Source organism: Oncorhynchus masou, chromosome 18, assembly GCF_036934945.1.
Source record: "Oncorhynchus masou masou isolate Uvic2021 chromosome 18, UVic_Omas_1.1, whole genome shotgun sequence".
In the NCBI taxonomy this organism is placed as follows: Eukaryota; Metazoa; Chordata; class Actinopteri; order Salmoniformes; family Salmonidae; genus Oncorhynchus; species Oncorhynchus masou.
Window position 1 is genome coordinate 78,941,691 of NC_088229.1, and position 72,089 is coordinate 79,013,779.

At 41.9% G+C, this 72,089-nt stretch overlaps 1 protein-coding gene across 2 annotated transcripts; it reads right to left on the reverse strand.

The window, feature by feature from the left end:
• Positions 1 to 8,062: 8,062 nt before the first annotated feature.
• egln1a (egl-9 family hypoxia-inducible factor 1a) lies at positions 8,063 to 38,905 on the reverse strand. 2 transcript variants are annotated; one of them, XM_064924536.1, is made up of 5 exons: positions 37,777 to 38,898; positions 20,992 to 21,111; positions 11,998 to 12,134; positions 10,401 to 10,468; positions 8,063 to 9,241 (listed from the first exon to the last, which is right to left on the reverse strand). In XM_064924536.1, the coding sequence occupies exons 1-5, from the start codon at positions 38,527 to 38,529 to the stop codon at positions 9,186 to 9,188; spliced, it is 1,134 nt and encodes a 377-aa protein (XP_064780608.1). In that variant the 5' UTR covers positions 38,530 to 38,898; the 3' UTR covers positions 8,063 to 9,185. The 2 variants fall into 2 exon arrangements, with proteins under 2 accessions (XP_064780608.1, XP_064780609.1); XM_064924537.1 differs by lacking the exon at positions 20,992 to 21,111 and having other exon boundaries at positions 37,777 to 38,905.
• Positions 38,906 to 72,089: the final 33,184 nt, after the last annotated feature.

Genomic DNA, 72,089 nt, shown 5'->3' on the forward strand with positions numbered 1-72,089 from the left:
TTGCGAAAGTATTCGGCCCCTTTGAACTTTGCGACCTTTTGCCACATTTCAGGCTTCAAACATAAAGATATAAAACTGTATTTTTTTGTGAAGAATCAAGAACAAGTGGGACACAATCATGAAGTAGAACGACATTTATTGGATATTTCAAACTTATTTAACAAATCAAAAATTGAAAAATTGGGCGTGCAAAAGTATTCAGCCCCCTTAAGTTAATACTTTGTAGCGCCACCTTTTGCTGCGATTACAGCTGTAAGTCGCTTGGGGTATGTCTCTATCAGTTTTGCACATCGAGAGACTGACATTTTTTCCCATTCCTCCTTGCAAAACAGCTCGAGCTCAGTGAGGTTGGATGGAGAGCATTTGTGAACAACAGTTTTCAGTTCTTTCCACAGATTCTCGATTGGATTCAGGTCTGGGCTTTGACTTGGCCATTCTAACACCTGGATATGTTTATTTTTGAACCATTCCATTGTAGATTTTGCTTTATGTTTTGGATCATTGTCTTGTTGGAAGACAAATCTCCGTCCCAGTCTCAGGTCTTTTGCAGACTCCATCAGGTTTTCTTCCAGAATGGTCCTGTATTTGGTTCCATCCATCTTCTCATCAATTTTAACCATCTTCCCTGTCCCTGCTGAAGAAAAGCAGGCCCAAACCATGATGCTGCCACCACCATGTTTGACAGTGGGGATGGTGTGTTCACGGTGATGAGCTTTGTTGCTTTTACGCCAAACGTTTTGCATTGTTGCCAAAAAGTTCAATTTTGGTTTCATCTGACCAGAGCACCTTCTTCCACATGTTTGGTGTGTCTCCCAGGTGGCTTGTGGCAAACTTTAAACGACACTTTTTATGGATATCTTTAAGAAACGGCTTTCTTCTTGCCACTCTTCCATAAAGGCCAGATTTGTGCAATATACGACTGATTGTTGTCCTATGGACAGAGTCTCCCACCTCAGCTGTAGATCTCTGCAGTTCATCCAGAGTGATCATGGGCCTCTTGGCTGCATCTCTGATCAGTATTCTCCTTGTATGAGCGGAAAGTTTAGAGGGACGGCCAGGTCTTGGTAGATTTGCAGTGGTCTGATACTCCTTCCATTTCAATATTATCGCTTGCACAGTGCTCCTTGGGATGTTTAAAGCTTGGGAAATCTTTTTGTATCCAAATCCGGCTTTAAACTTCTTCACAACAGTATCTCGGACCTGCCTGGTGTGTTCCTTGTTCTTCATGATGCTCTCTGCGCTTTTAACGGACCTCTGAGACTATCACAGTGCAGGTGCATTTATACGGAGACTTGATTACACACAGGTGGATTGTATTTATCATCATTAGTCATTTAGGTCAACATTGGATCATTCAGAGATCCTCACTGAACTTCTGGAGAGAGTTTGCTGCACTGAAAGTAAAGGGGCTGAATAATTTTGCACGCCCAATTTTTCAGTTTTTGATTTGTTAAAAAAGTTTGAAATATCCAATAAATGTCGTTCCACGTCATGATTGTGTCCCACTTGTTGTTGATTCTTCACAAAAAAATACAGTTTTGTATCTTTATGTTTGAAGCCTGAAATGTGGCAAAAGGTCGCAAAGTTCAAGGGGGCCGAATACTTTCGCAAGGCACTGTAGTTGTAATTGGCATTAACAATATAGTTGTAATTAACAATATAGATATAATTGGCATTAACAATACAGATGTAATTGGCATTAACAATACAGATGTAATTTGCATTAGCAATACAGATGTAATTGGCCTTAACAATATAATTGTAATTGGCATTAACAATACAGATGTAATTGGCCTTAACAATACAGATGTATTTGGCCTTAACAATACAGATGTAATTGGCATTAACAATACAGATGTATTTGGCCTTAACAATACAGATGTAATTGGCATTAACAATACAGATGTATTTGGCCTTAACAATACAGATGTAATTGGCCTTAACAATACAGATGTAATTGGCATTAACAATATAGTTGTAATTGGCCTTAACAATACAGATGTAATTGGCCTTAACAATACAGATGTAATTGGCCTTAACAATACAGATGTAATTGCCCTTAACAATACAGATGTAATTGGCCTTAACAATACATGAAAAGGTCAGATTGAGAAGGCTTTGAATGGTTGTAGTAAATAGTGCTTGCAGTAATGACATTGACCGTAATGTGTGAGATGGTTAACTGTTCAGTCTGGTGGATAAATAGAGTATTATTGTTATTGAAACAACCCTGAGCCTGATGTGGAATATGACAGCACATGTCTTCACTGTGAAGAGCCTGCAGTTAGATGACAGACCTACACAGAGGACTGGCTGCACACAGATGACAACAGTAACAGTATACAACAGCTCCCTGTTGACTAAGTTAGCCCAGAGCAGTGCTGCCATCTGCAGACTGGAGTCCATCAGTCAGTTAAAGATGACTATGTCAGCCCAGTGTCCATCAGTCAGTTAAAGATGACTGTCAGCCCAGAGTCCATCAGTCAGTTAAAGATGACTGTCAGCCCAGAGTCCATCAGTCAGTTAAAGATGACTGTCAGCCCAGAGTCTATCAGTCAGTTAAAGATGACTGTCAGCCCAGTGTCCATCAGTCAGTTAAAGATGACTGTCAGCCCAGAGTCCATCAGTCAGTTAAAGATGACTGTCAGCCCAGAGTCTATCAGTCAGTTAAAGATGACTGTCAGCCCAGAGTCCATCAGTCAGTTAAAGATGACTATGTCAGCCCAGAGTCTATCAGTCAGTTAAAGATGACTATGTCAGCCCAGAGCAGTGCTGCCATCTGCAGGCTGGAGTCCATCAGTCAGTTAAAGATGACTATGTCAGCCCAGAGTCCTTCAGTCAGTTAAAGATGACTGTCAGCCCAGAGTCTATCAGTCAGTTAAAGATGACTGTCAGCCCAGAGTCTATCAGTCAGTTAAAGATGACTGTCAGCCCAGAGTCTATCAGTCAGTTAAAGATGACTATGTCAGCCCAGAGCAGTGCTGCCATCTGCAGTCTTGAGTCTATCAGTCAGTTTAAGATGACTATGTCAGCCCAGAGCAGTGCTGCCATCTGCAGGCTGGAGTCCATCAGTCAGTTAAAGATGACTATGTCAGCCCAGAGCAGTGCTGCCATCTGCAGTCTTGAGTCTATCAGTCAGTTAAAGATGACTATGTCAGCCCAGAGCAGTGCTGCCATCTGCAGTCTTGAGTCTATCAGTCAGTTTAAGATGACTATGTCAGCCCAGAGCAGTGCTGCCATCTGCAGGCTGGAGTCCATCAGTCAGTTAAAGATGACTATGTCAGCCCAGAGTCCTTCAGTCAGTTAAAGATGACTATGTCAAAATCCAAAAATCTAATTTTACATTGGCGTGTTATGTTCAGTTGTTCTAAAACATGCAGTGATTTTGCAGAGAGCCACATCAATTCACAGAAAAACTCAAAATAAACATGAAAAAAAGATACAACTATTATACATGGAACTTTAGATAAACTTCTCCTTAATGCAACCACTGTGTTAGATTTTAAAAAACTTTACGGAAAAAGCAAACCTTGCAATAATCTGAGTACGGTGCTCAGAGCCCAAACCAGCCAAAGAAATATCCGCCATGTTGTGTAGTCAACATTAGTCAGAAATAGCATTTTACATTTACATTTAAGTCATTTAGCAGACGCTCTTATCCAATAGCATTTTAAATATTCACTTACCTTTGATGATCTTCATCAGAATGCACTCCCAGGAACCCCAGTTCCACAATAACTGACTCAAAGAGCCCTTATGAGCCCCTCCTTTACAGTAGAAGCCTCAAACAAGTTTCTAAAGACTGTTGACATCTAGTGGAAGCCTTGGGAAGTGCAACATGACCAATATCCCACTGTATCTTCAATAGGTAATGAGTTGAAAAACGACCAGCCTCAGATTTTCCTTATCCTGGTTGGATTTTTTTTCAGGTTTTCACCTGCCATATGAGATCTGTTATACTCACAGACATCATTCAAATAGGTTTAGATGCATATTCCAGCTTTAATGGCTGAGTAGCAGGCAGTTTACTCTGGGCACCTTATTCATCCAAGCTACTCAATTCAGCCCCCCAGTCACCAAGAAGGTAAGAGGTCCATGGGCACAGGTGATCATTAACAATACAGCCCCCCAGTCACCAAGAAGGTAAGAGGTCCATGGGCACAGGTGATCATTAACAATACAGGGGCAGCCAAAGACCCCAAAGAGGTGGAATAACGGACGATGCAGTAAGACATGTCGATAGACAAATACATTTACATTCTGGTCATTTGGCAGACGCTCTTATCTAGAGCGTATCACAGTCATTATATTCAACTAAGGGAGGATAGACAACCACATATCAGTCATTACATTATAACTAAGGGAGGACAGACAACCACATATCAGTCATTACATTATAACTAAGGGAGGACAGACAACCACATATCAGTCATTACATTATAACTAAGGGAGGACAGACAACCACATATCAGTCATTACATTATAACTAAGGGAGGACAGACAACCACATATCAGTCATTACATTCAACTAAGGGAGGACAGACAACCACATATCAGTCATTACATTATAACTAAGGGAGGACAGACAACCACATATCAGTCATTACCTTATCACTAAGGGAGGACAGACAACCACATATCAGTCATTACATTATAACTAAGGGAGGACAGATAACCACATATCAGTCATTACATTATAACTAAGGGAGGACAGACAACCACATATCAGTCATTACATTATAACTAAGGGAGGACAGACAACCACATATCAGTCATTACATTATAACTAAGGGAGGACAGACAACCACATAGTCATTACATTATAACTAAGGGAGGACAGACAACCACATATCAGTCATTACATTATAACTAAGGGAGGACAGACAACCACATATCAGTCATTACATTATAACTAAGGGAGGACAGACAACCACATATCAGTCATTACATTATAACTAAGGGAGGACAGACAACCACATACCAGTCATTACATTATAACTAAGGGAGGACAGACAACCACATATCAGTCATTACATTATAACTAAGGGAGGACAGACAACCACATATCAGTCGTTACATTATAACTAAGGGAGGACAGACAACCACATATCAGTCATTACATTATAACTAAGGGAGGACAGACAACCACATATCAGTCATTACATTATAACTAAGGGAGGACAGACAACCACATACCAGTCATTACATTATAACTAAGGGAGGACAGACAACCACATATCAGTCGTTACATTATAACTAAGGGAGGACAGACAACCACATATCAGTTGTTACATTATAACTAAGGGAGGACAGACAACCACATATCAGTCATTACATTATAACTAAGGGAGGACAGACAACCACATATCAGTCATTATATTCAACTAAGGGAGGACAGACAACCACATATCAGTCATTACATTATAACTAAGGGAGGACAGACAACCACATATCAGTCATTACATTATAACTAAGGGAGGACAGACAACCACATATCAGTTGTTACATTATAACTAAGGTGACTTACATTACATCTAAAGTAATTACATCGGACTCCTCTTCACAACGAGATCCTCTTCAACATGACTCTGTGTCTCCGGTTCTTCTCTGACCTCAGTAAGACCCAGCCCCTCTTCTTTATGGCTACCAGAGCCCACAGTGATGACTCATCCACTATAAGCCCAGAGTGGGAGACTAACAGGTAATATAATTATAATAATCTATCATTATAATAAATAGATGATAATAGTAATAATATATAATATAAATAATATATAATATAAATAATAGTCATAATAATAATATTAACATTTTGCACGCCCAATTTTTCAGTTTTTGATTTGTTAAAAAAGTTTGAAATATCCAATAAATGTCGTTCCACGTCATGATTGTGTCCCACTTGTTGTTGATTCTTCACAAAAAAATACAGTTTTATATCTTTATGTTTGAAGCCTGAAATGTGGCAAAAGGTCGCAAAGTTCAAGGGGGCCGAATACTTTCGCAAGGCACTGTATATATATATTTAAATATATTTTCCTTCTTTAATATTTTCCCCTATCCTACCACCCCTATCCTAATTGGAGTAAACTAATTAAATATATTTATCTTATTTATTATTTTCCCCTATCCTACCACCCCTAAAATACCACCCATATCCTACCACCCCTATCTCTACCACCCCTAAAATACCACCCATATCCTACCACCCCTATCTCTACCACCCCTAACCCTACCACCCCTATCCTACCACCCCTAAAATACCACCCATATCCTACCACCCCTATCTCTACCACCCCTAACCCTATCACCCCTATCTCTACCACCCCTATCCTACCACCCATCCCTTAATTGGGTTAAACTAATGGACAACAATACTTAGGTTTCTACTTCCAGTTTATACATACTATATATATTTTACAGATAGATAACTAATGTAAAACTGTTGTTTGTCATCATTTCAGATAGTTATCTGTTGTTTGTTTTTAGTCAGCTACCCTCAACCATTGTTCTCTCAAATTGTTTTCCGTCACTGAGCAAATTTCAGGTCTGCGGAGCACAAACTTGAACGTTGTTTCCAGCATTTACTGTGAACGCTGAGGCTGTACCCACTTTAAATTACAGTTTTAACTGTGGCCAAGTAGGCTACTGTGACTATTTGATTATAATGCCTTCCATCAAAAACAATGGAGAAAATGCATTACATAACATGGTAATTTTAACATGGTAATAGCTGTTCTATCATTCAGCCTACAACAGCAGCCAATGTGTGGTGTTCAATGTAGGCCAACATTCCATGAGACCTTTGGAAAAAACATGGCTTGACATTAACCTGTTTATCCACTTGTCAAGGAGGTGACTTAAAATGTGTTTGATGCAAGAAACCAAATTATGCTACACTCTGCCTATTGGCTACTTATCTTACTCAAGCCTGTCTCAAAATACAACACTGCCCCTTTAAGAGAAAAAAAGCTTCTGTCGGAAAGATCTCAGTTTGTCTCCGTGAATGGTTTGTCCTCTGACAAATCAACTGTAAATGTAGGTGTTCCTCAAGGTTCCGTTTTAGGACCACTATTGTTACATTCAGTAATCAGGGGGTTCTGCCAGCCTGTCCTTAATCGAACGGCCAGACGGAGCGAGCCAATCTAGATATGGAGACGGCACTCCGGTGTCTGGTTTCCAGTAACTTCACCACCTGGAGTCAGCAACTGGTCTGGTTGGAATATGCCAGGAACACTCTCCCCTGCTCAGCTACTGGACATCCCCCTTCGTATGCTCCATGGGCTATTAGCCTCTGCTCTTCCCAAAGCAAGAAGTTGAGGTCAACATACCTTCAGCCCAGATGTTCGTCCGCCGCTGTCGGCGTACCTGGAAAAGAGCTCGGTTGGCTCTTCGACAAGCAGATCACCACCGGACTTCGGCTCCCTGCTATCGTATCGGGCAGAGGGTATGCTTGTCCACTCGGGACCTTCCCCATTTCTAAAGTCCTTAGTCCCACTGCTGTCCACCTGCTGTTATCCCGTACCCTCCTTGTTCACCCTACTTTTCACATGTCCAGGATTAAGCCCTTGTCTCACATTCATGTGTCTTCTGTTTCTATGCCCATCCCTCCCCCCGTGTCATCGATGGCCAGCCAGCGTACACGGTGAGACGCCTCCTGAGGGTTCAACCACAGGGCAGTGGTTTCCAGTACCTGGTTGACTGAGAGGGTTATGGCCCGGAGGAGAGGTGCTGGGTTCCCGCTAAAGACATCCTGGACCCGACCCTCATTGCTGATTTTCACCGCCGACACCCCAGTCAGATAGGTATGTTTCACCTGACTTTGTGATTGTCTCCACCCACCTCCAGGTGTCACCTGTTTCCTCATTAGTCCCTGAGTATTTATTCCTGTGTTCCCTGTTTGTCTGTCTAGTCTTGTCAAGTCAACCCGCGTGTTTTTCTGTGCTCTTGCTTTTTCTTATCTCTCTTTTGCTAGAGAGCGAGAGAGGAGGTAGAGAGCGAGAGAGGAGGGAGAGAGGCACATCACTGTGCAGTGACTGAAGATACATAAAACATGAGACAAAAATACTGTCCAATTTTTTTTTTATTGAGATCTCTCCTCATGTTATCAAAAACCTTTAAAAATGAGATTTCTTCTCATGTTATCAAAAACATTTTTAATTGAAATCTGTCCTCATGTTATCAAAAAGATTTTTAATTGAGATCTCTCCTCACGTTATCAAAAACTAGTTTAATTGAGATCTCTCCTCATGTTATCAAAAACGTTTTTAATTGAGATCTCTCCTCATTTAATTAAAAAACCTCCACAAGCTCATTGAACAAAAAGCTTAAAAACATCTTATTCCTTGTAAACAGCATCAACACAACAAGCAAAACACCGTGGGTCCATACTTACGAACTCTGAATGAACCCTTAAACCTTTTAAAACTAAGTTAGCTGTCCCAATTAGAAGCCTTGCTTCCGAGACGCACTCGAAATACGGTTAACTCAGAGTTCGTCAGTATGGACTCTGTACCTTTAAGGAATCAACCACAACACCAGAACATAAAAAATACAACAGAATGACAGTCTCTCAGGGGTCGGTTGGTCCCTGAAGCTCAACACCAGAACATGGTAAAATACAACAGAATGACAGTCTCTCAGGGGTCGGTTGGTCCCTGAAGCTCAAAGCGTTCTCTAAATGTCAGCTTCTTTTTTTCTCAGCATTGTCTTCACCAAAAAGCCACAGACTCTGTCCCAAATGGAACCGTGTTCCCTACAGAGTGCACTACATTTGACCAGGGCCCATAGCTTAGTCCTGGAATAAAAAGCTAGTTCAATGGATGTTCTCCATTGAGCATCTATTTGTTGGTCACTAGTGCACTATGTAGGAAAAAGGGTCCCTTTTGGGCCACAAGCAGAGAAGGGACAGTCTCTCCTTGCAGTACTGTGACGTCATGACATTCAAGGTCAGTTGCGGAATCAGCCCACCCGTAGAGCTCCAGAAAACAAAGAAATCCTCACTCTCTCTCTTACACCCGCTCTCTTGGTTTAGGCCTCTCCCTTTCTCAGGGCATAGCACTTCATGGCTGGAGGGGGGGTTGGCTGGTAGATGGGGTGTCTCCTCTCCCCTCTCCTCCCCGCTCCTGTCTCCTCCTCTCTCCTCTGGTCTCCTCCCCTCCTCTCTTCTCTCTTTTTCTCCGCTCTCACTAGCTGGGGTCTGATGGTTTGTTCAGTTCCACCTTCACTCCTTTCTCTCCAGCTCCTGGAAACACACAGATACAGACAGACACACACACACACACAGAGACAGACACAGACAGACAGACACACACAGAGACAGACAGACAGACAGAGTCAGACAGAGTAGAGGCTGACAGTGAAATGATTCTCTTAGGTTTGTGGAAAGGTGTTTAACATAAAACTTGAATTAAACGCAGAGTCTCAAACAGCCGCCTGTCCCTTTTAAAAGCTGGACATCGGCACACATTTCAGCAATAAACGGCTGTTTCAAATAAACACCGGGGCGAAATAAAGTGTTTACCAGGTTACCATGGACACAACTATTATATTTCCACAGGCATGTGCATTAAAAACATTTATAAAAAAATTCTGTCATCGTTGCTAGCCATGGCGCCACCAAACATCAAATTCATGGGTGTATGATAGGCAGCCTAGTCTTTGTAAGTCTGATCAGCGATAGATGTGTTATTATAATGTTTATACTGGTAACAATAAACAGTGGGTTGGTCTTTTCAACATTTTATTGAGAAAAAGTTGTGTGCATTAAGGAAATAGAAGCCAGTCTCTAAATAGAAGCCTGTCTCAAATAGAAGCCTGTCTCAAATAGAAGCCTGTCTCAAATAGAAGCCTGTCTCAAATAGAAGCCTGTCTCAAATAGAAGCCTGTCTCAAATAGAATCCTGTCTCAAATAGAAGCCTGTCTCAAATAGAAGCCTGTCTCAAATAGAAGCCTGTCTCTAATAGAAGCCTGTCTCAAATAGAAGCCTGTCTCAAATAGAAGCCTGTCTCAAATAGAAGCCTGTCTCAAATAGAAGCCTGTCTCAAATAGAATCCTGTCTCAAATAGAAGCCTGTCTCAAATAGAAGCCTGTCTCAAATAGAAGCCTGTCTCTAATAGAAGCCTGTCTCAAATAGAAGCCTGTCTCAAATAGAAGCCTGTCTCAAATAGAAGCCTGTCTCTAATAGAAGCCTGTCTCAAATAGAAGCCTGTCTCAAATAGAAGCCTGTCTCAAATAGAAGCCTGTCTCAAATAGAAGCCTGTCTCTAATAAGCGGCAGTCTCAAATAGAAGCCTGTCTCTAATAAGCGCCTGTTGTGTTCAGTCATTGAGTTAAATAAATGCCTGGGCAATTAATGAAAGTTTTACGGTACATACAGTGATATCCTCATAATAAGAGGTTTACCTGTTAGGTATTTCTCTTTAGCCCTGGCTCGCTCATCAGCATCAAAATACCACACTGTGATGGCATACCTGGAGAGAGAAGAAGAGGTCAGAATTGGCATCTCTGGGAGGGAGATAATAGACCAAGTTCTGGACAGGGGATACAGGTGATATAGGTTATACAGGTGAGGGTGTGTTATAAGCTGTTTGCGAGTTGAGGGTTGAGCGGGTGTTATAAGATGAGTTATAAAGGTGTGTTATAAAGGTGAGTTATACAGGTGTGTTATAAGATGAGTTATACAGGTGTGTTATACAGGTGTGTTATAAAGGTGTGTTATAAGGTGAGTTATACAGGTGTGTTATAAGATGAGTTATAAAGGTGTGTTATAAAGGTGAGTTATACAGGTGTGTTATAAAGGTGAGTTATACAGGTGTGTTATAAAGGTGTGTTATAAGGTGAGTTATACAGGTGTGTTATAAAGGTGAGTTATACAGGTGTGTTATAAAGGTGAGTTATACAGGTGTGTTATAAAGGTGAGTTATAAAGGTTTTATAAGATGAGTAATAAGGTGTGTTATAAGAAAAGATAAAGGTGTGTTATACAGGTGAGTTATACAGGTGTGTTATAAGATGGTTATAAGATGAGTTATACAGGTGTGTTATAAGAAAAGTTAAAGGTGTGTTAACAGGTGAGTTATAAAGGTGTGTTATACAGGTGTGTTATAAAGGTGTGTTATACAGGTGAGTTATAAAGGTGTGTTATACAGGTGAGTTATAAAGGTGTGTTATACAGGTGAGTTATAAAGGTGTGTTATAAGAAAAGTTAAAGGTGTGTTATACAGGTGAGTTATAAAGGTGTGTTATAAGAAAAGTTAAAGGTGTGTTATACAGGTGAGTTATAAAGGTGTGTTATACAGGTGAGTTATAAAGGTGTGTTATAAGAAAAGTTAAAGGTGTGTTATACAGGTGAGTTATAAAGGTGTGTTATAAGAAAAGTTAAAGGTGTGTTAACAGGTGAGTTATACAGGTGTGATATACAGGTGTGTTATACAGGTGTGTTATACAGGTGAGTTATAAGAAAAGTTAAAGGTGTGTTATACAGGTGAGTTATAAAGGTGTGTTATAAGAAAAGTTAAAGGTGTGTTAACAGGTGAGTTATACAGGTGTGTTATACAGGTGTGTTATACAGGTGTGTTATAAAGGTGTGTTATAAGAAAAGTTATAAAGGTGTGTTACAAGAAAAGTGAAAGGTGTGTTATAAGGTGTGTTATACAGGTGTGTTATACAGGTGAGTTATAAAGGTGTGTTATACAGGTGTGTTATAAGATGAGTTATAAGGTGTGTTATAAAGGTGTGTTATAAGAAAAGGACTAGTAACCGGAAGGCTGCAAGTTCAAACCCCCGAGCTGACAAGGTACAAATCTGTCGTTCTGCCCCTGAACAGGCAGTTAACCCACTGTTCCTAGGCCGTCATTGAAAATAAGAATTTGTTCTTAACTGACTTGCCTGGTTAAATAAAGGTAAAATAAAAAAATAAAAAATATATATATATTTTAGTTAGTTTAACTTGACCAGGTTGCCATTTTAGTTAGTTTAACTTGACCAGGTAAGGAACTAACCTGATAGCGTGGGCGGGCTGGACCTCGTGTGGGTTCCGTCTGTCTGACCAGAAAAACAACAACCGGTCAAACTTAGGCTCGATGTCGGCGAACTGAGCTTTACCCTCTGGGAAGATACGCAGAACACCCCCATGTTCCTGGAACAGACCACAACAATAGAATGACAGATGACACATGTATTTAGTACTCTGCTATAGAAAGAAATGGGTTTGACTACAAGGTCAACAGACAGATCATAGCAGCACTAAGAGCAACAAACTGTTTGAAAGGATGAGAAGGCCATTGAAAGGACCTACGGCTGAATAAGTTACAAACATGGAACTAGAAAAGAGACGAAGAAGACCGTTCCACCTTCTGGGTCTGTGTTCCAAATGGCTCCCTAGTCCCTTAAGAATGAACTACTGTTGACCAAGAAGTGAGAGTCTAGGGAATAGGGTGCCATTTGGGATACTCAAAGTGGAGGAGGAGAGCTGTGGATAGGAAGCGGCGTGGGAACGGTCTTTCCTGCTGAGCAATCAGAAGAATAATCTAACAGGAAAAGAGTTAGTTTGGATAAAAGAACCCGGAGACTCGCAGTCAACCTTTCACATCTACGATATGATAGGCTGTTCTCTACACACATGTTAATACTATGATATGATAGGCTGTTCTCTACACACATGTTAATACTACGATATGATAGGCTGTTCTCTTCACACATCTAGAGATCAATAATCACCAGACACCTGACCACAAACTAGAGATCAATAAACACCAGACACCTGACCACAAACTAGAGATCCAGAAACACCCTGACCACAAACTACAGATCAATATACACCAGACACCTGACCACAAACTAGAGATCAATAAACACCAGACACCTGACCACAAACTAGAGATCAATAGACACCAGACACCTGACCACAAACTAGAGATCAATAGACACCAGACACCTGACAACAAACTAGAGATCAATAAACACCAGACACCTGACAACAAACTAGAGATCAATAAACACCAGACACCTGACTACAAACTAGAGATCAATAAACACCAGACACCTGACAACAAACTAGAGATCAATATACACCAGACACCTGACCACAAACTAGAGATCCAGAAACACCCTGACCACAAACTAGAGATCAATAAACACCAGACACCTGACCACAAACTACAGATCAAGACACCAGACACCTGACCACAAACTACAGATCAATAGACACCAGACACCTGACCACAAACTACAGATCAATAAACACCAGACACCTGACCACAAACTACAGATCAATAAACACCAGACACCTGACCACAAACTACAGAGCAATAGACACCAGACACCTGACCACAAACTAGAGATCAATAAACACCAGACACCTGACCACAAACTAGAGATCAAGACACCAGACACCTGACCACAAACTACAGATCAATAAACACCAGACACCTGACCACAAACTAGAGATCACTAAACACCAGACACCTGACCACAAACTACAGATCACTAAACACCTGACACATCTAGAGATCAATAATCACCAGACACCTGACCACAAACTAGAGATCACTAAACACCAGACACCTGACCACAAACTAGAGATCACTAAACACCTGACCACAAACTACAGATCAATAAACACCAGACACCTGACCACAAACTAGAGATCACTAAACACCTGACCACAAACTACAGATCAATAAACACCAGACACCTGACCACAAACTACAGATCAATAAACACCTGACCACAAACTACAGATCAATAAACACCAGACACCTGGCCACAAACTACAGATCAATAGACACCAGACACCTGACCACAAACTACAGATCAATAGACACCAGACACCTGACCACAAACTACAGATCAATAAAACACCAGACACCTGACCACAAACTACAGATCAATAAACACCAGACACCTGACCACAAACTAGAGATCAATAAACACCAGACACCTGACCACAAACTACAGATCAATAAACACCAGACACCTTGACCACAAACTACAGATCAATAAACACCAGACACCTGACCACAAACTACAGATCAATAAACACCTGACCACAAACTAGAGATCAATAAACACCTGACCACAAACTAGAGATCAATAAACACCTGACCACAAACTAGAGATCAATAAACACCTGACCACAAACTACAGATCAAAAAACACCAGACAGTCCCATTCAGGATGCCGGGATTGTGTCCTAACTGACCCTATTCTCTACTTGGCTCTGGTCAAACCCAAAGGATCTTGTTTACCCTCTGTGCTAGAGGGTTCATTTCAGTATAACTGTCGACAGTAATATTTAATACCTTGGTATCTCAGTCTGTGCTAGAGGGTTCATTTCAGTATAACTGTAGACAGTAATATTTAATACCTTGGTATCTCAGTCTCTGTGCTAGAGGGTTCATTTCAGTATAACTGTCGACAGTAATATTGAATACCTTGGTATCTCAGTCTCTGTGCTGGAGGGTTCATTTCAGTATAACTGTAGACAGTAATATTTAATACCTTGGTATCTCAGTGCTAGAGGGTTCATTTCAGTATAACTGTAGACAGTAATATTTAATACCTTGGTATCTCAGTGCTAGAGGGTTCATTTCAGTATAACTGTAGACAGTAATATTTAATACCTTGGTATCTCAGTCTCTGTGCTAGAGGGTTCATTTCAGTATAACTGTCGACAGTAATATTTAATACCTTGGTATCTCAGTGCTAGAGGGTTCATTTCAGTATAACTGTAGACAGTAATATTTAATACCTTGGTATCTCAGTCTCTGTGCTGGAGGGTTCATTTCAGTATAACTGTAGACAGTAATATTTAATACCTTGGTATCTCAGTCTCTGTGCTAGAGGGTTCATTTCAGTATAACTGTAGACATTAATATTTAATACCTTGGTATCTCAGTCTCTGTGCTAGCGGGTTCATTTCAGTATAACTGTAGACAGTAATATTGAATACCTTGGTATCTCAGTCTCTGTGCTGGAGGGTTCATTTCAGTATAACTGTAGACAGTAATATTTAATACCTTGGTATCTCAGTCTCTGTGCTGGAGGGTTCATTTCAGTATAACTGTAGACAGTAATATTTAATACCTTGGTATCTCTGTGCTGGAGGGTTCATTTCAGTATAACTGTAGACAGTAATATTTAATACCTTGGTATCTCTGTGCTGGAGGGTTCATTTCAGTATAACTGTAGACAGTAATATTTAATACCTTGGTATCTCAGTCTCTGTGCTGGAGGGTTCATTTCAGTATAACTGTAGACAGTAATATTTAATACCTTGGTATCTCAGTCTCTGTGCTAGAGGGTTCATTTCAGTATAACTGTAGACAGTAATATTTAATACCTTGGTATCTCAGTGCTAGAGGGTTCATTTCAGTATAACTGTAGACAGTAATATTTAATACCTTGGTATCTCAGTCTCTGTGCTAGAGGGTTCATTTCAGTATAACTGTCGACAGTAATATTGAATACCTTGGTATCTCAGTCTCTGTGCTGGAGGGTTCATTTCAGTATAACTGTAGACAGTAATATTTAATACCTTGGTATCTCAGTGCTAGAGGGTTCATTTCAGTATAACTGTAGACAGTAATATTTAATACCTTGGTATCTCAGTGCTAGAGGGTTCATTTCAGTATAACTGTAGACAGTAATATTTAATACCTTGGTATCTCAGTCTCTGTGCTAGAGGGTTCATTTCAGTATAACTGTCGACAGTAATATTTAATACCTTGGTATCTCAGTGCTAGAGGGTTCATTTCAGTATAACTGTAGACAGTAATATTTAATACCTTGGTATCTCAGTCTCTGTGCTGGAGGGTTCATTTCAGTATAACTGTAGACAGTAATATTTAATACCTTGGTATCTCAGTCTCTGTGCTAGAGGGTTCATTTCAGTATAACTGTAGACATTAATATTTAATACCTTGGTATCTCAGTCTCTGTGCTAGCGGGTTCATTTCAGTATAACTGTAGACAGTAATATTGAATACCTTGGTATCTCAGTCTCTGTGCTGGAGGGTTCATTTCAGTATAACTGTAGACAGTAATATTTAATACCTTGGTATCTCAGTCTCTGTGCTGGAGGGTTCATTTCAGTATAACTGTAGACAGTAATATTTAATACCTTGGTATCTCTGTGCTGGAGGGTTCATTTCAGTATAACTGTAGACAGTAATATTTAATACCTTGGTATCTCTGTGCTGGAGGGTTCATTTCAGTATAACTGTAGACAGTAATATTTAATACCTTGGTATCTCAGTCTCTGTGCTGGAGGGTTCATTTCAGTATAACTGTAGACAGTAATATTTAATACCTTGGTATCTCAGTCTCTGTGCTAGAGGGTTCATTTCAGTATAACTGTAGACAGTAATATTTAATACCTTGGTATCTCAGTGCTAGAGGGTTCATTTCAGTATAACTGTAGACAGTAATATTTAATACCTTGGTATCTCAGTCTCTGTGCTAGAGGGTTCATTTTTTCTATAACTGTCGACAGTAATATTTAATACCTTGGTATCTCAGTGCTAGAGGGTTCATTTCAGTATAACTGTAGACAGTAATATTTAATACCTTGGTATCTCAGTCTCTGTGCTGGAGGGTTCATTTCAGTATAACTGTAGACAGTAATATTTAATACCTTGGAATCTCAGTCTCTGTGCTAGAGGGTTCATTTCAGTATAACTGTAGACATTAATATTTAATACCTTGGTATCTCAGTCTCTGTGCTAGCGGGTTCATTTCAGTATAACTGTAGACATTAATATTTAATACCTTGGTATCTCAGTCTCTGTGCTAGCGGGTTCATTTCAGTATAACTGTAGACAGTAATATTGAATACCTTGGTATCTCAGTCTCTGTGCTAGAGGGTTCATTTCAGTATAACTGTAGACAGTAATATTTAATACCTTGGTATCTCAGTCTCTGTGCTGGAGGGTTCATTTCAGTATAACTGTAGACAGTAATATTTAATACCTTGGTATCTCAGTGCTAGAGGGTTCATTTCAGTATAACTGGAGACAGTAATATTTAATACCTTGGTATCTCAGTGCTAGAGGGTTCATTTCAGTATAACTGTAGACAGTAATATTTAATACCTTGGTATCTCTGTGCTAGAGGGTTCATTTCAGTATAACTGTAGACAGTAATATTTAATACCTTGGTATCTCTGTGCTAGAGGGTTCATTTCAGTATAACTGTAGACAGTAATATTTAATACCTTGGTATCTCTGTGCTAGAGGGTTCATTTCAGTATAACTGTAGACAGTAATATTTAATACCTTGGTATCTCTGTGCTAGAGGGTTCATTTCAGTATAACTGTAGACAGTAATATTTAATACCTTGGTATCTCTGTGCTAGAGGGTTCATTTCAGTATAACTGTAGACAGTAATATTTAATACCTTGGTATCTCTGTGCTAGAGGGTTACATTACATTACATTTAAGTCATTTAGCAGACGCTCTTATCCAGAGCGACTTACAAATTGGATTCATTTCAGTATAACTGTAGACAGTAATATTTAATACCTTGGTATCTCAGTCTCTGTGCTAGAGGGCTCATTTCAGTATAACTGTAGACAGTAATATTTAATACCTTGGTATCTCTGTGCTAGAGGGTTCATTTCAGTATAACTGTAGACAGTAATATTTAATACCTTGGTATCTCAGTGCTAGAGGGTTCATTTCAGTATAACTGGAGACAGTAATATTTAATACCTTGGTATCTCAGTCTCTGTGCTAGAGGGCTCATTTCAGTATAACTGTAGACAGTAATATTTAATACCTTGGTATCTCTGTGCTAGAGGGTTCATTTCAGTATAACTGTAGACAGTAATATTTAATACCTTGGTATCTCTGTGCTAGAGGGTTCATTTCAGTATAACTGTAGACAGTAATATTTAATACCTTGGTATCTCAGTGCTAGAGGGTTCATTTCAGTATAACTGTAGACAGTAATATTTAATACCTTGGTATCTCAGTCTCTGTGCTAGAGGGCTCATTTCAGTATAACTGTAGACAGTAATATTTAATACCTTGGTATCTCAATGCTAGAGGGTTCATTTCAGTATAACTGTAGACAGTAATATTTAATACCTTGGTATCTCAGTCTCTGTGCTAGAGGGCTCATTTCAGTATAACTGTAGACAGTAATATTTAATACCTTGGTATCTCTGTGCTAGAGGGTTCATTTCAGTATAACTGTAGACAGTAATATTTAATACCTTGGTATCTCTGTGCTAGAGGGTTCATTTCAGTATAACTGTAGACAGTAATATTTAATACCTTGGTATCTCAGTGCTAGAGGGTTCATTTCAGTATAACTGTAGACAGTAATATTTAATACCTTGGTATCTCAGTCTCTGTGCTAGAGGGTTCATTTCAGTATAACTGTAGACAGTAATATTTAATACCTTGGTATCTCAGTGCTAGAGGGTTCATTTCAGTATAACTGTAGACAGTAATATTTAATACCTTGGTATCTCAGTGCTAGAGGGTTCATTTCAGTATAACTGTAGACAGTAATATTTAATACCTTGGTATCTCAGTCTCTGTGCTAGAGGGTTCATTTCAGTATAACTGTCGACAGTAATATTTAATACCTTGGTATCTCAGTCTCTGTGCTAGAGGGTTCATTTCAGTATAACTGTCGACAGTAATATTTAATACCTTGGTATCTAAGTGCTAGAGGGTTCATTTCAGTATAACTGTAGACAGTAATATTTAATACCTTGGTATCTCAGTCTCTGTGCTAGAGGGTTCATTTCAGTATAACTGTAGACAGTAATATTTAATACCTTGGTATCTCAGTCTCTGTGCTGGAGGGTTCATTTCAGTATAACTGTAGATAGTAATATTTAATACCTTGGTATCTCAGTGCTGGAGGGTTCATTTCAGTATAACTGTAGACAGTAATATTTAATACCTTGGTATCTCAGTGCTAGAGGGTTCATTTCAGTATAACTGTCGACAGTAATATTTAATACCTTGGTATCTAAGTGCTAGAGGGTTCATTTCAGTATAACTGTAGACAGTAATATTTAATACCTTGGTATCTCTGTGCTAGAGGGTTCATTTCAGTATAACTGTAGACAGTAATATTTAATACCTTGGTATCTCTGTGCTAGAGGGTTACATTACATTACATTTAAGTCATTTAGCAGACGCTCTTATCCAGAGCGACTTACAAATTGGATTCATTTCAGTATAACTGTAGACAGTAATATTTAATACCTTGGTATCTCAGTCTCTGTGCTAGAGGGCTCATTTCAGTATAACTGTAGACAGTAATATTTAATACCTTGGTATCTCTGTGCTAGAGGGTTCATTTCAGTATAACTGTAGACAGTAATATTTAATACCTTGGTATCTCAGTGCTAGAGGGTTCATTTCAGTATAACTGGAGACAGTAATATTTAATACCTTGGTATCTCAGTCTCTGTGCTAGAGGGCTCATTTCAGTATAACTGTAGACAGTAATATTTAATACCTTGGTATCTCTGTGCTAGAGGGTTCATTTCAGTATAACTGTAGACAGTAATATTTAATACCTTGGTATCTCTGTGCTAGAGGGTTCATTTCAGTATAACTGTAGACAGTAATATTTAATACCGTGGTATCTCAGTGCTAGAGGGTTCATTTCAGTATAACTGTAGACAGTAATATTTAATACCTTGGTATCTCAGTCTCTGTGCTAGAGGGCTCATTTCAGTATAACTGTAGACAGTAATATTTAATACCTTGGTATCTCAATGCTAGAGGGTTCATTTCAGTATAACTGTAGACAGTAATATTTAATACCTTGGTATCTCAGTCTCTGTGCTAGAGGGCTCATTTCAGTATAACTGTAGACAGTAATATTTAATACCTTGGTATCTCTGTGCTAGAGGGTTCATTTCAGTATAACTGTAGACAGTAATATTTAATACCTTGGTATCTCTGTGCTAGAGGGTTCATTTCAGTATAACTGTAGACAGTAATATTTAATACCTTGGTATCTCAGTGCTAGAGGGTTCATTTCAGTATAACTGTAGACAGTAATATTTAATACCTTGGTATCTCAGTCTCTGTGCTAGAGGGTTCATTTCAGTATAACTGTAGACAGTAATATTTAATACCTTGGTATCTCAGTGCTAGAGGGTTCATTTCAGTATAACTGTAGACAGTAATATTTAATACCTTGGTATCTCAGTGCTAGAGGGTTCATTTCAGTATAACTGTAGACAGTAATATTTAATACCTTGGTATCTCAGTCTCTGTGCTAGAGGGTTCATTTCAGTATAACTGTCGACAGTAATATTTAATACCTTGGTATCTCAGTCTCTGTGCTAGAGGGTTCATTTCAGTATAACTGTCGACAGTAATATTTAATACCTTGGTATCTAAGTGCTAGAGGGTTCATTTCAGTATAACTGTAGACAGTAATATTTAATACCTTGGTATCTCAGTCTCTGTGCTAGAGGGTTCATTTCAGTATAACTGTAGACAGTAATATTTAATACCTTGGTATCTCAGTCTCTGTGCTGGAGGGTTCATTTCAGTATAACTGTAGATAGTAATATTTAATACCTTGGTATCTCAGTGCTGGAGGGTTCATTTCAGTATAACTGTAGACAGTAATATTTAATACCTTGGTATCTCAGTGCTAGAGGGTTCATTTCAGTATAACTGTCGACAGTAATATTTAATACCTTGGTATCTAAGTGCTAGAGGGTTCATTTCAGTATAACTGTAGACAGTAATATTTAATACCTTGGTATCTCAGTCTCTGTGCTAGAGGGTTCATTTCAGTATAACTGTAGACAGTAATATTTAATACCTTGGTATCTCAGTCTCTGTGCTGGAGGGTTCATTTCAGTATAACTGTAGATAGTAATATTTAATACCTTGGTATCTCAGTGCTGGAGGGTTCATTTCAGTATAACTGGAGACAGTAATATTTAATACCTTGGTATCTCTGTGCTAGAGGGTTCATTTCAGTATAACTGGAGACAGTAATATACCTTGGTGTCCCAGTCTTTATTTAGGTAGTATATACAGGTGACACATCGCCCGTCTCCGTTCGGATTGTCCACATGCCGTACGTATCCGGTCCCGTTGCCTGGGTAACACGCCACCATCGCCTAGACAACAGAACAGAAACATGATGATGATTGGCTGGGAAGGAGATGATTAGTCCTGACACTAAGAACGCGATACCAATACTCATGCCAACATTAACTGTCCCTCACGATTAGACCTAGGAAGGTGACCCACACACACTCCCGCTATGAATGTTACACCCTCCGTTATTGATGTTACAGTCTAAAATAGACATTCAAATAAAAATCATTTGGAATGTTTAAAAAAAATGTCAATGGAAGTTGCAGAACCTTAGAATTGCATAATTACAGGTAGACACCACACCCTGACAGGTAGACACCACACCCTGACAGGTAGACACCACACCCTGACAGGTAGACACCACACCCTGACAGGTAGACAACACACCCTGACAGGTAGACACCACACCCTGACAGGAAGCCTGAATAGTAGACAAGCCAGACACCACACCCTGACAGGTAGACACCACACCCTGACAGGTAGACAACACACCCTGACAGGTAGACACCACACCCTAACAGGTAGACACCACACCCTGACAGGTAGACACCACACCCTAACAGGTAGACACCACACCCTGACAGGTAGACACCACACCCTGACAGGTAGACAACACACCCTGACAGGTAGACAACACACCCTGACAGGTAGACAACACACCCTGACAGGTAGACAACACACCCTGACAGGTAGCCTGAATAGTAGACAAGCCAGACACCACACCCTGACAGGTAGACACCACACCCTGACAGGTAGACACCACACCCTGACAGGTAGACACCACACCCTGACAGGTAGACACCACACCCTGACAGGTAGACACCACACCCTAACAGGTAGACACCACACCCTGACAGGTAGACACCACACCCTGACAGGTAGACACCACACCCTAACAGGTAGACACCACACCCTGACAGGTAGACACCACACCCTGACAGGTAGACACCACACCCTGACAGGAAGCCTGAATAGTAGACAAGCCAGACACCACACCCTAAATGAACCTATTGAGGCACAAATATGTTTTTCTAGTACACTTTTTCTGAAACATGCCCCCATGCAGTCTTTTAATTGTAGATTTAAATGCTCACTGTGTGAAAATATATGTTTTATCATTTCTTTTCCCTGAGCCTCCTTTGGCCATGCTCAGTCTGATCATGTGGGCTTGATGATACACATGTAAATATATTTACATACACAGCCCTGATGGCAGATAGGATCTTCTAGACCAGGGGTCCAGCGCCTGCTGCTCTTCTGTTCTACCTGGTAATTCATTGCACCTACCTGGTGTCCCAGGTCTAAATGAGTCCCTGATTAAAGGGGAATTACCTACCTGGTGTCCCAGGTCTAAATGAGTCCCTGATTAAAGGGGAATCACCTACCTGGTGTCCCAGGTCTAAATGAGTCCCTGATTAAAGGGGAATCACCTACCTGGTGTCCCAGGTCTAAATGAGTCCCTGATTAAAGGGGAATCACCTACCTGGTGTCCCAGGTCTAAATGAGTCCCTGATTAAAGGGGAATCACCTACCTGGTGTCTCCCAGGTCTAAATGAGTCCCTGATTAAAGGGGAATCACCTACCTGGTGTCTCCCAGGTCTAAATGAGTCCCTGATTAAAGGGGAATCACCTACCTGGTGTCTCCCAGGTCTAAATGAGTCCCTGATTAAAGGGGAATCACCTACCTGGTGTCCCAGGTCTAAATGAGTCCCTGATTAAAGGGGAATCACCTACCTGGTGTCCCAGGTCTAAATGAGTCCCTGATTAGAGGGGAATCACCTACCTGGTGTCCCAGGTCTAAATGAGTCCCTGATTAAAGGGGAATCACCTACCTGGTGTCCCAGGTCTAAATGAGTCCCTGATTAAAGGGGAATCACCTACCTGGTGTCCCAGGTCTAAACGAGTCCCTGATTAAAGGGGAATCACCTACCTGGTGTCCCAGGTCTAAATGAGTCCCTGATTAAAGGGGAATCACCTACCTGGTGTCCCAGGTCTAAATGAGTCCCTGATTAAAGGGGAATCACCTACCTGGTGTCCCAGGTCTAAATGAGTCCCTGATTAAAGGGGAATCACCCACCTGCTGTCCCAGGTCTAAATGAGTCCCTGATTAAAGGGGAATCACCTACCTGGTATCCCAGGTCTAAACGAGTCCCTGATAAGAGAACAATGAAAACACACAGCGGAACTGGTTTGGAGGTTCTGAGTTGAGTGGTCTAGACTCTAGAGCCCAGAATCTCAACTCTGGACGTTGATGCCTGTGTAACAGTATAACAGCAGACCGCCCCCTCCCATGCCCGGGCGCGAACCAGGGACCCTCTGCACACATCAACAGTCACACACGAAGCATCGTTACCCATCGATCCACAAAAGCCGCGGCCCTTGCAGAGCAAGGGGAACTACTACTTCAAGGTCTCAGAGAAAGTGACGTCACCGATTGAAACGCTATTTAGCGCGTACCACCGCTAACTAAGCTTGCCGTTTCACATCCGTTACACTTGCGATCCCAATTGTAATATAATTCGCAACCCCCACCATGTAAAAGAGTGATGTGCTCAACAGCTATGACAGTCTATTACAAATCAGTCCGACAGTACTATTGACAGTATTACAAACTGAAGGAAGGATGGTTTGAACTAAGTGACTGAAATGAACCAGAAAGGTGTTGGGAAGATGATTTTCTTCCCTCCCAGTCTGATGTAGGTCTTGTCCACTCTGTTCTAATGACTCCTGCGTGGCTCGTAGAGGGAAACAGACACACATGTTAGAGTCTGATCTTTCAGTGATGGGCTCATAATATTTTGTAACTTAAACCTTTTATAAAAGATAGAGCCACAGGGGCGGCAGGGTAGCCTAGTGGTTAGAGCGTTGGACTAATAACCGGAAGGTTGCAAGTTCAAATCCCCGAGCTGACAAGGTACAAATCTGCCCCTGAACAGGCAGTTAAACCACCGTTCCTAGGCCGTCATTGAAAATAAGAATTTGTTCTTAACTGACTTGCCTGGTTAAATAAAGGTACAATAAAAAAAACTATGTCATGAATGGCTTTGTTCATGACAACCAAGGTTACGGACTCAACCCCTGGTTCTATGAACCTAGGGCAATCAATCCCCATCTTCAAATCAGGCAACCCATAGTTAAAACACTGCCGGGTTGGGTAAGAGTAGGAGGATACATATGCAAATAAAAGATAACTGGTCATTGGTCAGAATAATCAGATCAGATTGTGATGTCATGCTGTGTGCTGAAATTCCAGGCATTCTTTTTTTTTTTTTTTTAAACCTCTTACACTAAAAGGGCATTATCATTCATATTCATAATGTTGGTGTTATTTCAACCTCATAGTGTGGAAAATAAATACATAGAAATCACGTTGACTGCACTGCCCCTTTCACAAATGATACGATATTCATATACATGGGACGAAGATTCACCTTCCAACAGGACAATGATCCTAAACACACAACCAAGACCAAGCAGGAGTGGCTTCGGGACAAGTCTCTGAATGTCTTTTGAGTGGCCCAGCCAGAGCCCGGACTTGAACCTAATCTAACATCTCTGGAGACCTGAAAATAGCTGTACAGCGACGCTTCCCACCCAACCTGACAGAGCTTGAGAGGATCTGCAGAGAAGAACAGGAGAAACTCCCCAAATACAGGTGTGCCAAGCTTGTAGCGTCATACCCAAGAAGAGTCGAGGCTGTAATCGCTGCCAAAGGTGCTTCAACAAGGTCCTGAGTAAAGGGTCTGAATACTTATATTCTTTTTGCTTTGTCATTATGGGGTTTTATTGTAAAATAAGTCCGTAATGTAACAAAATGTGGAAAACGTCAAGAGGTCTGAATACTTTCTGAAAGCACCGTGCCTCATAAACAAAGCACCGTGCCTCATAAACAAAGCACCGTGCCTCATAAACAAAGCACCGTGCCTCATAAACAGGCCAGTGAGTATTTCAGAAGATCATTTTCGCTAGGACACGTGATTTTCAAGATGTCAACAAACGTCATTAAAAGTCAAGACGTTTAAAAACTAGCACAGAAGATGAGGTGATTCTGAAGCTACGATATGACACATCAATATCCACAACTGTTATGGATATCATAACTGGAAAAAACACACACTGACAGTGAAAAGAGAGAAACCAATCACAGACCACAAACATTGACGAACGAGAACGTTTCATGATAATCCAATGTATGTTCTACTAAAAAGTTTTCCTGAAAAAAACCCTCATGAAAGTTACATTGCCTGTACCCTATATCTTTACTAGACTGTAAACAAAACAGGACCCTTCCATTTGGCCTGCATTGTTCATTTAACATCTAATCTTCAGAAGTAATACCGGGGGACTGCTGTGAGCTGAAAAACAAGCTCTGTGAACCCTTTCTTAAATAAATGAAATATGATTGACTGAAAAGCCTTTGAGACTGTGTATCCTACTCTGTAATGGTCAAAATTCATACCATTTCTTACATAGACTTATTAAATAAAGTCTGAACTCCAACATTTAGACCTAAAGTATAATTATACACATGGTTTCATTTGGAAACCACACACTTTATTTGTAGATGCTCAGGTTGGCCATTCTACGAAATGTCTCATATACACGCATGGCTATTTCAGTGTAAGTGAACTCTATCTGGGAGGAACATCCAATGACTAGTGGCGAGGCCAGCCTCCCTCATGCTGCAGCACGCTCTGCACGGCACGTAGCACAACCATTAAAACATGCTCCCTCTGGAGAGGGGCCAGGAGTCAGAGTTGGAACACAGTTTATTACCTCTTCCTCCTCCTCCTCCTCCTCCCGCTCAGTGGCCCTGTAGAAACCCTACAGCACAACGAGTTGTACACGTGAGACGTGCAGAGAGTCGTTGTTGACATGGATAACTGGTTGTCTTGGTTACCCGGTAGTCCTGTAGATGACAACACACCCGCAGGGGTAGGAGCCTGTAGATGACAACACACCCCCAGGGGTAGGAGCCTGTAGATGACAACACACCCCCAGGGGTAGGAGCCTGTAGATGACAACACACCCCCAGGGGTAGGAGCCTGTAGATGACAACACACCCCCAGGGGTAGGAGCCTGTAGATGACAACACACCCCCAGGGGTAGGAGCCTGTAGATGACAACACACCCCCAGGGGTAGGAGCCTGTAGATGACAACACACCCCCAGGGGTAGGAGCACAGGCGGTTCCAGTGTCAATACCTTCAGTCCCTTTGCCAGATCGACAAAAATTTAAATGAAACATATTCTAAACCTTCGTAAATGTTAACTTTGAGACATGTATAAATCTGATGTTTTAACCTTCTGTTAAACACTTAAACCAGTGTTTTTACACAAGATATATGATATATGAGCCTTGTGAAATGTCCTAGGCTAAATCAACAGATGGAATCGGATCGCTTTACATATACGGAACAGAAAGATTTGATGAGTCTCGGTGTTACGAGCCCAGGGAGTCTGCTATAATGGTAATAATACGGTTTCTAAGATGTTGATGGAACCGGATAGAGGAACAGGAACTAACACGCAGACAGGCTTCATGACGACTGAACCCGAACAAGTCTCTGTTCCAGGAACATTCTGAGCTCTGCTTTCTGCACGTGGCTTCTTCTGGGTTAAACGAGGTGCATACGTTTCATATACAATACCATGCCTCCAAGATGTATGGGTGAAGTTACGTCCACATCCTAGTGTTTGTTTGGAAACATACTGCTCTCTAAACGCTACCACTGTTGTACTAAAGATACGCTATACCCACAGCAGTATGTGAAGACCCCTTCACATGAGTGGAGCCACACTACATCAGACACAGACGTTGCTGACAGGTGGATAATATCGAGCACAGAGCCATGCAATCTCCATAGACAAATCTGGGATTGGCGGATGCCAGGAGAACTATCTACCCGAAATGAATAGTGCCAACTGTAAAGTTTGGTGGAGGAGGAATAATGGTCTTGGTCTGTTTTTAATGGTTTTAGCTAGGCCTCTTTCAGCATGACAACGCCCCCATGCACAAAAGCGAGGTCCTTACAGAAAAAGTTTGTCGAGATCGGTGTGGAAGAACTTGACTGGCCTGCTGAGAGTGACCTAGGCCCCATAAAACACCTTTAGTATGAATTGGAACGCTGACTACGAGCCAGGCCCAATCGCTCAACATCAGTACCCGACCTCACTGATGCACTTGTGGCTGAATGGAAGCAAGTCCACTCAGCAATGTTCCTACATCTAGTGGAAAGCCTTCCCAGAAGAGTGGAGGCTGTTATAGCAGCAATGTTCCTACATCTAGTGGAAAGCCTTCCCAGAAGAGTGGAGGCTGTTATAGCAGCAATGTTCCTACATCTAGTGGAAAGCCTTCCCAGAAGAGTGGAGGCTGTTATAGCAGCAATGTTCCTACATCTAGTGGAAAGCATTCCCAGAAGAGTGGAGGCTGTTATAGCAGCAATGTTTCTACATCTAGTGGAAAGCCTTCCCAGAAGAGTGGAGGCTGTTATAGCAGCAATGTTCCTACATCTAGTGGAAAGCCTTCCCAGAAGAGTGGAGGCTGTTATAGCAGCAATGTTCCTACATCTAGTGGAAAGCCTTCCCAGAAGAGTGGAGGCTGTTATAGCAGCAATGTTCCTCCATCTAGTGGAAAGTCTTCCCAGAAGAGTGGAGGCTGTTATAGCAGCAATGTTCCTACATCTAGTGGAAAGCCTTCCCAGAAGAGTGGAGGCTGTTATAGCAGCAATGTTCCTACATCTAGTGGAAAGCCTTCCCAGAAGAGTGGAGGCTGTTATAGCAGCAATGTTCCTACATCTAGTGGAAAACCTTCCAGAAGAGTGGAGGCTGTTATAGCAGCAATGTTCCTACATCTAGTGGAAAGCCTTCCCAGAAGAGTGGAGGCTGTTATAGCAGCAATGTTCCTACATCTAGTGGAAAGCCTTCCCAGAAGAGTGGAGGCTGTTATAGCAGCAATGTTCCTACATCTAGTGGAAAGCCTTACCAGAAGAGTGGAGGCTGTTATAGCAGCAATGTTCCTACATCTAGTGGAAAGCCTTACCAGAAGAGTGGAGGCTGTTATAGCAGCAATGTTTCTACATCTAGTGGAAAGTCTTCCCAGAAGAGTGGAGGCTGTTATAGCAGCAATGTTTCTACATCTAGTGGAAAGCCTTCCCAGAAGAGTGGAGGCAGTTATAGCAGCAAAGGGGACCAACTCCATATTAATGCCCATGACTTTTGGAATGAGATGTTCGACGAGCACATGTCTACATACTTTTAGTGGTTAGTAGCTCTGTGTCAGAGTTATATGTGTTTAATGGTTAGTAGCTCTGTGTCAGAGTTATATGTGTTTAATGATTAGTAGCTCTGTGTCAGAGTTATATGTGTTTAATGGTTAGTAGCTCTGTGTCAGAGTTATATGTGTTTAATGGTTAGTAGCTCTGTGTCAGAGTTATATGTGTTTAATGGTTAGTAGCTCTGTGTCAGAGTTATATGTGTTTAATGGTTAGTAGCTCTATGTCAGAGTTAAATGTGTTTAATGGTTAGTAGCTCTGTGTCAGAGTTATATGTGTTTAATGGTTAGTAGCTCTATGTCAGAGTTAAATGTGTTTAATGGTTAGTAGCTCTATGTCAGAGTTATATGTGTTTAATGGTTAGTAGCTCTGTGTCAGAGTTATATGTGTTTTATTTTTTAATTTAACCAGGCAAGTCAGTTAAGAACAAATTCTTATTTTCAATGACGGCCTAGGAACAGTGGGTTAACTGCCTGTTCAGGAGCAGAACGACAGGTTTGTACCTTGTCAGCTCGGGGGTTTGAACTCGCAACTTTCCGGTTACTAGTCCAACGCTCTAACCACTAGGCTACCCTGCCGCCCCAATGATTAGTAGGTCTGTCTCAGAGTTATATGTGTGTAATGGGTAGTAGCTCTGTGTCAGAGTTAAACGTGTTTAATGGGTAGTAGCTCTGTGTCAGAGTTAAATGTGTTTAATGATTAGTAGCTCTGTGTCAGAGTTATATGTGTTTAATGATTAGTAGCTCTGTGTCAGAGTTAAATGTGTTTAATGATTAGTAGCTCTGTGTCAGAGTTATATGTGTTTAATGGGTAGTAGCTCTGTGTCAGAGTTAAATGTGTTGAACAACCTCTTCCTCAACAGACAAAGAAGCTGATGTGGATTACAGGGAACAGAGTGCCGGAACAGGCCCCCATTCACATCGACGGGGCTGTAGTGGGTCGAGAGCTTCAAGTTTCTCGGTGTCCACATCACTTTTTTTCATTTCACCTTTATTTAACCAGGTAGGTTAGTTGAGAACAAGTTCTCAATTACATGGCAAAGATAAAGCAAAGCAGTGTGAACAGACAACACAGAGTACTTCCGGGTTGGATTTTTCTTTCTGTTATACTCACAGACAATACTTTTACAGTTTTGGAAACGTTAGAGTGTTTTCTATCCTAAGCTGTCAATTATATGCATATTCCAGCATCTTGTCCTGACAAAATATCCCCTTAACTACGGGAATGTTTATTTTTCAAAAATGAAAATACTGCCCCCTAGTCACAACAGGTTTTAATAGACCAGGTCATATCCACTGAGTGGTTTAATAGACCAGGTCATATCCACTGAGTGGTTTAATAGACCAGGTCACATCCACTGAGTGGTTTAATAGACCAGGTCATATCCACTGAGTGGTTTAATAGACCAGGTCATATCCACTGAGGGGTTTAATAGACCAGGTCATATCCACTGAGGGGTTTAATAGACCAGGTCATATCCACTGGTGGGTTTAATAGACCAGGTCATATCCACTGAGGGGTTTAATAGACCAGGTCATATCCACTGAGGGGTTTAATAGACCAGGTCATATCCACTGAGTGGTTTAATAGACCAGGTCATATCCACTGAGGGGTTTAATAGACCAGGTCACATTCACTGAGTGGTTTAATAGACCAGGTCATATTCACTGAGTGGTTTAATAGACCAGGTCATATCCACTGAGGGGTTTAATAGACCAGGTCATATCCACTGAGGGGTTTAATAGACCAGGTCATATCCACTGAGGGGTTTAATAGACCAGGTCATATCCACTGAGGGGTTTAATAGACCAGGTCATATCCACTGAGGGGTTTAATAGACCAGGTCATATCCACTGAGGGGTTTAATAGACCAGGTCATATCCACTGAGTGGTTTAATAGACCAGGTCATATCCACTGAGGGGTTTAATAGACCAGGTCATATCCACTGAGGGGTTTAATAGACCAGGTCATATCCACTGAGTGGTTTAATAGACCAGGTCATATCCACTGAGTGGTTTAATAGACCAGGTCATATCCACTGAGGGGTTTAATAGACCAGGTCATATCCACTGAGTGGTTTAATAGACCAGGTCATATTCACTGAGGGGTTTAATAGACCAGGTCATATCCACTGAGGGGTTTAATAGACCAGGTCATATCCACTGAGGGGTTTAATAGACCAGGTCATATCCACTGAGTGGTTTAATAGACCAGGTCATATCCACTGAGGGGTTTAATAGACCAGGTCATATCCACTGAGGGGTTTAATAGACCAGGTCATATCCACTGAGTGGTTTAATAGACCAGGTCATATTCATATCCACTGAGTGGTTTAATAGACCAGGTCATATTCATATCCACTGAGGGGTTTAATAGACCAGGTCATATCCACTGAGTGGTTTAATAGACCAGGTCATATTCATATCCACTGAGGGGTTTAATAGACCAGGTCATATCCACTGAGTGGTTTAATAGACCAGGTCATATCCACTGAGGGGTTTAATAGACCAGGTCATATCCACTGAGGGGTTTAATAGACCAGGTCATATCCACTGAGGGGTTTAATAGACCAGGTCATATCCACTGAGGGGTTTAATAGACCAGGTCATATCCACTGAGGGGTTTAATAGACCAGGTCATATCCACTGAGTGGTTTAATAGACCAGGTCATATCCACTGAGTGGTTTAATAGACCAGGTCATATCCACTGAGGGGTTTAATAGACCAGGTCATATCCACTGAGTGGTTTAATAGACCAGGTCATATTCACTGAGGGGTTTAATAGACCAGGTCATATCCACTGAGGGGTTTAATAGACCAGGTCATATCCACTGAGGGGTTTAATAGACCAGGTCATATCCACTGAGTGGTTTAATAGACCAGGTCATATCCACTGAGTGGTTTAATAGACCAGGTCATATCCACTGAGTGGTTTAATAGACCAGGTCATATCCACTGAGGGTTTAATAGACCAGGTCATATCCACTGAGTGGTTTAATAGACCAGGTCATATCCACTGAGTGGTTTAATAGACCAGGTCATATCCACTGAGTGGTTTAATAGACCAGGTCATATCCACTGAGGGGTTTAATAGACCAGGTCATATCCACTGAGGGGTTTAATAGACCAGGTCATATCCACTGAGGGGTTTAATAGACCAGGTCATATTCACTGAGGGGTTTAATAGACCAGGTCATATCCACTGAGGGGTTTAATAGACCAGGTCATATCCACTGAGGGGTTTAATAGACCAGGTCATATCCACTGAGGGGTTTAATAGACCAGGTCATATCCACTGAGTGGTTTAATAGACCAGGTCATATCCACTGAGGGGTTTAATAGACCAGGTCATATTCATATCCACTGAGGGGTTTAATAGACCAGGTCATATCCACTGAGTGGTTTAATAGACCAGGTCATATCCACTGAGGGGTTTAATAGACCAGATCATATCCACTGAGGGGTTTAATAGACCAGGTCATATCCACTGAGTGGTTTAATAGACCAGGTCATATCCACTGAGGGTTTAATAGACCAGGTCATATCCACTGAGGGGTTTAATAGACCAGGTCATATCCACTGAGTGGTTTAATAGACCAGGTCATATCCACTGAGGGTTTAATAGACCAGGTCATATCCACTGAGGGGTTTAATAGACCAGGTCATATCCACTGAGGGGTTTAATAGACCAGGTCATATCCACTGAGTGGTTTAATAGACCAGGTCATATCCACTGAGTGGTTTAATAGACCAGGTCATATCCACTGAGGGGTTTAATAGACCAGGTCATATCCACTGAGGGGTTTAATAGACCAGGTCATATCCACTGAGTGGTTTAATAGACCAGGTCATATCCACTGAGGGGTTTAATAGACCAGGTCATATCCACTGAGTGGTTTAATAGACCAGGTCATATCCACTGAGTGGTTTAATAGACCAGGTCATATCCACTGAGGGTTTAATAGACCAGGTCATATCCACTGAGTGGTTTAATAGACCAGGTCATATCCACTGAGTGGTTTAATAGACCAGGTCATATCCACTGAGTGGTTTAATAGACCAGGTCATATCCACTGAGTGGTTTAATAGACCAGGTCATATCCACTGAGTGGTTTAATAGACCAGGTCATATCCACTGAGTGGTTTAATAGACCAGGTCATATCCACTGAGGGGTTTAATAGACCAGGTCATATCCACTGAGGGGTTTAATAGACCAGGTCATATCCACTGAGGGGTTTAATAGACCAGGTCATATTCATATCCACTGAGGGGTTTAATAGACCAGGTCATATCCACTGAGTGGTTTAATAGACCAGGTCATATCCACTGAGTGGTTTAATAGACCAGGTCATATCCACTGAGTGGTTTAATAGACCAGGTCATATCCACTGAGGGGTTTAATAGACCAGGTCATATCCACTGAGGGGTTTAATAGACCAGGTCATATCCACTGGTGGGTTTAATAGACCAGGTCATATCCACTGAGTGGTTTAATAGACCAGGTCATATCCACTGAGTGGTTTAATAGACCAGGTCATATCCACTGAGTGGTTTAATAGACCAGGTCATATCCACTGAGGGGTTTAATAGACCAGGTCATATCCACTGAGTGGTTTAATAGACCAGGTCATATCCACTGAGTGGTTTAATAGACCAGGTCATATCCACTGAGTGGTTTAATAGACCAGGTCATATTCATATCCACTGAGTGGTTTAATAGACCAGGTCATATCCACTGAGTGGTTTAATAGACCAGGTCATATCCACTGAGTGGTTTAATAGACCAGGTCATATCCACTGAGTGGTTTAATAGACCAGGTCATATCCACTGAGTGGTTTAATAGACCAGGTCATATTCACTGAGGGGTTTAATAGACCAGGTCATATCCACTGAGTGGTTTAATAGACCAGGTCATATCCACTGAGTGGTTTAATAGACCAGGTCATATCCACTGAGGGGTTTAATAGACCAGGTCATATCCACTGAGGGGTTTAATAGACCAGGTCATATCCACTGAGGGGTTTAATAGACCAGGTCATATCCACTGAGTGGTTTAATAGACCAGGTCATATCCACTGAGGGGTTTAATAGACCAGGTCATATCCACTGAGGGGTTTAATAGACCAGGTCATATCCACTGAGTGGTTTAATAGACCAGGTCATATCCACTGAGTGGTTTAATAGACCAGGTCATATCCACTGAGTGGTTTAATAGACCAGGTCATATCCACTGAGGGGTTTAATAGACCAGGTCATATCCACTGAGTGGTTTAATAGACCAGGTCATATTCATATCCACTGAAGGGTTTAATAGACCAGGTCATATCCACTGAGGGGTTTAATAGACCAGGTCATATCCACTGAGGGGTTTAATAGACCAGGTCATATCCACTGAGTGGTTTAATAGACCAGGTCATATTCATATCCACTGAGGGGTTTAATAGACCAGGTCATATCCACTGAGTGGTTTAATAGACCAGGTCATATCCACTGAGTGGTTTAATAGACCAGGTCATATCCACTGAGGGGTTTAATAGACCAGGTCATATCCACTGAGTGGTTTAATAGACCAGGTCATATCCACTGAGTGGTTTAATAGACCAGGTCATATCCACTGAGTGGTTTAATAGACCAGGTCATATCCACTGAGTGGTTTAATAGACCAGGTCATATCCACTGAGTGGTTTAATAGACCAGGTCATATTCATATCCACTGAGTGGTTTAATAGACCAGGTCATATCCACTGAAGGGTTTAATAGACCAGGTCATATCCACTGAGGGGTTTAATAGACCAGGTCATATTCACTGAGGGGTTTAATAGACCAGGTCATATCCACTGAGTGGTTTAATAGACCAGGTCATATCCACTGAGTGGTTTAATAGACCAGGTCATATCCACTGAGTGGTTTAATAGACCAGGTCATATCCACTGAGTGGTTTAATAGACCAGGTCATATCCACTGAGTGGTTTAATAGACCAGGTCATATCCACTGAGTGGTTTAATAGACCAGGTCATATCCACTGAGGGGTTTAATAGACCAGGTCATATCCACTGAAGGGTTTAATAGACCAGGTCATATCCACTGAGTGGTTTAATAGACCAGGTCATATTCATATCCACTGAGTGGTTTAATAGACCAGGTCATATTCATATCCACTGAGTGGTTTAATAGACCAGGTCATATCCACTGAGTGGTTTAATAGACCAGGTCATATCCACTGAGGGGTTTAATAGACCAGGTCATATCCACTGAGGGGTTTAATAGACCAGGTCATATCCACTGAGTGGTTTAATAGACCAGGTCATATCCACTGAGTGGTTTAATAGACCAGGTCATATCCACTGAGTGGTTTAATAGACCAGGTCATATCCACTGAGGGGTTTAATAGACCAGGTCATATCCACTGAGTGGTTTAATAGACCAGGTCATATTCATATCCACTGAAGGGTTTAATAGACCAGGTCATATCCACTGAGGGGTTTAATAGACCAGGTCATATCCACTGAGGGGTTTAATAGACCAGGTCATATCCACTGAGTGGTTTAATAGACCAGGTCATATCCACTGAGGGGTTTAATAGACCAGGTCATATTCATATCCACTGAGTGGTTTAATAGACCAGGTCATATTCATATCCACTGAGGGGTTTAATAGACCAGGTCATATCCACTGAGTGGTTTAATAGACCAGGTCATATCCACTGAGTGGTTTAATAGACCAGGTCATATCCACTGAGGGGTTTAATAGACCAGGTCATATCCACTGAGTGGTTTAATAGACCAGGTCATATCCACTGAGTGGTTTAATAGACCAGGTCATATCCACTGAGTGGTTTAATAGACCAGGTCATATCCACTGAGTGGTTTAATAGACCAGGTCATATCCACTGAGTGGTTTAATAGACCAGGTCATATTCATATCCACTGAGTGGTTTAATAGACCAGGTCATATCCACTGAAGGGTTTAATAGACCAGGTCATATCCACTGAGGGGTTTAATAGACCAGGTCATATTCACTGAGGGTTTAATAGACCAGGTCATATCCACTGAGTGGTTTAATAGACCAGGTCATATCCACTGAGTGGTTTAATAGACCAGGTCATATCCACTGAGTGGTTTAATAGACCAGGTCATATCCACTGAGTGGTTTAATAGACCAGGTCATATCCACTGAGTGGTTTAATAGACCAGGTCATATCCACTGAGTGGTTTAATAGACCAGGTCATATCCACTGAGGGGTTTAATAGACCAGGTCATATCCACTGAAGGGTTTAATAGACCAGGTCATATCCACTGAGTGGTTTAATAGACCAGGTCATATTCATATCCACTGAGTGGTTTAATAGACCAGGTCATATCCACTGAGTGGTTTAATAGACCAGGTCATATCCACTGAGTGGTTTAATAGACCAGGTCATATCCACTGAGTGGTTTAATAGACCAGGTCATATCCACTGAGTGGTTTAATAGACCAGGTCATATCCACTGAGTGGTTTAATAGACCAGGTCATATCCACTGAGTGGTTTAATAGACCAGGTCATATCCACTGAGTGGTTTAATAGACCAGGTCATATTCATATCCACTGAGTGGTTTAATAGACCAGGTCATATTCATATCCACTGAGTGGTTTAATAGACCAGGTCATATTCATATCCACTGAGTGGTTTAATAGACCAGGTCATATCCACTGAGTGGTTTAATAGACCAGGTCATATCCACTGAGGGGTTTAATAGACCAGGTCATATCCACTGAGTGGTTTAATAGACCAGGTCATATCCACTGAGTGGTTTAATAGACCAGGTCATATTCACTGAGGGGTTTAATAGACCAGGTCATATCCACTGAGGGGTTTAATAGACCAGGTCATATCCACTGAGTGGTTTAATAGACCAGGTCATATCCACTGAGTGGTTTAATAGACCAGGTCATATCCACTGAGTGGTTTAATAGACCAGGTCATATTCACTGAGGGGTTTAATAGACCAGGTCATATCCACTGAGTGGTTTAATAGACCAGGTCATATCCACTGAGTGGTTTAATAGACCAGGTCATATCCACTGAGGGGTTTAATAGACCAGGTCATATCCACTGAGGGGTTTAATAGACCAGGTCATATCCACTGAGGGGTTTAATAGACCAGGTCATATCCACTGAGTGGTTTAATAGACCAGGTCATATCCACTGAGTGGTTTAATAGACCAGGTCATATTCACTGAGGGGTTTAATAGACCAGGTCATATCCACTGAGTGGTTTAATAGACCAGGTCATATCCACTGAGGGGTTTAATAGACCAGGTCATATCCACTGAGTGGTTTAATAGACCAGGTCATATCCACTGAGTGGTTTAATAGACCAGGTCATATCCACTGAGTGGTTTAATAGACCAGGTCATATCCACTGAGGGGTTTAATAGACCAGGTCATATCCACTGAGTGGTTTAATAGACCAGGTCATATCCACTGAGTGGTTTAATAGACCAGGTCATATCCACTGAGTGGTTTAATAGACCAGGTCATATTCATATCCACTGAGTGGTTTAATAGACCAGGTCATATCCACTGAGTGGTTTAATAGACCAGGTCATATCCACTGAGGGGTTTAATAGACCAGGTCATATCCACTGAGGGGTTTAATAGACAAGGTCATATTCACTGAGGGGTTTAATTAATTGTCACCACATTGTCACCACATACCAAACGGTCATGCTATTGTCACCACACCGTGTGTGCATACCAAACGGCACCCCATATCGTGGATTACATTTGACCAGGGTCTATAGGGCTCTACAGCAGCACGGAGCATAGCAGGGAAGAGAGTTTGGCCAGTTGCTGGTTCGAATCCCTTAATGGACTAGGTGAAAAATCTGCCTTTGTGCCCATGACCAAGGTACCTAAACCTAATTGGTAATGAATAAGAGCGTCTGCTAAAGATAACCATTATAATGTAAAGGGCCAGAGTGCCATTTGGGAAACAGCCTCGACTATTTCATGACATATGGGCCAAGATAACGATTATAAATACCCAGGGTTGAAATCACTCTGCCATTTCCTGGTTGTTAAAATTCTAATAGTTCGAATAATTTCAGTTTGTGTGACAAAACAAGCAAGTATAGTGAAGAGAATCATTGTACCATCTAAACAAAACCACTGTGAAATAAATTGAACATATGCAAAAACATATTTTCAGCTGTTTTTGTCGGTGGGGTACAAAACCGAAAGTAGAAGACACAAAAACTACACGTAATGGTGTGCATAGAAATTACACACACAAACAGAGCTACAGCATCTTAAACTTGCTTTCAATGAGAATGACAGATCTATAACTTACAATTCTATGTGAATTTGATCGGGCTGGACAAAACGTTTCATATTGCAGCTTTAACTTAACCTGGCTACTTACTTTAGTCCTTCCATTTATTGTAAAGTTTCCCAGCTGACCATTACAATGTCTGACCAGATCATCCATCCGGCTCATGAGGAAGCAGATCTTCTCACATCCGGTCTCTCGGCCCTCGATCCATGTGATCTTATCTCCCCTAATGTCTTTAGTGGAGTCCGTTTTCTGACTGACCAACTGACCGTCGGTAAACTTCCCGGTTTTATGCAACAATTTAACGTCTTCCAAGATGGCCAGCCCCGTTTCACCGCCGAGGAAGTTGTCAACAACACATATCCCATGCTTTATCATACACGGGACGATGTACTCAATGGCGAGATTCTGAGGCGTGGACCGGGTGGTGGTCTGTCCGTTGGGTTTGGTGTTCGACCCGCCTGGTTTCCCTACCGAGGAGCCAGCGCACTCTGCGTTAGTTATAAAACCTTTCATTCTTGTCTCTCCGCTCGGAGATGCGGTGTTGTCGGGTTGGACGCGTGTCTTTAGCTGTGGTGACGGTAGTGTCTGTCCCTCTATCCCCCCGGACGGTGCCGGAGGTTCGGACTTCTGTTTTGAAACCTGTGGTTTTACCTCGGATTCTTTACAGTTCACCTTGTGCATTTTCCAGTGCTGCTTCTGGTGCTCCTTGCTGCAGTAAAACGAGTTTCGACACCGGCCGCACTTTAGGAGATTCTCCATTTTCCCACAAAGTTCACAATACTGTCTTTCTCGCTCCAAGTCCAGGGCAGTCTGAGCTGCAGTCTCAAGTTTAGTCTCCATGTTTGCAGTTGGAAGTAACGTTAGCTAACTAGTGTGTTACGGTCTTTAAATCCAATCATTTACACGCGTCCTGTTACTGATTAAGTTTGGAAGTGATCCACACACAGATCGAGCCCAGCCTGCCACGCCACACCGAGTGAAACGGAAAACCAGCTCCTGATAATTTCATCACAAATATTCCATTGTTTACTTTATTTTACACGGTAATAAGAGTTTAGGTGCGTTCGAGCCCAACATTTGGATAATTCCAGTGTTCGGGACGTTTTGTAGCACGGAGCCATCGATCAGACTGTGTCGCATAACGCCGTCAGTGTTTCGACGCCTTATCTCTCTCGGAGCGTATTATTTACGCAGATTCTGTTACAAAACGTTTCTTAAACGGAAGCTATCAAAACGGGGCGGGATATACCTGCATTTGTCCAATAGAAACTCTAGTTTTAGCTGCAAATCGGAATGATAACGATTACGCCTCTGGGCTGCGTTTCGTATGTTTTTACGTTCTGAAACGGTGCTGTACTGAACGACCAGTTGAAAAAAGAGTCGGGGAACACAGTCGACATCGCCACTTCCCTTTAAATACGTTACTCCTTGCTTCAAGTCACGCATTGCCACACCCACCAAATGGCAGCAAACCTACCTCAACGTATGTTCAAGAACGTACAAGAACGTTTTGGAGAAACGTCGTTCAATACAAACAGTTGCACAACGTAGCAAACGTTCAAGCGAACTGAACGCACCCATGATGTCAACAACGAAACCTGCCTGCTGGTCCAATGCAGCAGCTGGTCCTCCCTTTAAACCTGCAATGTGGAACTTTTTGGGAGAACTGAAATTAGACTAACTATTAGAATTTTAGCCGAAAAGGTGCCAAGATGGCGGCTTGAACAGACACTTTTATACCGAGATCCGTACCAAACTTCAGAAAGATTGTGAATAAAACAAGTTTACAGTCATTACTATTTTTAATTGTTCAAGATATAAGACATTTCCTGTTACTGGAATAATAATTGGATCATTTATTTCAGCATGTCTATGCAAAGTCATGACAAAAGAAGAAAGGAAGAAGTTAGCCATTCTATTGCTAATCAACAAGAGAGAAACATGCTTATAGACAACTGCTATAACTACACTTGGCCTGTGGATAATAGCATGCTTTCAAATGCTGACTCTACGGCTTGCCAGAGGTGGAGAATGAGGATGGAACCTGAGACTCTACGGCTTGCCAGAGGTGGAGAATGAAGATGGAACCTGAGACTCTACGGCTTGCCAGAGGTGGAGAATGAGGATGGAACCTGAGACTCTACGGCTTGCCAGAGGTGGAGAATGAAGATGGAACCTGAGACTCTATGGCTTGCCAGAGGTGGAGAATGAAGATGGAACCTGAGACTCTACGGCTTGCCAGAGGTGGAGAATGAAGATGGAACCTGAGACTCTATGGCTTGCCAGAGGTGGAGAATGAGGATGGAACCTGAGACTCTACGGCTTGCCAGAGGTGGAGAATGAAGATGGAACCTGAGACTCTATGGCTTGCCAGAGGTGGAGAATGAAGATGGAACCTGAGACTCTACGGCTTGCCAGAGGTGGAGAATGAAGATGGAACCTGAGACTCTATGGCTTGCCAGAGGTGGAGAATGAAGATGGAACCTGAGACTCTATGGCTTGCCAGAGGTGGAGAATGAAGATGGAACCTGAGACTCTATGGCTTGCCAGAGGTGGAGAATGAAGATGGAACCTGAGACTCTACGGCTTGCCAGAGGTGGAGAATGAAGATGGAACCTGAGACTCTACGGCTTGCCAGAGGTGGAGAATGAGGATGGAACCTGAGACTCTACGGCTTGCCAGAGGTGGAGAATGAGGATGGAACCTGAGACTCTACGGCTTGCCAGAGGTGGAGAATGAGGATGGAACCTGAGACTCTACGGCTTGCCAGAGGTGGAGAATGAGGATGGAACCTGAGACTCTACGGCTTGCCAGAGGTGGAGAATGAGGATGGAACCTGAGACTCTATGGCTTGCCAGAGGTGGAGAATGAGGATGGAACCTGAGACTCTACGGCTTGCCAGAGTTGGAGAATGAAGATGGAACCTGAGACTCTACGGCTTGCAAGAGGTGGAGAATGAAGATGGAACCTGAGACTCTACGGCTTGCCAGAGGTGGAGAATGAGGATGGAACCTGAGACTCTACGGCTTGCCAGAGGTGGAGAATGAGGATGGAACCTGAGACTCTACGGCTTGCCAGAGGTGGAGAATGAGGATGGAACCTGAGACTCTACGGCTTGCCAGAGGTGGAGAATGAGGATGGAACCTGAGACTCTACGGCTTGCCAGAGGTGGAGAATGAGGATGGAACCTGAGACTCTACGGCTTGCCAGAGGTGGAGAATGAGGATGGAACCTGAGACTCTACGGCTTGCCAGAGGTGGAGAATGAGGATGGAACCTGAGACTCTATGGCTTGCCAGAGGTGGAGAATGAGGATGGAACCTGAGACTCTACGGCTTGCCAGAGGTGGAGAATGAAGATGGAACCTGAGACTCTACAGCTTGCCAGAGGTGGAGAATGAGGATGGAACCTGAGACTCTACGGCTTGCCAGAGGTGGAGAATGAGGATGGAACCTGAGACTCTACGGCTTGCCAGAGGTGGAGAATGAGGATGGAACCTGAGACTCTACGGCTTGCCAGAGGTGGAGAATGAAGATGGAACCTGAGACTCTACAGCTTGCCAGAGGTGGAGAAAGAGGATGGAACCTGAGACTCTACGGCTTGCCAGAGGTGAAGAATGAAGATGGAACCTGAGACTCTACAGCTTGCCAGAGGTGGAGAATGAGGATGGAACCTGAGACTTTACGGCTTGCCAGAGGTGGAGAATGAAGATGGAACCTGAGACTCTACGGCTTGCCAGAGGTGGAGAATGAGGATGGAACCTGTGACTCTACGGCTTGCCAGAGGTGGAGAAAGAGGATGGAACCTGAGACTCTACGGCTTGCCAGAGGTGGAGAATGAAGATGGAACCTGAGACTCTACGGCTTGCCAGAGGTGGAGAATGAGGATGGAACCTGAGACTCTACGGCTACCCAGAGGTGGAGAATGAAGATGGAACCTGAGACTCTACGGCTTGCCAGAGGTGGAGAATGAAGATGGAACCTGAGACTCTACGGCTTGCCAGAGGTGGAGAATGAGGATGGAACCTGAGACTCTACGGCTTGCCAGAGGTGGAGAATGAGGATGGAACCTGAGACTCTACGGCTTGCCAGAGGTGGAGAATGAAGATGGAACCTGAGACTCTACAGCTTGCCAGAGGTGGAGAATGAGGATGGAACCTGAGACTCTACGGCTTGCCAGAGGTGGAGAATGAGGATGGAACCTGAGACTCTACGGCTTGCCAGAGGTGGAGAATGAGGATGGAACCTGAGACTCTACGGCTTGCCAGAGGTGGAGAATGAAGATGGAACCTGAGACTCTACGGCTTGCCAGAGGTGGAGAATGAAGATGGAACCTGAGACTCTACGGCTTGCCAGAAGTGGAGAATGAGGATGGAACCTGAGACTCTACGGCTTGCCAGAGGTGGAGAATGAAGATGGAACCTGAGACTCTACGGCTTGCCAGAGGTGGAGAATGAAGATGGAACCTGAGACTCTACGGCTTGCCAGAGGTGGAGAATGAGGATGGAACCTGAGACTCTACGGCTTGCCAGAGGTGGAGAATGAAGATGGAACCTGAGACTCTACGGCTTGCCAGAGGTGGAGAATGAGGATGGAACCTGAGACTCTACGGCTTGCCAGAGGTGGAGAATGAAGATGGAACCTGAGACTCTACGGCTTGCCAGAGGTGGAGAATGAGGATGGAACCTGAGACTCTACGGCTTGCCAGAGGTGGAGAATGAGGATGGAACCTGAGACTCTACGGCTTGCCAGAGGTGGAGAATGAAGATGGAACCTGAGACTCTACGGCTTGCCAGAGGTGGAGAATGAAGATGGAGCCTGAGACTCTACGGCTTGGCAGAAGTGGAGAATGAAGATGGAACCTGAGACTCTATGGCTTGCCAGAGGTGGAGAATGAAGATGGAACCTGAGACTCTACGGCTTGCCAGAGTTGGAGAATGAAGATGGAACCTGAGACTCTACGGCTTGCCAGAGTTGGAGAAAGAGGATAGAACCTGAGACTCTACGGCTTGCCAGAGGTGGAGAAAGAGGATGTGCGAGGAGAGGCTATCCGTATCTGCCAAGAAGTTATCCCTGCAGAGAAGAACACACCGAGTTGGTAATACCGTCGACGCTGTGCATCGCCTCAGATTCTACAGGGATGCTGTCTGGAATGCTGCTAGGAAGAACGCCTTCCTTCAGAGCCATGGTCTGCGTTTTGCCGAGCATCTCAGCCCGGAGGACATAGAAAGAAGAGACAAGTTGTGGCCAATGATCAAGATAGCACGAAATTAAGGAAAGGCTGCTTACTTCGTCGGAGGACAAGGTTTCATCAACGGTTCAGAAATCCATATTCCTCCCTAAAATCTCACTAGAAAGAACAGATTGATGGTTTCAGCCATGGTATTCTCCTTTTCCTTATGTTGTTTACCTAACAAGCATCAGGTGACTATTTTAAAGGAATACTCAGGTTCCTCAATGTATTAGTTTGTTCTTGTATGACCAGAAGACCTATTTTGTTTACAAACTTAGGAAGAAGATTGAAAGCTGAATTGATGTTTTATGTATACAGTAACTAAGATACTGTTTTAAAGGGCATACAGGTCTGCTCTGACTTTACACGGTTATTTGTTCTATTTAGTTATTAATACTTATTTCTAAAAAAGGTCTGAGGAACGATTATATGTAAAATATTTTTATTCAATTATGTTATGATCAGTTTTCATATGTTCTTAAAATAGTAGGTACCCTTTTATTTAAATTATTATTTGTTGTTTTATTTCTCAGAATAGTTCCTGATTACACTAAATAGGGTTTTTAGTTTCTCTTACTACAAGAACCCTTGGTTTGGTCTTGAACATAATTTCCAGTTGAGTTGAATTTAAAAGCCAGATAACCTATTGTAAAGTGGCTGTTCCACTGGATGTCATAAGGTGAATTCACCAATTTGTAAGTCGCTCTGGATAAGAGCGTCTGCCAAATGACTTAAATGTAAATAACGTCTAGCTCAAAGGTTATGGAATAAGCTATTTTCACTTTAAATGGACTTAAATGGTGCAGATCTCGGTTCCTTATCGTTTACGTTCACTGCTCCTATGTCTTTGACTCATCCTACTACAGTTTATACTTTTTTATAATCTTTGTTGTTTTGTCTTTGTCTATAGTTTCTCTTTAATGCTAGGGGGTTACGAAACAATGTGAAGCGCAAGGCCTTGTTTTTTATTTGCTAAACCATTTTGAACAGATTTTTGCTTTTTTCAAGAGTCTCACTCAATTTCGGCAAATGCCAACTTCTGGAGGTCACAGTGGGGCAACAATATTTGTCTTTCCCATGGCTCTGATCTCTCCGCCAGGGTCATTACAATGAAACATTCCTTTGGTGGTAATATTCTATACTCGGACTGTGACCCCTTTGGTCACTTTATTTGTCTTGTGATCAGTTACAATGACATTACACTCATTACTGTAAACTTCTACAACACCAAACATGAGAATGATGAGTTACAATGACATTACGCTCATTACTGTAAACTTCTACGGGTACAACACCAAACATGAGAATGATCAGTTACAATGACATTACGCTCATTACTGTAAACTTCTACAACACCAAACATGAGAATGATCAGTTACAATGACATTACGCTCATTACTGTAAACTTCTACAGGTACAACACCAAACATGATGAGTTGCTTGAATCTATAGAGAAACATATACTTCATTGGTTATTTAAATTTGTGAATTTGTTATTATTGATAGGAGGGGACTTTAACATTACTATAAATCATTAATCTGATAAATGGCCCCCAGGTAGGCCAACCAATCAGAATTTGGGTTTAATACTTTTCATGGAAAAGCTTGATCTTACTGATATATGAAGAGAGAGGATTCCGGCTGACAGATCATTCAGAGTAACAAAACAGGCTCCAGACAATCCAGAATATATTTTGGGCTCATATCCAAATGTCTTGTATGTGTGTTACAACACATATTTGTACTACTCCCCTCACAGACCATAGGGCCATTTACATTGATATCAAAATATTTACCCCTCATACTAACCTTGGTAGAGAATCCTACTGGATGCTACATAGCTCATTATTAAATAATGATATAGTTAAGTTTGAGGTTAAAGATCTGCTCTCACACTTTTGGGAAAGGGCTTGTGAAGAAAAATCTTATTGCAAGAACTGGGAGCTCTTTAAATTTGAGTTGTCCAAATACCTTAGAAAATATGGTAGTAATCTTGCTAAGACCAGAAGAGCTGAGGAGGAAAAGGTGATCATTAAGATAACTTCCCTTTCTCAGAGGTCCCCAGCCAACCTCTTGGGGGAGGAGAAGATGGAACTAATTGAGTTACAAAATAAACTGGATAATATATATAGATTAAAAGCAGAAGGAGCCTTTATTAAATCTAGGAAAAAATGGATTGAGGAGGGAGAACAGAATTCATCCTATTTCTTTAGACTTGAGAAATTCCACTCTACAAATAACACTATCCATAAGTTAAACATTGATGGTGTACTTACAGATGACCAAAAATTAATCGCTAAATACTGTAGCAATTTTTACAGAAAATTGTTTAGCTCTACGTACTGTCAGGAATCCACAGATATGACTTTAACTCACTGTATAATGTTCACTCTATCAGTGATATAGAATCTAAACAGTGTGATGAACCCATCAAAGTTGAAGAGATTATAGAGTATATCAAACATCTACAGAACAATAAATTACCAGGTGTTGATGGAATTACAACAGAATTTTACAAATTATTTTCTTTTAGAGAGTATTAAAAACAATGTTCTCCCTCCTACAATGAGTCAGGGGTTAATATTCCTGATACCTAAGCCTAAAAAAGAAGTGCTGCTCTACGATAACTACCGTCCAATTTGTGTTCTTAATAATGACTATAAGATATTAGCCTTACTACTTGCAAAAATAATTAAACAAGTCCTGGATGCAATCATTGATGAAACACAGTCTGGCTTCATGAGGAACAGACATATTTCTAACAATGTCAGACTAGTATTAGACGTACTTGACTACTCAGACCTAATAACTGAGGATAGCTTCATTTATTTCTAGATTTTTATAAAGCATTTGACACAGTAGAGCATCAGTTTATCTTCCACTCCCTTGAGAGACTTGGCTTTGGGGATTTTTTCTGTAAGGCTATTAAGATTCTCTATGCAAATGGTAACAGCTTTATCAAATTGAAATATGGCACCTCACCTAGATTTGAGTTAAAGAGAGGAATTAGGCAAGGTTGTCCTATCTCTCCGTACCTGTTTTTATTAATCACCCACCTTCTTGCAAATTCTTTAAATAATAGTCCTGTACAAGGTATTTTTATAGCTGGTATAGAAGATGCTCACTAAATTCCCATATCGATCAATGTGATACAATCCTTTTCCAAAGCGTCTGGTCTATATCTTAACATTAATAAATGTGAACTCATAGCTGTCAAAGATTGTGTGACACCTTCATATTATGGTATTCCAGTAAAAGAAGAACTTCCATATTTAGGCATAACCATTACAAAGGATCAGAAGTCTAGAGGCTTACTACATTTTAACCCTCTTATTAAAAATACCCAGAAGAAGCTAAATCAATGGCCACAGATATATTGAATATTGACAAAATTCCAGTGAAACTTTCTGCTTTTCATCGGCAGGTTTTCTTGTCATGGTCCTTAATTTATAAACACACTTTTTTCTCCACACAGATATTATATATGGAATAATCGGGATATATTGTATAAAAATACCTCTCTGTTTTTAGAATATTGGTTCCGAAATAATATCCTATTGGTGAGCCAACTGGTAAATGCAGAGGGTCTTTTACTTAGTTATAAAGAATTCTTATCACTGTACAAGGTCCCTGTAACACCTAAAGATGTTGCAATTGTTTTAGATGCCATTCCCTCAGGTGTTGCTCTGTTTTTCAGGAACGTGTCAAGACCCTCAGAGCTGACCTTCTATTGACCCTGTTGACTCATCAGTAGGAAAGATTTGTTTCTCTTTTGGTCCATTCAACAACAGAGCGATACGATCCTTGTTTCAGCAGGATGTTGTATCTATACCTTATGTCATGTTGGTCCATTCAACAACAGAGCGATACGATCCTTGTTTCAGCAGGATGTTGTATCTATACCTTATGTCATGTTGGTCCATTCAACAACAGAGCGATACGATCCTTGTTTCAGCAGGATGTTGTATCTATACCTTATGTCATGTTGGTCCATTCAACAACAGAGCGATACGATCCTTGTTTCAGCAGGATGTTGTATCTATACCTTATGTCATGTTGGTCCATTCAACAACAGAGCGATACGATCCTTGTTTCAGCAGGATGTTGTATCTATACCTTATGTCATGTTGGTCCATTCAACAACAGAGCGATACGATCCTTGTTTCAGCAGGATGTTGTATCTATACCTTATGTCATGTTGGTCCATTCAACAACAGAGCGATACGATCCTTGTTTCAGCAGGATGTTGTATCTATACCTTTATGCCTTATTGGAATGGATTCATTGACAATATATGTTGGAAAAAAGTTTGGATGTTGCCATACACATACCTACTTGTTAACAAAATTAAGGAAGTTCCGTTTAAAATTATTCATCAATATTATCCTGCCAACCACTATATGAAGAAGTTTAAGGAAAACATCAACTCAAATTGCTCCTTTTGTAATGACCACCCAGAAACAGTGTTGCATCTTTTTTGACAATGTATTCATGTAAGACAACTGTGACAAGACATCAGTAGATTTATAATTAAACACATTTATGAAGATTTTACACTATTGTGGAGAGATGTACTGCTTGGATTATTTACCTACGATAGAAATAAGCTGAAACATTATGCAATTAATTTAATTATTCTTTTGGCCAAATTTCATACACACAAATTGTAAATTTACAAACAAAAAAATACATTTTCTTACTCTAGAAAAAGACATGGAACTGTATTTTAAGACAGTTAAATACTCTACTAACAAAACAACTGTTAGAATTGTAAGTCATGTCCCTAAAGGTCCTTGAGTAATTGTAATGTGATATTGTACCCCCTAGCTTGATTGTCCATTGTTTATAATCTATATATACTTGTGTTCTGTATTGATTTGTTTTTAATTAAAAAAAAATATATTAGAATTGTAATGTTGGTGTGTGGTAGTCAACCTGTAATGTTGGTGCTCTGTAGTCAACCTGTAATGTTGGTGCTCTGTAGTCAACCTGTAATGTTGGTGCTCTGTAGTCAACCTGTAATGTTGGTGCTCTGTAGTCAACCTGTAATGTTGGTGCTCTGTCGTCAACCTGTAATGTTGGTGTGTGGTAGTCAACCTGTAATGTTGGTGCTCTGTCGTCAACCTGTAATGTTGGTGCTCTGTAGTCAACCTGTAATGTTGGTGTGTGGTAGTCAACCTGTAATGTTGGTGTGTGGTAGTCAACCTGTAATGTTGGTGCTATGTAGTCAACCTGTAATGTTGGTGCTCTGTCGTCAACCTGTAATGTTGGTGTGTGGTAGTCAACCTGTAATGTTGGTGCTCTGTCGTCAACCTGTAATGTTGGTGCTCTGTAGTCAACCTGTAATGTTGGTGTGTGGTAGTCAACCTGTAATGTTGGTGTGTGGTAGTCAACCTGTAATGTTGGTGCTATGTAGTCAACCTGTAATGTTGGTGCTCTGTAGTCAACCTGTAATGTTGGTGTGTGGTAGTCAACCAGTAATGTTGGTGCTCTGTCGTCAACCTGTAATGTTGGTGCTCTGTAGTCAACCTGTAATGTTGGTGTGTGGTAGTCAACCTGTAATGTTGGTGTGTGGTAGTCAACCTGTAATGTTGGTGCTCTGTAGTCAACCTGTAATGTTGGTGTGTGGTAGTCAACCTGTAATGTTGGTGCTCTGTCATCAACCTGTAATGTTGGTGCTCTGTAGTCAACCTGTAATGTTGGTGCTCTGTAGTCAACCTGTAATGTTGGTGCTCTGTCGTCAACCTGTATTGTTGGTGCTCTGTAGTCAACCTGTAATGTTGGTGTGTGGTAGTCAACCTGTAATGTTGGTGTGTGGTAGTCAACCTGTAATGTTGGTGTGTGGTAGTCAACCTGTAATGTTGGTGTGTGGTAGTCAACCTGTAATGTTGGTGCTCTGTAGTCAACCTGTAATGTTGGTGTGTGGTAGTCAACCTGTAATGTTGGTGCTCTGTCATCAACCTGTAATGTTGGTGCTCTGTAGTCAACCTGTAATGTTGGTGCTCTGTAGTCAACCTGTAATGTTGGTGCTCTGTCGTCAACCTGTATTGTTGGTGCTCTGTCGTCAACCTTTAATGTTGGTGCTCTGTAGTCAACCTGTAATGTTGGTGCTCTGTAGTCAACCTGTAAAGTTGGTGCTCTGTAGTCAACCTGTAATGTTGGTGTGTGGTAGTCAACCTGTAATGTTGGTGCTCTGTAGTCAACCTGTAATGTTGGTGCTCTGTCGTCAACCTGTAATGTTGGTGCTCTGTAGTCAACCTGTAATGTTGGTGCTCTGTCGTCAACCTGTAATGTTGGTGCTCTGTAGTCAACCTGTAATGTTGGTGCTCTGTGGTCAACCTGTAATGTTGGTGCTCTGTAGTCAACCTGTAATGTTGGTGCTCTGTAGTCAACCTGTAATGTTGGTGCTCTGTAGTCAACCTGTAATGTTGGTGCTCTGTCATCAACCTGTAATGTTGGTGCTCTGTAGTCAACCTGTAATGTTGGTGCTCTGTCGTCAACCTGTAATGTTGGTGTGTGGTAGTCAACCTGTAATGTTGGTGCTCTGTCGTCAACCTGTAATGTTGGTGCTCTGTAGTCAACCTGTAATGTTGGTGTGTGGTAGTCAACCTGTAATGTTGGTGTGTGGTAATCAACCTGTAATGTTGGTGCTCTGTAGTCAACCTGTAATGTTGGTGCTCTGTAGTCAACCTGTAATGTTGGTGCTCTGTAGTCAACCTGTAATGTTGGTGCTCTGTCATCAACCTGTAATGTTGGTGCTCTGTAGTCAACCTGTAATGTTGGTGCTCTGTCGTCAACCTGTAATGTTGGTGTGTGGTAGTCAACCTGTAATGTTGGTGCTCTGTCGTCAACCTGTAATGTTGGTGCTCTGTAGTCAACCTGTAATGTTGGTGTGTGGTAGTCAACCTGTAATGTTGGTGTGTGGTAGTCAACCTGTAATGTTGGTGCTCTGTAGTCAACCTGTAATGTTGGTGCTCTGTAGTCAACCTGTAATGTTGGTGTGTGGTAGTCAACCTGTAATGTTGGTGCTCTGTAGTCAACCTGTAATGTTGGTGCTCTGTCGTCAACCTGTAATGTTGGTGCTCTGTGGTCAACCTGTAATGTTGGTGCTCTGTGGTCAACCTGTAATGTTGGTGCTCTGTAGTCAACCTGTAATGTTGGTGTGTGGTAGTCAACCTGTAATGTTGGTGTGTGGTAGTCAACCTGTAATGTTGGTGCTCTGTAGTCAACCTGTAATGTTGGTGCTCTGTAGTCAACCTGTAATGTTGGTGTGTGGTAGTCAACCTGTAATGTTGGTGCTCTGTCGTCAACCTGTAATGTTGGTGCTCTGTAGTCAACCTGTAATGTTGGTGCTCTGTAGTCAACCTGTAATGTTGGTGCTCTGTCGTCAACCTGTAATGTTGGTGCTCTGTAGTCAACCTGTAATGTTGGTGCTCTGTAGTCAACCTGTAATGTTGGTGTGTGGTAGTCAACCTGAAATGTTGGTGTGGTAGTCAACCTGTAATGTTGGTGTGGTAGTCAACCTGTAATGTTGGTGCTATGTAGTCAACCTGTAATGTTGGTGCTCTGTAGTCAACCTGTAATGTTGGTGCTCTGCAGTCAACCTGTAATGTTGGTGCTCTGCAGTCAACCTGTAATGTTGGTGCTCTGCAGTCAACCTGTAATGTTGGTGCTCTGTAGTCAACCTGTAATGTTGGTGCTCTGCAGTCAACCTGTAATGTTGGTGCTCTGCAGTCAACCTGTAATGTTGGTGCTCTGTAGTCAACCTGTAATGTTGGTGCTCTGTAGTCAACCTGTAATGTTGGTGCTCTGTAGTCAACCTGTAATGTTGGTGCTCTGTAGTCAACCTGTAATGTTGGTGCTCTGTAGTCAACCTGTAATGTTGGTGCTCTGTCGTCAACCTGTAATGTTGGTGCTCTGTGGTCAACCTGTAATGTTGGTGCTCTGTGGTCAACCTGTAATGTTGGTGCTCTGTAGTCAACCTGTAATGTTGGTGTGTGGTAGTCAACCTGTAATGTTGGTGTGTGGTAGTCAACCTGTAATGTTGGTGCTCTGTAGTCAACCTGTAATGTTGGTGCTCTGTAGTCAACCTGTAATGTTGGTGTGTGGTAGTCAACCTGTAATGTTGGTGCTCTGTCGTCAACCTGTAATGTTGGTGCTCTGTAGTCAACCTGTAATGTTGGTGCTCTGTAGTCAACCTGTAATGTTGGTGCTCTGTCGTCAACCTGTAATGTTGGTGCTCTGTAGTCAACCTGTAATGTTGGTGCTCTGTAGTCAACCTGTAATGTTGGTGTGTGGTAGTCAACCTGAAATGTTGGTGTGGTAGTCAACCTGTAATGTTGGTGTGGTAGTCAACCTGTAATGTTGGTGCTATGTAGTCAACCTGTAATGTTGGTGCTCTGTAGTCAACCTGTAATGTTGGTGCTCTGCAGTCAACCTGTAATGTTGGTGCTCTGCAGTCAACCTGTAATGTTGGTGTGTGGTAGTCAACCTGTAATGTTGGTGTGTGGTAGTCAACCTGTAATGTTGGTGCTCTGTAGTCAACCTGTAATGTTGGTGCTCTGTCGTCAACCTGTAATGTTGGTGCTCTGTAGTCAACCTGTAATGTTGGTGCTCTGTAGTCAACCTGTAATGTTGGTGCTCTGTAGTCAACCTGTAATGTTGGTGTGTGGTAGTCAACCTGTAATGTTGGTGCTCTGTAGTCAACCTGTAATGTTGGTGCTCTGTAGTCAACCTGTAATGTTGGTGCTCTGTAGTCAACCTGTAATGTTGGTGCTCTGAACCTGTAATGTTGGTGCTCTGTAGTCAACCTGTAATGTTGGTGCTCTGTAGTCAACCTGTAATGTTGGTGCTCTGCAGTCAACCTGTAATGTTGGTGCTCTGTGGTCAACCTGTAATGTTGGTGCTCTGTAGTCAACCTGTAATGTTGGTGCTCTGTCGTCAACCTGTAATGTTGGTGCTCTGTAGTCAACCTGTAATGTTGGTGCTCTGTAGTCAACCTGTAATGTTGGTGCTCTGTAGTCAACCTGTAATGTTGGTGTCAGGACCCGGTTACGAACCTGGGTCTCCGGAGTGAGAAACAGTCACTTAACCAACTGAGCCACGAATAGTCAGCAGAACCCAGAAGATGAGGCAGACACAGCAGTACTTAAGACGGTGTATTTAATAAAGTAAAAAGGAGAAGTCCTTCAATACAAAATGGCAAATCCAAAAGGTGGTAGGTATAGCACAAAAAAAGCCTCAAGAGATACTCAAAAAACAAAAACAGAATTCCACAAGAGCGTCCACTGGAATCGACAAGAATACTCAGAACACTAGGGCTTGGTGCTAACATACAAACACAGAGCACAGAACTGAGGGAAACTAAGGGTTTAAATACAATCAGGGAAAACGAGGCACAGGTGCAAATAATAATGGGAATCAAGGGAAAAAACATAAGGTCAAAAAGCACAATGGGGGCATCTAGTGACCAAAACCCGGAACAACCCTGGCCAAATCCTGACAGTTGGTGTGTGGTAGTCAACCTGTAATGTTGGTGCTCTGTAGTCAACCTGTAATGTTGGTGCTCTGTAGTCAACCTGTAATGTTGGTGCTCTGTAGTCAACCTGTAATGTTGGTGCTCTGTCGTCAACCTGTAATGTTGGTGCTCTGTAGTCAACCTGTAATGTTGGTGCTCTGTCGTCAACCTGTAATGTTGGTGCTCTGTAGTCAACCTGTAATGTTGGTGCTCTGTAGTCAACCTGTAATGTTGGTGCTCTGTAGTCAACCTGTAATGTTGGTGCTCTGTAGTCAACCTGTAATGTTGGTGCTCTGTAGTCAACCTGTAATGTTGGTGCTCTGTAGTCAACCTGTAATGTTGGTGCTCTGTAGTCAACCTGTAATGTTGGTGCTCTGTAGTCAACCTGTAATGTTGGTGCTCTGTAGTCAACCTGTAATGTTGGTGCTCTGTAGTCAACCTGTAATGTTGGTGCTCTGTCGTCTGAACAGAAGTTTTATTATATAGGTTATATAGGTGAACAGATATTTTGTTATATAGGTGAACAGATATTTTGTTATATAGGTGAAATATAGGCACTGATACTTTTGTAATCTATTTTGAAAGTCACCAAAAGTTGCCACATACATTTTTCATTGGACACCAGGATGTACACCATAAACCATAAACAACTATAAACATTTAATTAATTATTTTAATGTTTATCACATTTTATCCCAAAATGCATCTTTGCCTTACACAGTATGTAAAATATACAAAAGCCCCAAAAGAACGGGTTGCCCCTAGGAATGCCGGAAAATTGGAATACACCAAAGCTTCGTGTTTACTATTCGACATTATATAATACTGTAACGACCCTGGGTTCAGCGTGGAAATCCCCTCTCACTTATGCATGCTTTAGCGGCAGAGTCGATAGCGCGCTGGACCCCGGGCTAGAAGGTCAAGGGTTTGAGACCTGCTCCCTGCCTGTTTCATTACAATACTATACACATTGTATGAAGGTGTTACATACTCCTCTTGGAGGGGGGAACGCCTCACCCCACTACATCTCAACTTCAGTGTTGCCAATTTAGCAACTTTGTCGCTATATTTAGCGAGTATTTAGACCCCTCTAGCAACACATTTTCAAAAAAAGCAACTAGCGACAAATCTAGCGACCTTTTCTGGTGTTATTGGAGACTCTGACGTGAAAGCACGTATCGTTTTTACTCTTCTCAATGAGCAGCCCGTCCCAAAGTCCTCACGCAGCAGGCCCTCCCATCTGCAGTCAGAGCAGGAGATGTTCACCCCTCAGCGTCCAGACTGCAAATGAATCGCGCATGCGGGAAGCCACCTCTGGCTGATCTCCTGGCTTTATATTCAAGGCGGGATGAAAATGTAACAACTAAAAAATTAAATAAAAAACGAAGTAGCTCTGCCCGAGTGTCTCTTTTGGGTCACTTTTGCCGGTCCCAAGCCCGGATAAAGGTGGAGGGTTGGAATTGTGACATTAAAATTAAGACAAGAATCGACAGAAAGTTCATTTGTAGTTCTAAACATATTTATGGTGTTTTTTTCTCTCACTTTTTGTCTCCCCCACGACGTTATTCCTCTCTCCTACAGCGTCCATCACAATTACATGCACATGGCCAATTATGCAAATTAGGTGATGGCATCATTTAGCGACTTTTAGTACAGCCAATAGCTACTTTCCTTACTGAGGAGTTGGCTACATTGCTCAACTCCCCATGGAGTGAAAAAAGGTATGTGATGGTAGGTGGAAGGACGACAGAAGCACAGAAAAATACCTTTTACAGGGAATTTATTATTCCTACACGTGTTGGGTAAAAGGGGCTGGATGGAACCAAAGCACAGAAAGTAAAAGTTAGAGTCCCTCTTCTACCTTCCCACTACTAACCTAACCTACCCTCTCCTACCTTCCCACTACTTACCTAACCTACCCTCTCCTACCTTCCCACTACTTACCTAACCTACCCACTACTTACCTAACCTACCCTCTCCTACCTTCCCACTACTAACCTAACCTACCCTCTCCTGCCTTCCCACTACTTACCTAACCTACCCTCTCCTGCCTTCCCACTACTTACCTAACCTACCCTCTCCTGCCTTCCCACTACTTACCTAACCTACCCTCTCCTACCTTCCCACTACTTACCTAACCTACCCTCTCCTGCCTTCCCACTACTTACCTAACCTACCCTCTCCTACCTTCCCACTACTTACTTAACCTACCCTCTCCTGCCTTCCCACTACTTACCTAACCTACCCTCTACTACCTTCCCACTACTTACCTAACCTACCCTCTCCTACCTTCCCACTACTTACCTATCCTACCCTCTCCTACCTTCCCACTACTTACCTAACCCACCCTCTCCTACCTTCCCACTACTTACTTAACCTACCCTCTCCTGCCTTCCCACTACTTACCTAATCTACCCTCTCCTACCTTCCCACTACTTTCCTAACCTACCCTCTCCTACCTTCCCACTACTTACCTAACCTACCCTCTCCTACCTTCTCACTACTAACCTAACCTACCCTCTCCTGCCTTCCCACTACTTACTTAACCTACCCTCTCCTGCCTTCCCACTACTTACCTAACCTACCCTCTCCTACCTTCCCACTACTTACCTAACCTACCCTCTCCTGCCTTCCCACTACTTACCTAACCTACCCTCTCCTGCCTTCCCACTACTTACCTAACCTACCCTCTCCTACCTTCCCACTACTTACCTAACCTACCCTCTCCTACCTTCCCACTACTTACCTAACCTACCCTCTCCTGCCTTCCCACTACTTACCTAACCTTTAGCACCACCTGGAGCCCTAACCAAAATACAGGGGGTGGTCTGCCCAGGTCTTACCTAGTGTGCAGAGACAGTAAATACTATGGGTAATGTATGCCCGCAGGCCACTTGCCTAAACACTCCCAAGGTGCCTTCTCCCCCGGGAACAAATTAAACAGAATCATTTACCAAAACTTATATGAACAAATTCAATAACCCAAAACACTAAGTCCTATGGGTATACACCTCCCTCTGAAGAAGTGGCTACAAAATAATTTCCACAAAACTTTACTGACCGCCACAACAATCAACACAGGACATAACAGGAAGCTCTCTCGCCTGGGGAAGGAACACTGGCTTTTATCAAGCTGGAGAAGGAGTTGGTCATTGTCACGGCCGTTGAAAGAACTGGACCAAGGTGCAGCGTGGTGAGCGTACATTTTCTTTATTAGAATGAAAAGACGCCGAACAAAAACAATAAACATTACAAAACCAACCGTGAAGCTAAGGGCTATGTGCCATAAACAAAGTCACCTATCCACCAAGACTGTTGGGAAAAGGGCTGCCTAAGTATGGTTCCCAATCAGAGACAATGATAGATCCCTGATTGAGAACCGTACCCGGCCAAAACAAAGAAATACAAAACATAGAAAAATGAACATAGAATGTCCACCCAAATCACACCCTGACCAAACCAAAATAGAGACACAAATAGCTCTCTAAGGTCAGGGCGTGACAGTAATTGCAGAGACAAGCTGTATCCCCTGATGAGAGGGAGGGGTCAGAGCGCCAATCAGCGTTGGGTTTGACCAATCAGCTGCTTAGAATCCAGGAAGTTATCCTGAAATACACACATACAAACCCCACAACAACACAGAAACAGGGGAATGTAACATAAGGTTATTCAGGAATCTTCTTGTAGCCTTCTGTGCTTCTGAAAATATATTTTATGACTCAATAACTCAATGTTATTTTTGTTCAACATTCCTGTCCGATAATATTATTATATAGAAGTTATGAGCTCGAAGGTAAACACATTAATTCTTAACAGTATGATGTGTAATTTCTCTATGGTTTGGATTTGATGCGGGGCATAAACTGCAGACGATTCCTAATTTCGCATCAATCCAGTGCCACGTGAAATTCACATAGCTAGCTAGCTCGCTTACTATTTTTGTTCCATAACGCCTTGCTATATTGCCAAATAAAACAGGAATATTTCATCTCCCTGTCTCTCTCAGGTGAACGGTCCTCGGATGAGGAAGACTGATGAAACTCAGAAAACAAAAGAAAGAGACACTGGCGCTAACCTGACCTCAACCGAGCTGCAGTCACCTTATTAGATACCTTTCTGTCTTACCTTGGGCTGCACTGATTGATGGGAGAAATCATTTTAGATTCAGCCCAGAGTTCACTCCTCCCCCTCCTCTTCACTCCTCTCCGCCGGCCCCTCTCCCCAATTGTTATATGCTTAAAAAGAGACTTTACCTTATAAATTTGATTCAGGATGACATTGTAGTTGTGGTAGGTAGAGAGAGAGATGCAGCCTACTAATCATAACATTATAGTTGTGGTAGGTAGAGAGAGAGATGCAGCCTACTAATCAGATATTTCTACCATGCCAGTGTTCCAGCAGGAGCTAGACACCAAACATGACAAGCATGAGCACCTGGTCAAACTCGGGAGAGACTTCACCATTGAAAGCAAGAGGACCATCATTCTACAGCACAGAGTCACCAGGTAAATTATATAAACTACAATAATGACCAGGGATTACCAAAATGGGGTCTGCCAGGGTCCTTAGGGGGTCCTCAGCAGAAAGGTAAAAGGAAAAAGTCTGTATCAGAGAAATGTAATCTCAAACAATAGTCGTTCACTGCATACTGATTCAAATCAAATGCAGTGTTAAATATCATCTACAGTAACAGTTCGGAACTCTGGCAGTCTCTATGGGGGTACCACAGGGTTCAATTCTTGGGCCGACTCTTTTCTCTGTATATATCAATGATGCCGCTCTTGCTGCGGGTGATTCCTTGATCCACCTCTATGCAGACGACACCATTCTGTATACATCTGGCCCTTCTTTGGACACTGTGTTAACTAACCTCCAAACGAGCTTCAATGCCATACAACATTCATTCTGTGGCCTCCAACTGCTCTTAAATGCTAGTAAAACTAAATGCATGCTCCTCAATCAATCGCTGCCCACACCCGCCCGCCCGACGAGCATCACTACTCTGGACGGTTCTGACTTAGAATATGTGGACAACGACAAATACCTAGGTGTCTGGCTAGACTGTAAACTCTCCTTCCAGACTCACATTAACTTCTTGGATATAGGGGGCGCTATTTAAATTTTTGGATGAAAAACGTTCCCGTGTTAAACAAGATATTTTGTCACGAAAAGATGCTCGACTATGCATATAATTGACAGCTTTGGAAAGAAAACACTCTGACTTTTCCAAAACTGCAAAGATATTGTCTGTGAGTGCCACAGAACCAATGTTACAGGCGAAACCCAGATAAAAATCCAATCAGGAAGTGCCGCATTTTTTGAAACCACCTCATGCCAATGACTCCTTATATGGCTGTGAATGGGCCACGAATGAGCTTAGGCTTTCTGTCGCTTCCCCAAGGTGTCGACAGCATTGTGACGTATTTGTAGGCATATCATTGGAAGATTGACCATAAGAGACTACATCTACCAGGTGGTCGCTTGGTGTCCTCTGTTGCAATTATTGCGTAATCTCCAGCTGCAGTATTTTTCCGTTTGCTTCTGATGAGAAACCAACTGTCACGACTGATATATTATCGAATAGATATCTGAAAAACTCCTTGAGGATTGATTCTAAACCATGTTTGCCATGTTTCTGTCGATATTATGGAGCTAATTTGGAAAAAAGTTTGGCGTTGTAGTGACTGCATTTTCCGGTCTTTTTCTTAGCCAAACGTGATGAACAGTGATGAGCTATTTCGCCAACACAAATAATCTTTTTGGAAAAAATGAACATTTGCTATCTAACTGAGAGTCTCGTCATTGAAATCATCCGAAGTTCTTCAAAGGTAAATGATTTTATTTTTACATTACATTTAAGTCATTTGGCAGACGCTTTTATCCAGAGCGACTTACAAATTGGTGAATTCACCTTATGACATCCAGTGGAACAGCCACTTTACAATAGTGCATCTAAATCATTTAAGGGGGGGGTGAGAAGGATTACTTTATCCTATCCTAGGTATTCCTTAAAGAGGTATACCTAGGATAGGATAAAGTAATCCTTCTCACCCCCCCCCTTAAATGATTTAGAATTTATTTGAATGCTTTTCTTGTTTTTGTGAATATGTTGCCTGCTGAATGCTAGGCTTAATGCTATGCTAGGCTATCAATACCCTAACACAAATGCTTGTGTAGCTTTGGTTGAAAAGCATATTTTGAAAATCTGAGATGACAGTGTTGTTAACAAAAGGCTAAGCTTGTGTTTCAATATATTTATTTAATTTCATTTGCGATTTTCATGAATAGAAAAATTTGCATTATGCTAATGCATTATAGTTTAAGTATTTTTCTGTCGATTTCTCAGCCAAGCAGGATGAACAAACGTGATGTTTTTCGCCTACAAAAATAGTATTTTTGGAAAAAAGGAACATTTGCAATCTAACTGGGAGTCTCCTGAGTGAAAGCATCTGAAGTTCTTCAAAGGTAAATTATTTAATTTGGTTGCTTTTCTTATTTTTGTGAAAATGTTGCCTGCTGCCAGCACAGCCTAGCATAGCATTATGCCATGCTAAACTTACACAAATGCTTGTCTAGCGTTGGATGTAACGCATATTTTGAAAATCTGAGATGACAGTGTTGTTAACAAAAGGCTAAGCTTGTGTTTGAATATATTTATTTCATTTAATTTGCGATTTTCATGAATAGGAAACGTTGCGTCATGGTAATGCGCTTGAGGCTATGATTACGCTCCTGGATACGGGATTGCTCGTCGCTAGAGGTGAAGCATCTCCAATCCAAAATTAAATCTAGAATCAGCTTCCTATTTCGTAACAAAGCCTCCTTCACTCATGCTGCCAAACATACCCTCGTAAAACTGACTATCCTACCTATCCTCGATTTCTGCCTCCAACCCTGTACTCAACAAACTGGATCCAGTCTATCACAGTGCCATCTGTTTTGTCACCGAAGCCCCATGTATGCTCTCGTTGGCTGGCCCTCGCTTCATACTCGTCGCCAAACCCACTGGCTCCAGGTCATCTATAAGTCTTTGCTAGGTAAAGCTCTGCCTTATCTCAGTTCACTGGTCACCATAACAACACCCACCCGTAGCACGTGCTCCAGCAGGTATATCTCACTGGTCACTCCCAAAGCCAACACCCACTTTGGCCGCCTTTCCTGACAGTTCTCTGCTGCTGTACATAGCTCTTCTGTAAATAGCCCATCCAACTACCTCATCCCCATACTGCTATTTATTTACTTTTTTGATCTTTTGCACCCCAGTATCTCTACTTGAACATCATCACCTCCACATCTATCACTCCGGTGTTAATGCTAAATTGTAATTATTTTGCTACTATGGCCTATTTATTGCCTTACCTCATTACTCCATTTGCACACACTGTATATAGATGTTTCTATTGTTATTGACTGTACTTTTGTTTATTCCATGTGTAACTCTGTGTAACTCTGTGTTTGTGTCACACTGCTTTGCTTTATCTTAGCCAGGTCACAGTTGTAAATGAGAACTTGTTCTCAGCTGGCCGACCTGGGGCTCGAGACAATACTGCCCCCTTTGGATGAATTGCGTGTCCATAGTGTCCAAAATTGCTAATATATGCATATAATAACTATTATTGAATAGAAAACACTCTAAAGCTTCTAAAACCGTTTGAATATTGTCTGTATGTATAGCAGAACTCACAGGGCAGCCAATCTCCCAAACTATTTTTCTCATCAGGAAAGTTGGGCCAACTTTGACGTCATCGCCCCCACCCTTCCCAACCAGCTATGGATCTGGGATCAGTTTCTAGGTCTTCCACGAGATGTCTTCTATCAGTAGAGCGTGTAATTGTGCAAATCCCGCGAGCTTTGACCCTTTGGCAGGCTAAATACTGGGTGTCGCGAGAAAATAGATGCGCGTTCTGGTGCAATTGTACACAGTCATTCCTTCGTTCCAGATTGTCTGGGAGGAGTTGCTTTTCTCCGGTCGAATCGCCAATTGTTTTGTACTTTTAGAACATCCTAAAGCTTGATTCTGCACTTAGTTTGACCAGTTTACTTGACATATAATATGTAATTTCGAGGTTTTGATGCGCAACCCCTCGAGACCAGAGGTAATTTTGGCTGCATTTCAGCTGGAATTTGTCGCGTTTGCTAACAGAAAGACACACTTGAAACCAAACGCTGTTTTGGGTAAGTATGACTCCTTCCACTACATTCTGATCGAAGACCATCAAATATTTATGGAATATTTATGTTGTAATTTTGTGTTTCTGTTGACTCCAACATGACTCCAACATAGCGGAGAAATATTGCTTACGTCTGAGCGCCGTCTCAGATTATTGAATAGTGAGCGATTTCTGTAACGTGAAAAAGAAATGTGACAAAGCGATTGCATTAAGAAGCAGTGTATCTTTCTAACTATATGTAGAACATGTATATTTAGTCAAAGTTTATGATGTGTATTGCTGTTATCTGGCGTTATCTGGCGGAGTTATCTATAATTTCTCCGGACATTTTTTAGCATTTTTTGAACATGGCGTCAATGTAAACGGAGATTTATGGATATAAATAGCATATTATTGAAAAAAACATAAATGTACTGTGTAACATGTCCTATTACTGTCATCTGATGAAGATTTTCAAAAGGTTAGTGAATTATTTTTCTTTTAATCCTGCGTTTGTGATTGCATCTTTTGTTTGACAAAATGGCTACATATCGTCTGTGTCTTTGTGGTGGTTTGATATACATATGTGCTATGTTTTCGCCGTAAAACATTTTAGAAATCTGACTCGCTGGGTAGATGAACAAGGTGTTTATCTTTCATTTGAGCTATTGGACTTGTTAATGTGTGGAGGTTAAATATTTCTAAGAATATTTGTGCATTCTGTGCGCCACTTTTTGAGTTGAGGGGGTGGGGGGTGCCCTTGGGGAACGTGTAGCGTGAATAAGTTAAATAAAGGTGAAAAAACACACCTATTCATTCCAGGGTTTTTCTTTATTTGCACTATTTTCCAGATTGTAGAATAATAGTGAAGACATCAAAACTATGAAATAACACATATGGATGTGGATGTATGGATGTAGCAACCAAATAAGTGTTAAACAACTCAAAATCCAATTTTTATTTGAGATTCTTTAAAGTAGCTAAAGTTTGCCTTGATGACATCTTGGCATTAGAGGATCGCCGCTGCTCTGAACCAACTGTTTGATCATTTCTTTTCACATTGTTTGTAACTATTTTAGTATGTTGCTACTACCTTGTCACCTGAAAGAGCTTCTGGACATCAGAACAGTGATCACTCACCTTGAACTGGACAAATAATTTTTCTTTAATGAGTTGGATGGGAAGGATGTACTCCAAACACCCGAACAGGCCCTCATCCCCGTCATTCGCTGAAGAAACAAACAGCAATTTCGCGGAAAGAGATCGGGGTGCCTTGTGAGGATCAGGTGACGAGTGGCTAATCTGCCTTTGCCATCTGTACGGTTATTAACGTTCAAATCGTTGGAAAATAAATGGGACGAACTGAAAGCACGTATATCCTACCAACAGGACACTAAAAACTGTACTATCTTATGTTTCACCAGGACTGAACGACGACATTAATAACATACACTCTATAGGCAGGATAGAACAGCAGCCTCGGTAAGACAAGGGGTGGCAGTCTATGTATATTTCTAAACAACAGCTGGTGCATGATGTCAAAGGAAGTCTCAAGGTTTTGCTCACCTGAGGTAGAGTATCTCATGATAAGCTGTAGACCACACTATATATCAAGAGAGTTTTCATCTGTATTTTTCATAGCTGTCTACATACCACCACAGACCGATGCTGGCACTAAACCTCACTCAATGAGCTGTATACCGCCATAAGCAAACAGGAACATGCTCATCCAGAAGTGGTGCTCCTAGTGGCCGGGGACTTTAATGCAGGGACACTTAAATCAGTTTTACCTCATTTCTACCAGCATGTCAAATGTGCAACCAGAGTGGAAAAAAACTCTAGACCACCTTTACTCTACAGAGACGCATAAAGCTCTCCTTCTCCCCCTCCATTTGGCAAATCTGACCATAATTATTTCCTCCTGATACCCCAACCAGAAGCCATAGATTACAGGCAACATTTGCACTAAGCTAAAGGGGAGAGCTGCCGCTTTCAAGGAGCGGGACTCTGACCCGGAAGCTTATAAGACATCCCACTATGCCCTCCGATGAACCATCAAACAGGCAAAGCATAATTACAGGACTAAGATTGAATTGTACTACACCGGCTCCGACACTCGTCGGATGTGGCAGGGCTTGCAAACAATTAGAGACTACAAAGGGAAGCACAGCCGAGAGCTGCCCAGTGACAAGAGCCTACCAGATGAGCTAAATAATGTGCTCGCTTCGAGGCAAGTAACACTGAAACATGCATGAGAGCAACAGTTGCTCCGGAAGACTGTGGGATAAAGCTCTCGGCAGCCGATGTGAGTAAGACCTTTAAACAGGTCAACATTCACAAGGCCACAGGGCCAGACGTATTACCAGGACATGTACTCCGAGCAAGTGTCTTCACTGACATTTTCAACCTCTCCCAGTCTGTGTCTGTAATACCAACATGTTTCAAGCAGACCACCATAGTCCCTGTGTCCAAGAACACTAAGGTAGCCTGCCTGAATGACTACCAACCCGTAGCACTCACATCTATAGCCATGAAATGCTTTGAAAGACTGGTCATGGCTCACATCAACACCATTATCCCAGAAACCCTAGATCCACTCCAATTTGCATACCGCCCCAACAGATGCAATCTCTATTGCACTCCACACTGCCCTTTCCCACCTGGACAAAAGGAACACCTATGTGAGAATGCTATTCATTTACTACAGCTCAGCGTTCAACACCATAGTGCACTCAAATCTCATCAATAAGCTAAGGACCATGGGACTAGGGTAGGTAACAACACATCCGTCAGGCTGGTCCTCAACAAGGGGGCCCCTCAGGGGTGCATGCTCAGTCCCCTCCTGTACTCCCTGTTCATTCATGACTGCACGGCCAGGCACGACTCCAACACCATCATTAAGTTTGCCGATGACACAACAGTGGTAGGCCTAATAACCAACAACGATGAGACAGCCTATAGGGAGGAGGTCAGAGACCTGACTGTGTGGTGCAAGTACAACAACCTCTCCCTCAACGTGATCAAGACAAAGGATATGATTGTGGACTACAGGAAAAGGAGTGCCGAGCACGCCCCCATTCTCATCAACGGTGCTGTAGTGGAGCAGGTTGAGAGCTTCAAGTTCCTTGGTGTCCACATCACCAACAAACTAACATGGTCCAACCAGACCAAGACAGTCGTGTCAGTGGTGTGACAAAACCTATTCCCCCTCAGGAGACTGAAAAGGTTTGGCATGGGGGTCCTCAACTCCTCAACAGGTTTTAGAGCTGCACCATCGAGAGCATCCTGATGGGTTGCATCACTCCCTGGTATGGCAACTGCTCGGCCTCCGACCACAAGGCACTACAGTGGGTAGTGAGTACGTCCCAGTAAATCACCGGGGCCAAGCTTCCTGCCATCCAGGACCTATATATACCAGGCGCTGTTATAGGAAGGCCCTAAAAAATTGTCCAGCCACCCTAGTCATAGACTGTTCTCCCTGCTACCACATGGCAAGCGGTACCGGAGCACCAAGTCTAGGTCCAAGAGGCTTCTAAACAGCTTCTACCCCCAAGCCATAAGACTCCTGAACATCTAATCAAATGGTTACCCAGACTATTTACATTGCCCCCCTCCCTCTGGAACACAGCTGTTACTTTCTGTTTTTAACTATGCATAGTCACTTTGACAACCCTACCTACATGTACAGTTGGCTACTAGCTAGCTAGGTAGCTGTTTAGCTTTTTAGAACATTCACTCAGTTGTAAACAATTAACAAGATAGTTGGCTACCACCTGTGGTAGTCAAACTGTCAACTATCAAGCAACAAGATATGTCAAACAGCAGTCTAAAAACCACTTGAGCGCAAATACATCAGATTAAATCATGGCCAGGAATCAGATATTATTTGATACATATTGAGTTTGGCCTTTGCTATAATAGCCCATAGAAACACACTGAATAACACATTCATAAATGTGGGACTGATTTAGACCTGGAACACAAGGTGAGTGAAATTAATTATCAGGTAGAACAAAACAATTGCAGTAGTCTGGGCCTCGCAGAGTATGATTTGAATTGCCTTCCAACATTTTTTCTTTTTTTCTTTCACCTTTATTTAACCAGGTAGACTAGTTGAGAACAAGTTCTCATTTGTAACTGCAACCTGGCCAAGATAAAGCATAGCAGTGTGAACAGACAACACAGAGTTACATATGGAGTAAACAATTAACAAGTCAATAACACAGTAGAAAAAAAAGAGTCTATATACATTGTGTGCAAAAGGCATGCGGAGGTAGGCGAATAATTACAATTTTGCAGATTAACACTGGAGTGATAAATGATCAGATGGTCATGTACAGGTAGAGATACTGGTGTGCAAAAGAGCAGAAAAGTAAATAAATATAAACAGTATGGGGATGAGGTAGGTAAAATTGGGTGGGCTATTTACCGATAGACTATGTACAGCTGCAGCGATCGGTTAGCTGCTCAGATAGCAGATGTTTGAAGTTGGTGAGGGAGATAAAAGTCTCCAACTTCAGCGATTTTTGCAATTCGTTCCAGTCACAGGCAGCAGAGTACTGGAACGAAAGGCGGCCAAATGAGGTGTTGGCTTTAGGGATGATCAGTGAGATACACCTGCTGGAGCGCGTGCTACGGGTGGGTGTTGCCATCGTGACCAGTGAACTGAGATAAGGCGGAGCTTTACCTAGCATGGACTTGTAGATGACCTGGAGCCAGTGGGTCTGGCGACGAATATGTAGCGAGGGCCAGCCGACTAGAGCATACAGGTCGCAGTGGTGGGTGGTATAAGGTGCTTTAGTAACAAAACGGATGGCACTGTGATAAACTTCATCCAGTTTGCTGAGTATAGTGTTGGAAGCTATTTTGTAGATGACATCGCCGAAGTCGAGGATCGGTAGGATAGTCAGTTTTACTAGGGTAAGTTTGGCGGCGTGAGTGAAGGAGGCTTTGTTGCGGAATAGAAAGCCGACTCAAGATTTGATTTTAGATTGGAGATGTTTGATATGAGTCTGGAAGGAGAGTTTACAGTCTAGCCAGACACCTAGGTACTTATAGATGTCCACATATTCTAGGTCGGAACCATCCAGGGTGGTGATGCTAGTCGGGCGTGCGGGTGCAGGCAGCGAACGGTTGAAAAGCATGCATTTGGTTTTACTAGCGTTTAAGAGCAGTTGAAAAAGCATGAAAGAAGACCACAGTTTACTGTAGAATACTACAGTACTTACTGTCAGAAATATCCATAATAACCAGCCAGTTCACGAGGAGAACGAGGGCTGTTGTACAAAACAAAGTCGCCAGTGATTGGGTCGTCATCTAACCAATCAACGCCAATGATTCATTTTCAAACCGCCGCTTTAACCCACGTGTGTCCTGGCTCTGGACTAACCCATCGGTTTCTGGACCAATCAGAGGGCCCTGAATGTGTTCTCATTCGGTAAAGGATTGGGAAGGTACTCCAATCCAGACTCATGTAGTGCTTAGCCGGAGCAAGGAGTCTAGGTAGTCTGGCAAAGTTGTTTCTATTGAAACCGTATCCCAAACCTTAACCCTTATCTAAACCATTCAGAATTAATGTCTTAATTTAACCCTTACCTTAACTATTCAGAATTAATGTCTTAATTTAACCCTTACCTAAACCATTCAGAATAATGTCTTACCTTAACCCTTACCTAAACCATTCAGAATTAATGTCTTACCTTAACCCTTACCTAAACCATTCAGAATAATGTCTTAACTTAACCCTTACCGAAACAATTCAGAATAATGTCTTACCTTAACCCTTACCTTAACCATTCAGAATAATGTCTTAACTTAACCCTTACCTAAACCATTGAATTAATGTTTTAATTTAACCCTTACCTTAACTATTCAGAATTAATGTCTTAACTTAACCCTTACCTAAACTATTCAGAATAATGTCTTAACTTAACCCTTACCTAAACCATTCAGAATAATGTCTTACCTTAACCCTTACCTTAACCATTCAGAATAATGTCTTAACTTAACCCTTACTTAAACCATTGAATTAATGTTTTAATTTAACCCTTACCTTAACTATTCAGAATTAATGTCTTAACTTAACCCTTACCTAAACTATTCAGAATAATGTCTTAACTTAACCCTTACCTAAACCATTCAGAATAATGTCTTACCTTAACCCTTACCTTAACCATTCAGAATAATGTCTTAACTTAACCCTTACCTAAACCATTCAGAATAATGTCTTACCGTAACCCTTACCTTAACTATTCAGAATTAATGTCTTAACTTAACTATCAAAATGTAATGTTTATCCCCCTAAACGTTTAATATTGAAGTCAAACCTTGAGATCTTGTTGTAATAATAGGAAGTTAGTCAGGTGTGGCTGAAACCCTGTGTATTCCTACTGGAAGGGTTTAGCTGAATAACACAGACCTCCAGAATGACAGTTTAGCTGAATAACACAGACCTCTAGGATGACAGTTTAGCTGAATAACACAGACCTCTAGGATGACAGTTTAGCTGAATAACACAGACCTCCGGGATGACAGTTTAGCTGAATAACACAGACCTCTAGGATGACAGTTTAGCTGAATAACACAGACCTCTAGGATGACAGTTTAGCTGAATAACACAGACCTCCGGGATGACAGTTTAGCTGAATAACACAGACCTCTAGGATGACAGTTTAGCTGAATAACACAGACCTCTAGGATGACAGTTTAGCTGAATAACACAGACCTCTAGGATGACAGTTTAGCTGAATAACACAGACCTCCAGGATAACAGTTTAGCTGAATAACACAGACCTCTAGGATGACAGTTTAGCTGAATAACTGCACAGCGTTGCCAGGATCCTAACATAACATAATTCTCTTTTATTTCTTATGTTTTTGTCCTGTTACAGGGATGTTGTGAAGACAGAGGGAAGGAAACCTTCCAGGTCCACTGCAAAGGAAAGAGCGTCTGCTGCAGGAGAAACGTACGTAGAGATACCAGGCCTACCTGGTAGAGGGGCGTAGAGATACCAGGTGTACCAATACCAGGTCTTCCTGGTAGAGGGGCGTAGAGATACCAGGCCTACCTGGTAGAGGGGCGTAGAGATACCAGGCCTACCTGGTAGAGGGGCATAGAGATACCAGGCCTACCTGGTAGAGGGGCGTAGAGATACCAGGTGTACCAATACCAGGTCTTCCTGGTAGAGGGGCGTAGAGATACCAGGCCTACCTGGTAGAGGGGCATAGAGATACCAGGCCTACCTGGTAGAGGGGCATAGAGATACCAGGCCTACCTGGTAGAGGGGCATAGAGATATCAGGCCTACCTGGTAGAGGGGCGTAGAGATACCAGGCAGAGGGGCGTAGAGATACCAAGCCTACCTTTTTTTTAAATTTGACCTTTATTTAACCAAGCAAGTCAGTTAAGAACAAATTCTTATTTTCAATGACAGGAACAGTGGGTTAACTGCCTGTTCAGGTGCAGAACGACAGATTTGTACCTTGTCAGCTCGGGGGTTTGAACTCGCAACCTTCCGGTTACTAGACCAACGCTCTAACCACTAGGCTACCCTGCCGCCCCTACCTGGTAGAGAGGCGTAGAGATACCAGGCCAACTGGTAGAGAGGCGTAGAGATACCAGGCCTACCTGGTAGAGGGGCATAGAGATACCAGGTCTACCTGGTAGAGGTAGATAAATATAAATCATAAAGGTACCTAATATTTCATCATATACATTAATATTTAATATATTTACACAAACCAACATGGAGCTCTGTATGTTCTGTCTTTTACACAAATATGTCCAAATTGGCTCTAACAGTAGTATCTGTGTAACTGGAGGCGTGAGGAAGTTTAGTGATTCTGCGCCACGCCTTGCTATACACTATTTCCACCTCTTCTGCCCACTGCCTTCTCTCTTCTCTGTCTGACAGCTGCAGTATACACAGTCACCACATGGGGCTGCTAGAGAGCCTTCTCTGTCTGACAGCTGCAGTACACATAGTCACCACATGGGGCTGCTAGAGAGCCTTCTCTGTCTGACAGCTGCAGTACACACAATCACCACATGGGGCTGTTAGAGAGCCTTCTCTGTCTGACAGCTGCAGTACACAGTCACCACACGGGGCACATGACACGTGAAAGAGAGGTTTTGTATTATAGTAGTTATTTAAGAAGAAACGTATTCTTGCTTGTGAAATGGGCTGATTCGTTTAGATTTGGTTCAGTCTGGTAATTATCAAAAGCTTTCTCAGAGGTTCTACAGGAATACTAGGCTGGTCCCAAATGGCACCCTATTCCCTATGAAGTGGAGTCTTGATCACAACCCTGGTCTAAAGTAGTGCACTACTACCCTATAGATCCTGGTCTAAAGTAGTGCACTTCTACCCTATAGGCCCTGGTCTAAAGTAGTGCACTACTAACCCTATAGACCCTGGTCTAAAGTAGTGCACTACTATGGAATAGTATCTATTCTCTCTTTGGAGTCTCTTTCCACAGACACCTGTTGTGTTCTTAACCTTTTACCCAGAGTCCCATTCTTCTACTGTCAAATAGTGACATTTAAAACCAATCCCACTCTGGTATCCTGCTGCTATTCTGGCTTCTGGTAGAAGAATATAGTGCTTTGGTCTCTGGTCACACACCCGTCTAATGGCCTCTGTTCTGACAGAGAAAGCTGCTGCTGCTGTACTGACTTCTGATATAACACACTGTTTTGATGGAACAAGGAGAAATGGTCCTTTTCTGTTGAAATGCCACGCTGAATAATAGACCATATTAACAGACAGACAGGAGTTTATAATAGATGGTAGAAACAGACAGACAGGAGTTTATAATAGATGGTAGAAACAGACAGACAGGAGTTTATAATAGATGGTAGAAACAGACAGACAGGAGTTTATAATAGATGATAGAAACAGACAGACAGGAGTTTATAATAGATGATAGAAACAGACAGACAGGAGTTTATAATAGATGGTAGAAACAGACAGACAGGAGTTTATAATAGATGATAGAAACAGACAGACAGGAGTTTATAATAGATGATACAAACAGACAGACAGGAGTTTATAATAGATGATAGAAACAGACAGACAGGAGTTTATAATAGATGATAGAAACAGACAGACAGGAGTTTATAATAGATGATAGAAACAGACAGACAGGAGTTTATAATAGATGATAGAAACAGACAGACAGGAGTTTATAATAGATGATAGAAACAGACAGACAGGAGTTTATATTAGATGATAGAAACAGATAGACAGGAGTTTATAATAGATGATAGAAACAGACAGACAGGAGTTTATAATAGATGATAGAAACAGACAGACAGGAGTTTATAATAGATGATAGAAACAGACAGACAGGAGTTTATAATAGATGATAGAAACAGACAGACAGGAGTTTATAATAGATGATAGAAACAGACAGACAGGAGTTTATAATAGATGATAGAAACAGACAGACAGGAGTTTATAATAGATGGTAGAAACAGACAGACAGGAGTTTATATTAGATGATAGAAACAGACAGACAGGAGTTTATAATAGATGATAGAAACAGACAGACAGGAGTTTATAATAGATGATAGAAACAGACAGACAGGAGTTTATAATAGATGATAGAAACAGACAGACAGGAGTTTATAATAGATGATAGAAACAGACAGACAGGAGTTTATAATAGATGGTAGAAACAGACAGACAGGAGTTTATATTAGATGATAGAAACAGACAGACAGGAGTTTATAATAGATGATAGAAACAGACAGACAGGAGTTTATAATAGATGATAGAAACAGACAGACAGGAGTTTATAATAGATGATAGAAACAGACAGACAGGAGTTTATAATAGATGATAGAAACAGACAGACAGGAGTTTATATTAGATGATAGAAACAGATAGACAGGAGTTTATAATAGATGATAGAAACAGACAGACAGGAGTTTATAATAGATGATAGAAACAGACAGACAGGAGTTTATAATAGATGATAGAAACAGACAGACAGGAGTTTATAATAGATGATAGAAACAGACAGACAGGAGTTTATAATAGATGATAGAAACAGACAGACAGGAGTTTATAATAGATGATAGAAACAGACAGACAGGAGTTTATAATAGATGATAGAAACAGACAGACAGGAGTTTATAATAGATGATAGTTATAGAACGACGATAAGGTGTTCTGGAAAGACCTTGTCTGGTTATAGAACGACGATGAGGTGTTCTGGAAAGACCTTGTCTGGTTATAGAACGACGATGTTTTGGAAAGACCTCGTCTGGTTATAGAATGACGATAAGGTGTTCTGGAAAGACCTTATCTGTGTCAGGACCCGGTTACGAACCTGGGTCTCCGGAGTGAGAAACAGTCACTTAACCAACTGAGCCACGAATAGTCAGCAGAACCCAGAAGATGAGGCAGACACAGCAGTACTTAAGACGGTGTATTTAATAAAGTAAAAAGGAGAAGTACTTCAATACAAAAAATGGCAAATCAAAAAGGTGGTAGGAATAGCACAAAAAAGCCTCAAGAGATACTCAAAAACCAAAACAGAATTCCACAAGAGCATCCACCGGAATCGACAAGAATACACAGAACACTAGGGCTGGTTGCTAACATACAAACACAGAGCACAGAACTGAGGGAAACTAAGGGTTTAAATACAATCAGGGGAAACGAGGCACAGGTGCAAATAATAATGGGGAACAAGGGAAAAAACATAAGGTCAAAAAGCACAATGGGGGCATCTAGTGACCAAAACCCGGAACAACCCTGGCCAAATCCTGACAATCTGGTTATTGAACAACGATGTTCTGGAAAGACCTTGTCTGGTTATAGAATGACGATAAGGTGTTCTGGAAAGACCTTGTCTGGTTATAGAACGACGATAAGGTGTTCTGGAAAGACCTTGTCTGGTTATAGAATGACGATAAGGTGTTCTGGAAAGACCTTGTCTGGTTATAGAACGACGATAAGGTGTTCTGGAAAGACCTTATCTGGTTATAGAACAACGATGTTCTGGAAAGACCTTGTCTGGTTATAGAACGACGATAAGGTGTTCTGGAAAGACCTTGTGTCATGTCTTGTTATGTCTGTTCCTGTCCTTTCTCTTCATTCTCTCTCTCTGCTGGTCTTTTTAGGTTACCTTCTCTGTCTCTCATCCCTCAGCTGTTCTACATTTTCCCTAACTAGCTCATTCTCTCTTTCCCCACCTGTTCTCTCTTCCCCCTCTGATTAGGTCTCTATTTCTTTCTCTGTTCCTGCTACTTTCAGTGTCTGATTCTTGTTTGTGTTTTTTGATGCCAGAAGCAAGCTGTCGTCTCGTTTGCTTCCACCTTGTCCTGTCCTGTCGGAGTCTGCATGGCAGGTGCAACCTGCATTATACTACGTTCTTTTGTTCTATTGACTACGTTGGAAGAGGATTTATGCCATTCCTGTTTTTTATTAAAGAACTCTGTTTTCTGTTAAAACCGCGTTTGGGTCTTCACTCAAGTTCATAACAGAAGAATCAG

Bases quoted from the DNA above. Each gene is read 5' to 3' on its own strand.
- egln1a (XM_064924536.1), bottom strand. From the start codon at position 38,529: ATGGAGACTAAACTTGAGACTGCAGCTCAGACTGCCCTGGACTTGGAG. The intron at 21,112-37,776 runs GTAAGTAGCCAG...TCTGTTGTCTAG, and splicing joins CAATAAATGGAAGGACTAAA to GCGATGGTGGCGTGTTACCC. The intron at 12,135-20,991 runs GTATATTACTGT...GGTCTGTTCCAG, and splicing joins ATAAAGACTGGGACACCAAG to GAACATGGGGGTGTTCTGCG.